Source organism: Mustela erminea, chromosome 2, assembly GCF_009829155.1.
Source record: "Mustela erminea isolate mMusErm1 chromosome 2, mMusErm1.Pri, whole genome shotgun sequence".
NCBI lineage: Eukaryota > Metazoa > Chordata > Mammalia > Carnivora > Mustelidae > Mustela > Mustela erminea.
Genome location: NC_045615.1, coordinates 87,990,459 through 88,062,547, shown reverse-complemented (window position 1 = coordinate 88,062,547; position 72,089 = coordinate 87,990,459). Strand labels below are relative to the sequence as shown.

Here is a 72,089-nt window from a genome sequence, read left to right as displayed (position 1 = left end):
TAATTTTATGGATGCTTACATAAACTAGAAATAATTTTGTGGTGTAGGTTTTACTTCTTTGAATAGTCTGCTACACATTGCTGATTCAATAGTATGCTAGGTTAATGCTTGAAGACAATCAGAACAGTAAAATAAGAGAATACTGAGGCCACTTCAGTGGAATAGAGACTATCCCCAGAAAATAAATGAAGTTTGGTTTTGGAGCACCTGTTACCTCCTACTGTCAATGTAGTCTGGATTAGATTGGGTACCCTGATGGAAATTCAGTGTCCTCATCTGTAATGTGGGAAATGAGAATGATTATAATAAACTCTTACTGTTAAAAGTAATTTAATTTTAAATACATTTTGAATTTAAAACATAGCATATATATAAGAAATAATTCTGTGAAATATAAAAAGAAGGTTGTTAAAATTATTACATGATCATGAGTTCAGAATCAAATGTGTTTTTTCACATGCTTACATTATAGAATGGATGGGATTCAGTGATTTGGTATATTTTCAATACCTAGAATCATAGTTTAGGGCATTTTGGTAATAAAAATAGTATTCTTCACAATGTATTTTGTTAAGATTACATAAGTGAAATCAAAAATTAGTTTGCTTTTAATGTATTTTGTTTTTCTGAAAATCCCTCATGAGGTTTCAAAACTATTATAGCCCTTTAGAGTGTCAGTGGAAAAAAAAAATGTAGGTTAGACCAATACTTGAGTAGAAGCACAAAGGAGAGAAAATATTGAAAAATTAAAAGAAAAGTCACTCCACAAAATTAAATGCCTAAAAATAAGATTATATTTGATGGCAAACCAAATACGTGTTATTGCTTTCAATAAACATGATAAACTTTTATTTTTTTTTAACTTCACACATCGGGATTATATCCCATGATCTATAAATGAATGAGTTATGAAAAGATTTTAGACTTTGTCCTAGACAAACTGAAGTTAAAAGATGGAGAGATAAGATTACAGTGTAATCTCAGGAACATTTCAGTGCCATTGGAATTGTTCCTTTGTTCCTTTATTGTTGCAGGACTTCACGACATTTTCCAAACCAAAAGCTAAATGTTCTGCCTGGCAAAGTGTATGCAACTCTTTAACTTCCACGGTCAACACCCTCACTTCAGGAGGTGGTGGGGATACAGACTGGAATTAGCAGTAGAACCCTTATTGATGGCTGCAGTTTCTTTCCTCCCTCTTTGCTGTGGTTCATCAAATCTGCCCCACTTGTGAAAAACTGAGAGAGTTTGCTGAGAGAGTTTTGGGGTTTCATCCCCCCTCTCCTGTGGTCCCAAGTGATTTCTCATTTGTTGTTGAGAGAGTTTGCTGAGAGAGTTTTGGGGTTTCATCCCACCTCTCCTGTAGTCCCAAGTGATTTCTCATTTGTTTCAAGGAATGATAGCCTCTTACTAAAATAAATATGAATAATGTAATTTCCAAATTCATCTAATAATTATAGATCAATACTATGTTATCCATTTAGATTTCCCTAATTCTGTAGGTTACTTACTTTATCAAATAAATATTTGCTTTCAAATTTCTTTTCTAAAAGAGAATTTGAATTAGATAAAATAAGTTAGATATGACAGTTTGAGTATAGAAATGAGAAAGATAAAAGAGACTTTTACTTTTCTTTTAATATGTTTTCCTTCTCTAAGAAGAATTCCTCCTGAGGTTTCAGAAGCTCCATAGTGTCTCGTATTTGTAAACAAATGGGAATTAAATGCCAGCTCCATGCCACATTATATTAGCTGAAACTAAAGTTAGTTTAATTTTTTTCCAATTGAGTTCAATCTTTACGACCCTTTGTCCTTCAGTTTAACAAGGAGAAACTAGTTTGTTTAGATCAGAAAAAAACTTCAGCAAAACTTAAGAACATCAGAAAAATAGCACAGCCCTGTATTTATTGAACTAATATACTAAGTCAGAATGATCCAAACTGATAGCTTTATAATAGCTTGCCTGATGTTTTACAACTAAATAAAAAAAAAAAAATCTGTGCATAATATATCTTCACAGCTAAGATAGCCAATTTATGTGAAAAGGAACTGAAATATGGTTTTCTTGGAGATTGTGAAAATAATTGTCACAACCAAGACTTCACATTTCAAATCCAAAAATGGTAACTTGTGTTTCTATAATATAATTAAAAGGGCAAGATATAAAACACATTACGAGAACCTGAAAAGCCACACAGTGATTGTAAGAATGTGATGCCAGTTTTACAATCTAGTTACACTGATTATTTGCAAGGATACTGATTTTTGAACTAAAAGACAGTAAATTAAGATTCCATCTCATATCAGAAAGTTGTAAAATATATTACAATTGTTAAATAATGTCATTATGATAACTGATTAAGTTTAACATGTACTATAATGAGAACCTGAGAAGTAGAGCTGTGATAAAAGGAGCTATAAGAGTAAAACTGGTTAGAGATTTGAAAGTGATGCAATTATATACAAATCAATTTTAAAAACAATGTCAAGACTGAAAAAATATCCATAAATTATGGTACCCAAAGCTTTAACATGAACAGGAATAAATATTTCTACTTTTTTCTTTAATAATGACTACTTGAAATTTTGAGTAAAAATATCAAAGAAAGGAACATTTTCTAATAACTGGCATTCTCTGCAATATACAGTCTTATCATGTTTAATCCTATACAGTATCTCTCCTAAATATCTGGATTCGACTCCCATCATGTTCCCAATATTTGCAATCTTGTTTCCTTCCATTAAAATGTCACTGACGGTTAAAAACAAAAACAAAAACAAAAAACAAAAAACCTCTTTTACATGAGTATTACTATCAGTATTTTACATTTGAAGATATAAAGGATCAGAAAGATTAAACAATTTGCAAAAGTCACATGGTTACTAAGAGTCAGAGTTGTACCTAAATCCAAGTTCAAATTCCCTAAGCCTGTTACACAAACATCCTCACTTTGAACATCTATGCCAATTTGTTTCCAATTTATTGCTTTTGTTTACAGCACCAAGAAATTTTAGAACTAAACATTAATTTTGGTATGACTTGGCTCCAAATCTTCATTTTACATGAATTAACTAAGGGCTATGTGGTTGAGTGACTTACAGATACTAACGTCTCTCTCATTGCGTATTCATTTTCTTACTAATTGAAAAATATCCCTTAACAGCAAGCATTTTATAAGTCAGAGCAATAACAACTACAGTGAAAAGAGAAAGTTTGACAAATTAAAAACAAACAAAAAAAATAGATTATAGAAATATATCCAAGGAGAGATGCAATCTATAAAATCAGTATGCAGATTAAAATTATTATTATTATCAAAATGCAAAAAGTCACATCTGAGAAAAATTTTTATTGAATTGAATGGCATATGTATGTATGCTCTATGGTATATGTATAGAATATGGCTATGTGTGGTGTATAGAAAATACATACATTAGGGGCATCAGGTGGCTTAGTCGGTTAAGTATCTGACTCTTGTTCTCAGCTCAGGTCTTGATCTCAAGACCATGAATAGTTCAAGCTCTGTGTTGGGCTCCACGTGTGTAGCCTACTTTAAAAATACACACACACACACACACACACACACACACACACTAAATATAGAGGTACAGGAAAGTTCAAAATAAAGAAATGGAAAATACACTTGACAAAGAATTACTAAAAAGAACTGGTGTACAGAACAGCATTCAATGAGTTAGGCTTTTCAATCTGTTTCTGATATTTACCCTAGCAAAACTACAGAAATCAGAAGGCAGTTTGTATATGTATTACTTGCAACCACACATACACAGATATACACACACAACTCAGAGACATCCCTGGGAATACAGAAGGCTGTCTGATATGGCCCGTGTGTTGCAGAGTGGGCTATGGGGATTCAGTGCCTTCTGAGCCAGCGCGAATCCACAAACAGTCGTCTCAGGATGGTTCAAAGAAACCATTCTTTCACTTCTCCCTGTCATTGCATAGAGACAATCGTTGTTTGTTTCTTTAACCCAGAAATCTGCAGTTATAACCCACCTATCAGTGTTTGGGAAGAAACATCTAGACTATACAGAAGTCTCAGTGGGAGTAAGAAATTGAATGAAACAAAACCAGGTTGGAACAGCAAATTCTGAGCATCGTTCCTCTGCCCACAAACCAAGGTTGTCTGTCAACAACTGTGTCTTTCCAACACTTTCTTTTCTATGAATTTAAATGTGAAGCCTTTGAAGAGTGGCCTTGTGGCATAAAGCAAAGTAGCAGGGTCAACAGTGTTTCGGTGGTATGTGGAGCTCCCTGCACTGACTTACCTTATCCACACTGTCTCACATCATCTGAGAGACATAGCATGGATATACCACCTTTCCAAACCCGTATTAATTGGATAGAATAGAAGCACACATACATGTAAAGGACACAAACTACTCAAAAGAAAGACAACAAATTGGAGGACACATAGCATTTAATCAATATAAGTGGAATACAAAAATCAACTTGCAGTAATCAAATACACTCAAATACACAGGAGAATATCAAAGAGAGACTTGAGTTTAATGGGTTGAAGTTTTAAAATATTGGAACTTTCTTTCTACAAAATTAAAAACTTAAAATTGCTTATTTTAAGTATCATAAAATAAATATTTAGAATGAGAAAATACCACTAATATCACAAAATTTAAAGAGTGGCATAATTTTATGTAAAACTTTATTTAGTTTTATTAGCCATCTGAACTTCCAGAACAGGTTTATTTCCCTATATTTTTGGCTATATATTCTCAGACCATCTTCTCATATGAAATCAACATTACAATATTTTTCTGAAAGAATGCGGAGAATGATAATTCAGTCTTTCTTTTAACATAGCTAATTGAAATTGGTTCTTTAATATTATAATTTCAAATACTTTCCTGAACTTTAAAGCTCTAATGGTATGATTTAGTGTATTTTGATCAAATTTAGAAAAGCAACTATCAAATATTTTTCATATATGAGTAATAAGATTTTAAGGATTCAAGTTTTACATGTAAGTCTAGAAAATGGTCATAAAAATAAATAAAATGTTAAACTTCAATCATGTGAAGAAATTTTAAAAAGATTTTATTTATTTATTTGGCAGAGAGAGATCACAAGTAGGCAGAGAGGCAGGCAGAGAGAGAGGAAGGGAAGCAGGCCCCCTGCTGAGCAGAGAGCCTGATGTGGGACTCGATCCCAGGACCCCGAGATCATGACCTGAGCTGAAGGCAGTGGCTTAACCCACTGAGCCACCCAGGTGCCCGGAACACAACACTTTTAAACTGGTAAACAAAAAAGCATCCTATACAGCAGAACCAGGAATATATTTTCATTTTAAATTATAAAATGATATAAAATATTAGAAAAAAGTCCAACTCTGCCATTAATTAACATAAGTGGAAGTAGACCAAAAAGATATACTCTGAGTTATCATTAATATCAAAGATAAAATTAGAATTTAACTATAGGGCAACATAATTATAATATGTAAAGATAATAACAATAGTATATTGGATGCATAATAGTAAAGAAAGATAATATATAATAGTTGAAAGAATGGTAAAATATATTCTAGTCAAGTATGAACTAGAAAAGAAATTTTAAATTCAGTCTTTATGATAAAATGTATTTCAAAGTCTTAAATAACTGATTTTATGCAAGATCTTTTTCTTTGTAGACAAAATCACCTCAAAAATAAAATCTATAAATTCAGATATTACTCATATTAACAATGAAATTATACAGTGTTAGAAAATTAACTTCAGACTATACAAAATCTCTTAGCAGAAATAATGTAAATATTCATAAATTGTGTAGAGAGCAGATACTTTATTTAGGATCCACTTCCTCTTCTCTGCAATGCAAAAGTATTATAATTCCATTTATTCAAAAAAGCTTTTATTGCCAATATGAATACATTTTATTTCTTTTTGTTGTCTAATTGCTATTGATAGGACTTCTCGTACTATGTTAAACAAGAGTGGTGAGAGTGGTCATCCTTGTCGTGCTCCTGATCTGAAAGGGAAGGCTGTCAGCTTTTCCCCATACTCTCTCTCTTCGCAGATGACATGATACTTTATATGGAAAACACAAAAGACTCCACCCTCAAACTACTAGAAATCATACAGCAATTCAGTTATGTGGCAGGATACAAAATTGATGTATAGAAATCAGTTGCTTTCTTATACACTAACAATGAAAATACAGAAAGGGAAATTAGAGAATCAATTCATTTACTATAGCACCGAGAACTGTAAGATACCTGGGGAGTAAACCTAACCAAAGAGGTAAAGGATCTGTACTCGAGGAACTACAGAACACTCATGAAAGAAATAGAAGAAGACACAAAAAGGTAGAAGAGCATTCCATGCACATGGATCAGAAGAATAAACATTGTTAAAATGTCTATACTGCCTAGAGCAATCTATACTTTCAATGACATTCTGATCAAAATTCCACTGGCATTTTTCAAAGAGCTGGAACAAACAATCCTAAAATTTCTATGGAACCAGAAGAGACCCCGAATTGCTAAGGAAATTTTGAAAAAGAAAAACAAAACTGGAAGCATCACGCCTGATTTTAAGCTTTACTACAAAGCTTTACTACCAAGACAGCATGGTAGTGGCACAAAAACAGACACATAGACCAGTAGAACAGAGTAGAGAGCCCAGTTATGGACCCTCAACTCTATGGTCAAATAATCTTTGACAAAGCAGGAAAAAATATACGGTGGAAACAAGACAGTCTCTTCAATAAATGGTGCTGGGAAAATTGGACAGCTATGTGTACAAGAATGAAACGACTATTCTCTTACATCATACACAAAGATAAACTTGAAATGGATAAAAGACCTCAAGGTGAGGCAGGAATCCATCAGAATCCTAGAGGAGTAACCTCTTCGACATCAGCCACAGCAACTTCTTTCAAGATATGTCTCCAAAGATAAAGGAAACAAAAGTGAAAATGAACTTCTGGGACTTCATCAAGATCAAAAGCTTTTGCACAGCAAAGGAAACAGTCAACAAAACAAAGAGGCCAGCCGTGGAATGGGAGAAGATACTTGCAAATGACCCTACAAAGGGCTGATATCCAAGATCTATAAAGAGCTCCTCAAACTCAATACACACAAAACAGATAATCACGTCAAAAAAATGGGCAGAAGACATGAGCAGACACTTCTCCAAGAAGACATACAAATGGCTAACAGACACATGAAAAAATTTTCATCATCATTAGCCATCGAGGAGATACCACTTTACACCAGTTAGAATGGCGAAATTAACAAGACTGTAAACAACATGTGTTGGAGAGGATATGGTGAAAGGGGAACTCTTTTATACTGTTGATGGGAATGCAAGTTGGTGCAGCCACTTTGGAAGACTGTGGAGATTCCTTAATAAATTAAAAATAGAGCTTCCCTATGACCCTGCAATTGCACTATTGAGTATTTATCCCAAAGATACTGATGTAGTGAAAAGAAGGGCCATCTGTACCCCATGTTCATAGCAGTAATGGTCACTGTCACCAAATTGTGGAAAGAACCAAGATTCCCATCAATGGACAAATGGATAAAGGAGATATGGTACATATATACAATGGAGTATTATGCCTTCATCAGAAAGGATGAATACCCAACATTAATATCAACATGGACGGGACTGGAAGAGATTATGCTGAGTGAAATAAGTCAAGCAGAGAGAGTCGATTATCCTATGGGTTCGTTTACTCATGGAGCATAAAGAATATTATGGAAGACATTGGGAGATGGAGAGGAGAAGTGAGTTGGGGGGAAATTGGAGGGGGAGAAAAACCATGAGAGATTGTGGATTTTGAGAAACAAACTGAGCGTTTTGGAGGAGAGGGAGGTGGGTGGTTGGGTAAGCCTGGTGGTGGGTATTATGGAGGGCACGTATTGCATGGAGCACTGGGTGTGGTGTATAAACAATGAATTCTGAAACTCTGAAAAGAAATAAAAATAATAATAAAATAAAAGCTTTTATTGATCACTTTGTGAAGTATGATGAACTGGATTCATATCCAGAAACACATCAAGACACTGGGAGAAGGATAGATAGATTGGTGATAAGAGAAATGAAGACTGGTAGTTTGTGATTTGTAAGAGCAAGAAAGAAGTGAAATTCGACTCATTATGATAACAGATGTATTAGGGTACATTTTCTACCATTCTACCCTTCTACCATTTACCAAATGTCTGAAAAATTTTATCTTCTCTCTTTCACTCTAAACTTCGATCCTTCAATTCCTAAAGTGTCTAACCTTTCTCCTCAACCCCTGGGAGCCTGGAAATTGTGGTTATATTGGAATAAGAACGTTTAGTTTCAGGCAGCCAGAGGGTCAATGCAGGCAGCCATGCTAGATATTCTTGCAGTGCTTCAGATGGTAATTGAAACCCCGTTAGCATCCTCTACTCTTTAGTGCTGTATACCTGTTCTTCTTCCTCTCCAGCCATCTTCCCACCAATTGATATACTTAGATCATTTTCACTTGAATATCTTTTCCTTCATGACTTCTAGAAACTTGTTTGGGATTGAATTGTGCTCCCACTGAAGTTCATCTCCTCCTGGAAACTATGCATGGTTGGAAATAAAGTCTTCGTGGATGGAACCAAGTTAAAAATGAGGTCATCCTGGATTAAGGTGGCCCCTAAATGAATGACTCATGTCCTTATAAGAGACAGAAATGTGAACACAGACATGCATAACGGGATAACAGTCATGTGAAGAAGGAGGCAGAGATTGTGGTTATGTTATCACAAGTTAAGGAGGGCTAAGGACCTACAGCCATCACCAAAAGCTAGAAGAGGGGCATGGAATAGATTCTCTTAGAGTCTTCAGATGGAACTGACCATTTTGATCTAGAACTTCTAGCCTCCAGAAATGTGAGAAAATGAACCTTTTGTTTTAAACCACACAGTTTTTGGTATTTTGATATGGTGGCCCTAGAAAACTAGTACGAAGGTATTTAATTTGATTATTACTTGACAATCTTTAAAATAAGCAATTAGATGAAGTCTTCAGTTTATTTAAAAACACTGTTTGATGTTGATTGATGTGCATTGATCCACCAAACTTTTATTACTTTCACTCTATTACAATGTTATATTTCTTAACTTATAAGAACAAAAGTATAATTAGAATATAATTATGGCTATCATACAGAGATGGTAATAAGTCTAGAAATATTTTATTGCCTAGATATATTTATTTTTAGGTTAAAAACAACCACAGGTCTTATTTTTATTACCAGAGGTAGAATTTAGCATTTGGTGATTTTTAAAATAATTCATTGCTTTATATCTTATTATTTTGTGACCAGATTGAATATAGATCTCTTCTGGTACAGGCAGGTCTCTCTTCTGGCAACATTGAGAATGGGCACAGCCATCTCACTGCCTACTGCCCATTAGCACCTTTAATTATTTCAATTTTGTGGTGGAGACTCACAGTTTTCCCCTAAAATTCGTTCTTACATTCTTTCTCAAATAGAGGACCCTCCATAATTATCCAGAACAAGGAGCCTTGCAGCTAAAGGTGGTCATGTGACCATGCTCTAGTGAGTGAGAAATACTCAGAATTGTTGTGTGTGAAATTTAGAAAGTGTCTTTGAAGTGAGGCATTGCTTTTTCTTCTCATTCTCCTTTTCTCTCTCTTTTTAAAATCTTTTTTTCATGTTACTTTTGATATAAGAGATATGAGAGCAAATGTTCAAAGAGTTTTGAGTCATGAGGTAAGTTCATCTATGATCGCACAGTTTTGGGGGTCAGGAGCTTAGCCATGGTTTAGGATGGATCTCTGCTCAGGGTCACACAGGCTGTAAGTAAAGGTGTCAACTGGGACTGTGGTATGCTTTTGTGCTCAAGATCTTCTAAGCCCATGTGGTTGTTGGCAAAATTTAGTTCCTAGCAATTGTAGGACTGAGACACCCAGACACTGGCAACCGCCCACCTTTCCCTGCTTTGTGCCCTTCACTACAACCTGGCAGTTTGCTTTTTTGAGGCCAAAAAAGAAAATGTCTCAGCTGCTTCAAGTCTCTATTTTAGGGAAAGCCTGAAATCTCTTTTAAAGGGCTCACTTAATTAAGTCAGGCCCAGCAAGGGTAAGCTTCTTTTGACTCCTAACTTGAAATCAACTGATTAGGAACATAACTGCACCTGCAAAATCCTTTTATATTTACCATATTTTATGGATTAGAAAATGTTACAATTCATTTCTACCCAAGATTATGTAGGGTGTGTAAAGTAGAGGGTAAAGTTCTTGGGGTTCATGTTAGATTTCTTCCTACCACACTGACAATTTTATGAACCATAAATTATGAAAATATCCCTGAACTGCTGAAACATGGCTTTCTTCTACACAAAAAAAGAACTTTATATCTTACTTATACTGCTATTTATGTTTTGAACATTTGCCATCAAAGCTATTCTAATGAATACAGCAACGATTCTCCCACCCTTAATTATAGAGAAAAGATAAAAACACCAGACAGCTATTTACCGTTGTCTCCTCATCTTCTGGCCCTTCCTACTCTGTTCATCTTGAGTTCTTCTCTCTGTGACTTTGTTAGCTGTTTGTTGGATAACCTATCTGAGTTAGATAATAATATGTAGGACTTTTAAATTTTTACCATGACACTAATTGTTATTTTGGAATTAGCTTCATGAAAATATTTTATGATTTGTTCTGCCTTGGTTTTAAGTCATGAAAAATTCCATTTTGTCAAACATACTTGAGAAAAAAAAAATATTTACATTACGTTTTTCCTGTCCCCCCAATTTGTTTGTTTTTTTCTCACTTTAGTTCCCATCAGTGAAGAACAAGATCATTGGCCGCAATATATGTAAAGCATGGATTTAGAATATTATTTGGGGAGAAGGTGCTTCTAGTTTATCTTTTCTTTCAAAACTTCTAGAATGATATACTATTTAATTCACAAAAATAAAATGAAAAAAATAAGCATTATAGGAGATAAGATAAAGCTGAAATTTCTTAATCTCCTAAAAGTTTCTTACATACCTTCATATGCAGCATACCTTCATAAATTCATGGTGGGAAAAGATAGATCAGTCTTCCTATTTCTACTACCCCTGTTGCCTCTGCTGGGATCTTCTGAAGATACTTTTCTGACTCCCTCAGTTTATCTAGAACCTTAACTGTGAACTCAGTTTTCAGGTATTTCAGGATCAGTCATTATGCATACCATCACTATGAAATCCTCATTCATGTGCTTGAGTTTTCCCAAAAGTCACAGTGTATAAACAGACATTAGATTTAATTTTAAAAGTGTAGATAAAAATATAAAGTTAAGAAAGACACACAAACTATAGGTATACACACATCATTCTGTTGCTTCTGTAGACTTCACAAGTTCCCAAATTTTGATAACAATATTCCTAAGAAAGTACCTAGTGTATTCCATCCCATTTTCTCATAAATGAAATGTACACATACACTTTTATGGAAAGAATAAAGAAGTAAGTTGTGGGAAAATTTGAATAATTGTTCCAACCTACCCCCCACCCCTATAAAGAATCCTTGAAAGGAAACATGAAGCAATGCTTTTGGAAAATGATGTTTAAGATAGTAAAAAATGTTCACTTGGGGATTCAGAAACCAAGAGAAAGTTGAACAATGAATTCATGTCAGATGAGCTCTGATATAATCTAAAATAACAATCTCAGTATTAGTAAAATTTCCATCAATTTGTATTCAAAGTTTTTCTTCATCTTCAGTTATCTTACATAAATATCAAATTCAAGTCAATTTCAATTTTTCAATTAAATTTAATTTCAATTAAATTTAAATAGAATTTAAAAGATGAGGCAAAGTTCAGGAAAGTGAAATGATATAAAAACTAGAGTACCTGGATTTTGTACTACTTTCAACTTTACATGTATTTAGGAATCCTGTAATATTCTAATTACTCTCTTGGATCTATAAAATTGAAGGCATATAGGCATGTACTATCTGTTCAACTGTTACCTGTATATTATCCATAAATCTATTAAAGTAATGTCACCTCTAATCCATACCTTCATCAACTATATCAGCTAGGGTTCCATCCGGAAAGCAGGATAACAGTATTAGAAAATCAGGAACTTACTATATAAATTAGGTCTTATGCAATTGTTGGAGAACTGTAGAATTCAAGGGTCAGAGGGATCAGAAAAAAAAAATCACTAAATAGCCCCAATATAGATGAAAATACCAGAACTTGCAGAAAGCTACTAGAGTGGAACCACAAGTTGGGCAAGGTAAACTTCTGGGGATGGTTGTTGGCTCTGTATTATTCCTGTCCCTCTGACTTGACAGCTAAGTATCTAGGGGATCAGCAGGGCCAGACATTGAAGAGGACAGCTGGTCATGAAGCTAAATGAGAATAAGCTGCAACTCTGCACATGTCCCTCACTGCCTAAAATGATGATGGCATCCAAAGTGCAATGGCACTTTCTAAGGTTCACTTTACCCCCTGTCTCACGCAAATATCTCGTGTCCAATCCTTTCTTGGAACTATACAAGAAAGGAAAATCTTGGAAGTATCGTGTATTTAAATTGACACGATTAAAAAAAAAAAAAATACCCACTTGCCCTGTAGCTGCCACATTTCAGGGTGAAAGCTGCCTTGATTTCAATTGGATGAATAGTGAACATTTGGAAATCAGCTTCTCTGACTCTGATTAGACAGATGAGGAAACAGAGTGCCTGGGAGGGTAAGTCAATTTCCCAAGGACACACAGAGTTAATGTTTAAACAAGTTCATTATTTTAACTGCCAATCCAAGGTCTTTCTGTTTCTAACATGACAATGATAACTTTCTTCACTTAGGAAGAGGACTCTAGATTACATTCGGTGTCATTATAAAACTGGTGGAGAAAAAGATGGTAGTATATAAAGTATCTTGCATATCGTGTGGAGCTAACGTCTGTGTGAATTTTCCTATTAACTACTCTATTTCTAGAAGACAATGTAAAATACCCTGTTTTGTTCTGTCAAGCTTCCATTTATAATAGATCGTTACTAGAATATTCTTTTAAATCATTTTAAGGTATCTCATCATTTTATATTACCCTTGTCCATACTGTACTGTATGAATTATTAAAGATTAATGCATCTTTATTTTGAGTGACCAGCCATGCCCGATGGTTTTAACTATGAAGTCATTCTTTCCACCCCCCCCAATAAGGATAAATTTACATTATAATTAACAGCCAAAGAATTCCTTTTTATGCCATATAATGATGCCTTCCTTTAGCTCTGCTATTCAGACAGTACATAATAAATCACAGGGGAAAAAAACCTCTATTTTTAATATTCACATTTATGTATTTAACAAATGTTATTGAATTTTTCAAGTACTTATTAGAATAGGGGAGAAATATTTGTGCACTATTATTTTATTTTGGTCTAAGAGAGTGCAGTGTTTGGCTGATGCTGGAATGTTAATAATTAGCACCTCTATTAGAAGTCAGCTCTTGGTTTTCAGCAGCATTATGCTGAGAAGCTATGTTTCCCAAGTGAATGGAGAATTATACAGTTTTATTAAAGAAGAGCCTTTCCTTTGAATACAATTTTAAGAAAATCTTCAAAGGAACAAATTTAAAGCCTCAAATCAGAGCACAGCACTAATTAGTGTGTAACAATGATTTAGGCAGAGAGCACCAGGCCTTGTTAATTTTCCAGGCCCATTCTGTAGTCTCTTTGCTGTATATTTCTTTTGATGAGTCAATTTCATCTAGGTGCAGCTTTTTATATTTTAACGACTGTCATAACACTTCTAAAGTTTTAGAAAATGGTACATACTGATGCTGAAATCTGGCAATTATCTTCTAACTCTGCATTCCAACAACTAATTTTATGGATCAGGTTAAAATGCTTAATTCAGTTTCAAGTATTTTGCATTTATAAAATTGCTTTAAGTGGCATGTCTCTGAATAAAATAATGTAACTACCTATTTGTTTGTGTAGCCTTCATACTTAGAAATAAAAATGTGCATCAATCATTAATTATAAATCAAGTTATTTAAGATTCAAAGGTATCAAGAACATAAGTTCCCTTGATCACATTTCATCTTATAATGTCTTTTAGGAATTACAAAAGTTAAAATATCAGCTTCATAATTTTAAAACGCTATGTACTACAAATGAGTTATCAGAATAAATTGTTTTCTTCATTTAGTAAATAGTGAGGTATTGATCTGAGAATGTCATGGGAAATTAGAAAACTGTAACACCAAAATGCCATAAACTATGATTTATGACTTCAGCAACATGAAGTAGGAATTGATTACTATTAAAGTCAATACCAAGATTCATTGACTCAGATATTCATAGTGACTCAGGCTAAATTGGGAATCAATGTTTATATCAAGAAAACATGTATCTTTCTATGGATAAAAATATGCCAATATATCCTGCCATCCTGTTATCACCTATTATGAGAATTCAATCCCTGCAGCATGATAGATATTTTACAATTTAAAAACCATCCAACATTGCCTCTAACTCTCGGTCTCTGCATCATTAATGATGGAGTACTAGATTATTCCAATCAAAAATTGGTATTTGTATCAAATAAAAATGAATCATAAATACAGTCCACTTCAGAATTACTGAAGGATCCAAACTACCTTGTAGTATCCTGAAGAAGACATCATCACAAAAACGACAGCACCAAGCTAGGGAGGATTATGCTCCATGAAATAAGTCAGCCAAAGAAAGACAAAAACCATATGATTTCACTCATATGTTGAATTTAAGATACAAACAAATGAAAATGAGGGGGAAGGAAGAAGAGGTAAACCAAAAATAAGTTTAACTACAGGGGGTGTGGGTGGGGGATGGGTTAAATGGGTGATATGTCTTAAGGAGAGCACTTGTAATGAGCACAGGGTGTTGTATGAAAGTGATAAATCACTAATTTCTACACCTGAAACTAATATTACACTGCCCGTTAACTAACTGAAATTTAAACAAAAATTCAGAAAAAAACAAAAAACAAAAAACAAACAAAAAAACAAAACCACAATACAAGTTCAAACAAATGTCTACCTGGTTTAGAAAAATGGTTTATGTGAAGGACTTCATTACTAAATAAAGGAAGAAGTTGTTACTGAAGGAGTTAAGCACTGAAGACTTATAGGGCAGACATGTTAGCAAAAAAATATAATTTATACTAATTTTAACAATTTTGTAAATTTATAGTCTAAGTTACTTAACATGTTTAAAATTTTAAACAATTCCAGCCCTCTTCATAACATATCCCAACTCCTTTTTTTGTTCAATTTCTTTGCTAGTTTTTGCTAGTTTGTTTTTAGGATTCCAGTTTTTATTGTTTCCACTTTAAACTGGATCAATCTACTTGTCTTTTATGGAATGGTCATGTGACTTGTAGATAAAGCATATTTTTAAACTACTGCTAGACTTGAATACTTTATAAAATATTTATTGAGCTCTTGTTATCACAAGGCTTATAAATAACATACTCAGAACACATGATGACATTACATCTGGTGTATTAGAAACAAGAACAGCAGCAGCTACCACAGAGAATCAAGTGTTTAATGAGGATGCTTTGGGAACTACCAGGGATAGGAGATAGGCAGCAAGGATAGAGCCGAGTAATAAGTGTTCATGATACTCTTGTCTTTTGTCAATAGTGTACTGTTTTTAAAAAAATGTAAAAACAAGTGCTTGCATAAAATAATGGTGACCTACAACGTTATTCCAAAATAACGATCAGTATGTTTTCACATATAACTGATTCTTAAACTTACATATTTAGGATCCTCAGAAAACTACTTGAATTATTGACAACAAATTCATTGTGATTGTGGTTTATTCTTGTTCATATCAAAATACAAAAAATGAATAGAACTGAAGGGGTAGGAAAAATATTAGAAGGACAGACTCTAAGTAAAATCTGTTGATTTTACTTGACCAGACAAAATAGAACCAACAGGGGTGTGTGTGTGTGTGTGTGTGTGTGTGTGTGTGTGTGTGTGTGTGTAATCTAGAGAAAGAGAAAGAAAAAAGGACAGGGAAAGTTTAAAGAATTGGCTCCTGTGATTATGAGGCGTGGCAAGTCCAAAATCTAAGGGAGTAGGACAGTGGACTGAAGACTCAGGGAAGAGCTGCAGTTCAGGTCCAAAGACAGTTTGCTGTCAGATTCCTTCTTGCTCATGGGGAAATGTCAGTCTTAATCTGTTAAAGCCTTCATCCGATTGGGTGAGGTACACTTACATTATGGAGGGCAATCTATTTCACAAAGTCCACTGATTTAAATATTGTTCCTATGCAAAAAACGCTCTCACAGAAACATCTGAAATAATATTTGACTAAATATCTGGGAACCATGATCTTGCCAAGTTAACACATAAAATTAACCATAACTTCTATGCCACTTATTTATGCATTACAGAACCCAAACAAAACTCTTAACAATTTATAAAAGACACCTAATTTGCAAAAAGTCATAATTATTTTATTGCTAAACACAAAGGAAGATATATTAAATATGCCAAGGAAAGAATGAAAGATAAAAGAAAACACATAAAATATCTGTGAATCAAGTGTCATTAAGTATAAATTTTATATTTTTTCAAAATTAAAATATTTACCATGAAAATATCATTAAGCTATTATCTAAAAATTATCATATAGAGATATAAATTTTTAAATATCTATTGACTTCATTAGCTTACATGTTGAAACAAGTTCTTGTTTTAAAAATTGTCACTGAAATGGCCACAGTTGCCAAACTGTGGAAAGAACCAATATGCCCTTCAATGGACAAATGGATAAAGAAGATATGGTCCATATATACAATGGAGTATTATGCCTCCATCAGAAAGGATGAATACCCAACTTTTGTATCAACATGGACGGGACTGGAAGAGATTATGCTGAGTGAAATAAGTCAAGCAAAGAGAGTCAATTATCATATGGTTTCACTTACTTGTGGAACATAAGGAATAACACGGAGAACATTGGGAAATGGAGAGAAGTGGGTTGGGGGAAATCGGAGGCGGAGACAAACTATAAGAGACTGTGGACTCTGAGAAACAAACTGAGCATTTTGGAGGGGAAGGGTGTAGGGGGGTTAGGTGAGCCTGGTAGTGGGTATTATGGAGGGCACGTTTTGCATGGAGCACTGAGTGTGGTGTATAAACAATGAATTTTGGAACACTGAAAAAAATGAAATTAAATAAAATTTTAAAAAATTAAAAAATAAAAATTGTAGATGAAATATAAGGAAATAATAATAAAAATAAAATGTATTTTATTTTCTTATTAGATTCATTTCTATTTCAATTTTTTCCACAGAAAATTATGGCTAAATTATGAATTTAATTAATTAACATAAGCTCAATAGTAAGAAATAAAAAATAAAAGCAGAGCAGCCCCAAAGTAAGTATGCCTTATGCAGAGGTAATAAAGATACCACAAAATATAAATATTTAATATCACTAGTTACTATTTAAAAATAAACTTAAAAGGTATTAACTGATGATTTTCATGATTTTATTCTGTTTAATAAAATACAGCTTTAAATATAAAATGTTAAAGTATTTTAATTAATGTAGTTTTAATTCCATAATTAAAAATCCAACACTTGAACCAATTTATTCTGGAAGGTGACACATGAGCTCATTATTAAGTCCAGATGTCCAAGACATAATCATTAATCCAAATATTCATAAAGAGCACCTATGAAATATCAGGTACTCCTCTAGGTACTAGAGGAGAGATGCTGAACAATGGAGATCCAGAAGCTGCTTTCAACAGAAACATAGGCAATGAACAAATAACACACAACCGCTTCATAATCACCACTGTGGAAAGTAGGAGCAAAGTATACACTGAATGAATTAAACAGACTTAGTTTAGGGACAACTCCAAACCTTTGCATGTCCATTATGTATTCTACAGAGGATTGCAGCTCTGTGCCTTTGAAAGCCCCTTCTAATTTCTTATTGTGCTGGAAGGGAAAAGAGATTGTTCTAGGTTCTTCCAGGGGCCAGAAAACTAGAGTAGTTGTGTTGTCAGGATAAGCTATAGATTGGTAAAAACACAAATCCATATAACATTCGTTTTTTATGGTAAAACTAGAGGCCAAAGATAGGAATAAGAAAACCCACTTTTAGGGATTGCTCTCACAATAAGTAAGATTATACTAGAGTAAAGAATATGAGAAGGAACAAAGCAGTGTTAGTGAGTTATTTTCTTCCTAATACAAAATGTGAAGAATATTTTTGTGCAGCATATAGGCACATTTGTACAAAACACTCTGATAAACATTAGAATGCTTGTGTTTGCAAATACTGCATCTGAAATAAAGACAACACAATGAAATTATGAAACTGAAATTCAAGTCTTTTTCTGATCAATTCATTTGCCTTTAGCTGTTAAAGCTTCTTTCCTAGACATGAAACTAAGCAAGTTATTTAACTTATATTGCAGTTTATCAATAATTAGCTCAAGATTCCATGGAATGTCATTTAATCTCTAGAAAATTTCTCAGAATCCAATTTTATTAATCAGTGTAATAAAGAACAATCTCTCAAGCAAAGAGTAGAGCAAAGCAAAGCAATACAAAACAAAAACAACTTCTATTTGATAAATAATAAATGGATAACAAAGGATAAATGTATGGATGGATAGGTTGGTGTATAAGTGAGTGGGTGGAAATGCTTATGATTTTCATTCATTAAAAATGAGGTACTGCTGGGGCGCCTGGGTGCTCAGTTGGTAAGTGTCTGCCTTCGGCTCAAGTCATGATCCCAGGGTCCTAGGAGGGAGTCCCACATGGGGCTCCGTGCTCAGCAGGAAGCCTGCTTCTCCTTCTCCCATTCCCCCTGCTTATGTTCCCTCTTTCACTGTCTCCCACTCTCTGTCAAATAAATGAATAATATAAAATAAAAAGTGAGATACTGAGCTATCCTTGTTCCCTACATTTTACCTGATAGTCCCTTAAACTATTTCTACTGCTTTGTCATATCATAGCTCATCACTTCCCATTATACATTCTTACAGTTCTGCTGCCTTATTTCTCTTTCACCAGACAGTGAATGATATCCTATTCATGTTCTTTTCTATCCTTAAGAAAGGAAAAGAGGACAAAACAAACAACAACCTAAGGTCTGCATGTGGGAAAATCAAGTTAGAAGGATCATAGCACAGCAAGTTGGAGATATTCCTGTGAGCTCCCAATTTAGAATATTTGGGAACACTGGGTTACTTTTAACTCATTCTTACTCAATCTTTGAATTAAAATCTTTGAAGTAAAAAGTACCCTTCAATTACTGCAAAAGCTGCATTTTACTTTAGCTGTGAGCTATCTATTTTTTGCACAAGGGTAGTGGCTCTTACCATAGGAATTCCAAAAACACTTCAAGGGAGTATTTATTAGTAAAAGTCATGGGTGGGGGGGAAAGTGCTATCCTGTTGTCCATTGATGCTACATTCTGTGAATGGAAACTTTCATAATTTCTACTTCAGGACCAGAATCCAAAAGTACAGCATGAAACAATGGATAATAATGTTATTTAACTCTGGGTGGTTATTACTAAATGAAACTACTGGCAAAATAAATGTTATTATTCAGGGTGAAGAAAAAAGAACATTGTGAGTCTGAAATGATAGAACAAATCAGAACTGGAGCCACCGTGCACTTTCCACTACGTTTGCGAAACTGTATTGAATATTATAAATAGTACTGGCACCTGCACAGAAGTCTGTAGCCTTGCTAGTAAATCTGCTCCCTTTTTAATTCAAATTAACAAAATTGGAGACTTAGAAATAAGTAATGGTGCATTTACGCTAATATATGTCAGAAAATGTGTAGGATAACATGATGTGTCAATGGAACATACAAATCCATAAGTAACCTCATTTTATTTCTTGGAGAACACTTGGCAGGGCAGAGAAAACTTTCGATATGTTTTGAAAGTAGAGGAACAAGAATTGCATGAAGCACTTGTCCCTCCCACCCAAGTTTTTGAGTTGCAAGAATCCTTGGAGAAAAGCTCTCTAAAATCCAATATAAATTTAAACTCTAAACTATAGCACAATATGTCATTGTAAATTATTTAAAACTTCGAGTGAATTTAGTGCAGTGTGCATTCACATCCATCTTTATAAATAACATGTTTTTCCTTCATGTACTGAATTATAAAAGCCATAACCAGTTCATCATGAACAACCCCGTCCTTCTTTCTGACAGATTATTCAGCTACACTATTTTGGAAAGATCAACTTACATATCACCCAGAAATATTCAGGCCCTGGAGATAATATTAGTGAGAAAACTTTCCATTAGCAAATCTTGCCCACTCGGTTGCAGACATTCTACTCTCAACATGTAAAAACTTGTTTACATCAGAATATATTCTCATCTTTCCTAAAACAATACTTCTTCCTCAGTTTTCCAAAGCATTCAGATTGTTGACCTGGAAATGCTCCTCACCATAAGATTCTTAGACAGTAAAGTAATTCTATATTTGGATCCTGGCCATGCTTCTAGGGTTTCCATTAATTAGGTTGTATGATTAGTTTAGGACTAGCCTATAGAAAAACACAAGCCTAGAAAATTGTCTTGATTTTAAACTTTTTTCAATGGGCCCTCGTTCTGAAAAGTTGTTGTTTTGTAGAGAAAATAAATACTTTAAGCTGTTGTCTGATGTGTGAACTTTGAATGTTAGCCAGGCACTAAAGCACATAACAAAGCAAGTGACCTTTTCATTCTTCAGTGATAGCCGCATGTGATCCCAGATCTCCAGGAAGCATGTTTGGTACACAGGGTTGTACCTAATCATCTTGCTTACCACGTGTCAGCATGTGACCGGTTTGGACAAAGCAGCAACCCCCCCCTTTTAATCTAATCAACTAACCAGTGAACCGTTGATCTATGTTGCAAAGTGATTCATATAGTAAAACTGTGATGAGTTCAGTAAAATGGAAATTCTTACTGATATCAATTATGTGGCACCTCACTTACATGGCTGCATTTGTATGAATCACTTTGAAGACGTTGATAATGCATATGACCTGTGCATTTTCAGCCTTCCTAATTATTCCTGGAAGACACTTCCTATTAACATTATGATCATACAATCATTATAGTTGTATACTTTACAGTGTTTCCTGTTTTTCTCAAGGCAGACTTACTGAGTGATTTGTTGTCATTGTTTAAGTGTTTGTTAAACTTTTCAACATTTAAAATATGACATATAACAAACTTTCACTTTACAAAGAAACATTTTTCCTTCAAACTTCTAAACTTAAGTTCCTGCAATTTTAAAACACTGTAGCAGTGTATACTTAAGATAATGGTAATATAGCTTATATCACTGGTTATGATTATGTTTGATTGAATGACTCAGGCTAATCATTTTTCTAAATTAAAACTGAAACATGTAATCTAAGATCAATAAGTATAATTCAAATTTAATTTTGTGGTCACTGACTTACATTCAAGCCCTGCCTATAGTGTTAAATTATAAAGTTATCTAATGGAGCCTTCCAGACAGACATTAACTGTATTAAATATATATTTTATGTGCCTATCACTTCTTTCATAATGAAAACTCCAGTGTAAGTAGACAATTCTTATTATTGCTACGAAATGAAAATTTATATCATAGCATGGCAAATGATTACTCAAAGCATTTACTCTTTGGACTATTTCCTAGTGACACATATTCTATATTTTCATTTGACATGGTGATTATTTGTATGGTATATAGGAACAATTTGATAACAATTAGGGATTTGTTACAGAGTAAATCTTTCCTGAAACATTATTGTAAAGTTATAACAATAGCAGAAGAACCTAGTAGGAAATCCCCTTATAGAATCCTGTAACCAAAGAAAAACCTCCTGCATATTATATAAAATCTAAAGAAGATATAATTCTGTGCATATATGATATTCTCCCACACTGAGGATGATGCTTTCTGTTTCTCTGGTATCAAGTAGTCTATATATGCTCTTAAATCTATTTCTATTTGTACTCATAAAAGCAGTATTTGGCAGCTGGAGAGACATTATTTATCTTTTCCACATTGAGGGGGGGGAATGGATTAAGATAATAAAGGGTCATGCTCCAGGTCACAGAATGAGTAAATCATGAAGCTGGAGTAGAACATAGGCCACCAGACTCCTGTAAGAAGACTTTTATAGCAAAGACTGCTGGACTCCCGATGCTCATGCAGAGAAAACCACTAAACCTGCTGGAAGTGAACATTCCTTGCACTTTGGTATTAACCATTGACACCCACCTTATGATTTGCCCATTCAAGGAGATTATTTCTGGTTAAGGCTAATAGCGACTGTGGGGTAACAGAGCCATCTTTAGGATAGAATGCTTCTGCATGAGACTCTACAAGACTCAAAATACCAATCTGAAAAGTGTTAGTACGTACAGAACAGTTGCACAAACACACACGCATACACATCATTCATTCGTTAAGCCGAAGTTTAAACAGACAAGAAATTCATTTTCCCCTTTGATGGAATAAATAAATAAGCTGTATCATCGCATAAGTAAATTGCCAAGAATAGATCTGAAGTGGGGGGAAAAAAATCAGAAGTAAAATAATCAGCTAGACAAAGACATTAACTGTATGCAGGAAAGGACTCAACTCTTATTCCTCACATTTAGTGTTTCAAAGACCTCGTATCTCTTCCCTTTGTTTCCTTTTTTAAGAATTATACAAGCAATACTTTCTTACTCTTTGCTTTTCCTGTTCACCGTTGAAAAGTTTGATTGGTTTTCTCTTGTCAAAGTTACCTCAGTTTTTCTTTGCTCTATTCCCCCAGTTTCTCAGAATTGGACTCTTCCTGTCCCTGAATCTTGTACTGATCTACTCCCTTTTACCTCTAGCCTCCTTCCCTAAACTATGATGAAGGGAATGAGAGAGCCTGAGAGAATCGATGTACAAGTTATCCCTCGTACAACTAAGAAATTCTAATACCACCATATGCAGAATCACGCTGTAACAAAAGCTTTAATCATAAGTAATAAATGATGAGACAAGGTGGTTCTATCCCCAGCAGGAAAATTCTCAAGTTAGAAAAATAGTAATAAAACTGAGCAGCCTCATAGACAGTAGATTTATGCTTTATAGCTGTTAAAGCCCCACACTTAACCAGCCGGTGGGGCAGAATCATTCCCATGGATCATAAATCACTGGCTTTTGTACAGTACTCGGTGCTCACCTTCATGTTACTACTAAGACAAATGCTACCTTGTAGTTCCAGGAAATTTGCATTATGTGGTAGAATTATACGAATTGCCAATCCAGTTCTCCGGAGTGCCTGCAGATTGTCATAAAATAACAAAAGCAATACTATATTATAGAATTGCTGCTCACAGCACTACTCTTGATGGTGAGCCAAAGTACTGGAGAGCTTTAGAGTTAGGTCCTAAAAACACATTTGAGCAAGATACAGCTATTTGAAAAGCTTGTGTTCATTTTTCTACAGAACAAATGAAGCATAAAATCTGTGGAAACAATATCAAGCAGAATGTTTCCACCTAGTTCCCAGCAATTTCTAATAGCCAGGCCCACAGAAAAATCACCAAAGCTATAAGAGACAATTGACTTTAGAAAATAAATTATTATCAAATCTTTTCTCAATGGAAAAAAAAATGTAGAACTATACCCTGTTCATTACAGATACCAGCAACCCAAAATAAGTGTGGTAAATGCTGGAAGTGAGGAACGGAACCTCAACCTCCCTTCCAGTTTGCTACAGCATTCATTCAAGGACTGTCTTATGAGAATCAGTCACTACCCCCGTGTTGCCCCAAGAACCCATTGTATAGTTAATATGGTTCCACAAAAGACACTAGCATTTTTGTGCTGACACATGTAAGCAGATCATTTTATAGGAAATGTAATAGTAGGAAATAAATTAAAACTATCAGTAGTTATTTAAAAATATTGCTAGTAAATAGACACTGTATTTTCATTAGAGTTAGCACTAATGGGATAAGGCTAAAACTATTAAGAAATAGAAGAAACTATTGACCATTTAGATTTAAAGTAGACATACATAAAATTTTATTTTTTATTATTTTATTTTATTTTTTTAAAGATTTTATTTATTTATTTGACAGACAGAGATCACAAGTAGGCAGAGAGGCAGGCAGAGAGAGAAAGGAAGGGAAACAGGCTCCCTGCTGAGCAGAGAGCCCGACGTGGGGCTCGATCCCAGGACCCTGAGATCATGACCTGAGCCGAAGGCAGAGGCTTAACCCACTGAGCCACCCAGGCGCCCCCATACATAAAATTTTAATAGATTTTTATATTCAGAAAGAATTATGTAGGAAACAGTATGTCAAATACCTCTAAATCTGAGGGAAGAAAATCTCATTTTTCATATAGTCTTTGATTAATATTTATAATTTTGATCATTTGAAAATAGATTTGAAGCATTTTTTGCCTGTCAAGTACTTAAAGAAAAACATGTTAAGGCAAAATATAAAAGAAATCCCATGTGTTCCAATGTAGGATGATGCCCAGGCATACATATGTTCACTTCTTTCTTCTAAAATTTCATTGGAACAGGAGCAGCATAATCAAAATGGAGTAGACATAACCCTGATATAACCACAATAACCTTGAGGTAAGGGCATCTATAGGTGTTGAGAATGGTGTGACAAAGGAGCATGTGACAGGGTATGAGAGGAGAAGATCATGGTTCTCTCTCTCTCTCTTTTTTTAAGATTTTATTGTTTTATTGTTTGTTTGTTTGTTTGAGAAAGAGAAAGAGAAAAGGAGCAGGGGAAGGAGCAGAGAGAGAAGCAGCACACTCGTAGCTGAGCAGGGAGCCAGATGTGGGGCTCTATCCTGGGACTCCAGGATCATGACCTAAGCTGAAGCCAGATGTGGGGCTCCATCCTGGGACTCCAGGATCATGACCTAAGCTGAAGGCAGGTGCTCAACTGACTGAGCCCACCCAGCCTCCCCAGATTATGCTTCTCAACACTGAAAGGCCTTCCTTGTGCAGTTTCAGGAAGACCCCAGATTTGGATGGTGTGTCTCAGAGGGTGGGGATGAGATGTAGGACTATAATCAAAGTATCATATTTGGAACAACTGAGATAAATAACTGATGTCCCCATCTTCACCACACATTCAGAGAGAAGAGCAGAAGCGTCACTGCTTCCCAAAGTAAAAACAAATTCTGCATTCTAACACGTTGCCTAGAACTTGGCTAAGACTTCCAGTGAGAGCACTGGAGCAGGAGATAAAACCTCTCTGAGCATAGTACACATGTTGGTGACAAGAATTTGGGCACTAAAGTGAATCTTGTCTGCTAAAATCCCTCACTTATGTATAAAGTACTCATACCCCATGCAGAGGAATATGGAAGAGAAGCAAATCTACCCAAAAGAGAAGAAATGCCTCCCAACTATCTATACTAACCCATCTTCTCATTCACTCACAAATATAAACCAACAACAAGGATCACCAAACAACTGAAGAGAGAAAAGGAATAAAAATACAACAAAAGACCAAAATTAACTGTGGATGAAACAATGATAATTCAGGGAATAATAATAATTGAAGAAAATTCTGCTCAATATTTTCAGATTAGGGAAAATAGTGCATCCAAAATATAAGAAAAGAGAGCTACCAAGAAAATAAAAAGAATATTCAAAAAGGTAAAATTCTTGGTAATTAAAATATAATGGTAACAAAAATAATAAAAATAAAACACTGAAGAAATCTCCCAGGTCAGGAAGCCAAAAATACAAAGGTATAGAAGGAATGAAAGAAAAGATAAGGGAAAAGAGTTTAAATGCAAAAAGCAAAATATGGTCTCCCAGAAAGTAAATATATAGAAATAAAAGGAATATACAGGGGGGAAAAAAAGGAATATATAGAATGGGAGGAAGTGCTCATAAATATAATAAGAGAAAATGCCCCAAGCCTGCAAATAAAAGATTTTTGACCTGAAACCACCCTCCAATTGTCCAGCAGAGAAAAGCAAAAAAAGCAAAAGGTTAAAGAGTACACATAAATGAAATCTGTTCTTTTTAGACCACGTAGCCATAGGACTATGAGGAAAGCATCTAAAAATAATAATAATAATGGTACATGAAACAGTGTATGATAACATTTGTGACCAATGAAAGGTAAATGCTTCTTGTGTCAGTAAAAGGGCAGAAAAGGATTTGTTCCATAAATCTTTAAATGCCTTCTATGTTAGGCATCTTTCTAAATGCTTGAACTACCACTATGCATAAAAGACAAATATCAGTTTCCTCATGACACCTTGACACTTGTGTTCTAAGTGATGAAAGAACATGAACAAAAAAAATAAGTGATTCAAGGTAATAAATGCAATCAAGAAAATAAATCTGTCTAGAAGGATAAGGATTGATGAGGGTACAGTAATTAGGGATGAACAGAGTTTATAATTTCAGAACTGGAAAACTTAGGAAAAAAAAAATCTGCTGAGCAAAATCACTGCTCCAAGTATGAAGCAAGTTAAACTTGGCGTGATGTTGGATTGTCAGAGGTCCAAAGTTCACCTCCTGATCAACAAATGTGCATTTATAGACCAGGAAAACATAGAAGTAATTCCAGAAGGAAAAAAAAAATACTTTTTTCTGGTAGCAGTGATATTACTGTTTGATATTGGAAAATCAGAGTTCTCTTATCTATAAAGGAGGATTTATATATATCAAGTGTGGTCCATCTAAAAGCTCTGTAATATTGTTAAAAACTCAAGTTTAAAAAGCCTCCTGTTAACCATATAAACACATTTAAAATATGGCTATCTGTATATAGACATGTGCATTAGAACACCATTTATAATTACAGAAAAACTTGAAAAAATACACACTCCCATTACAGTGGATTGTTTAAAAAACAACGTTGTTTCCAGCTAATGACATAGTTTAAGCAGTCTTACAAAGAATAAGGAGCATTCTATGTCATATTTTTAAACAAAACAAAAATCAAGTTAAAAGGTAGTATTACTTTCTTATACTGGAAATACAGAACACTATTAAGAGTAGTTCAAGAGAAGGTTATATACTGTGTAAATTTTGCTTGGCTTATTTATTTTTCTTTACCATGTGTATTGTTAGTTTTAAGACATTCCTAAATAATCAAAAAATGAAATTATATGTACTAAAATGAAAAGCATCCGTGGTATCTTAAATTTATTTTAAAAGTTTCATAAAATTATGAGCGATTGATTTCCGTTCTAGGAAATGACAAAGGAAAGCCATGCAGTTTATACACACAAAAGCAGAAACATTTTTAAAGATGTGTACAGATATTGGTACAAAACTGTTGGTTGCAAAGAAAATCCTCTAAGGAGGACTATCAAATCAGGATTGGGGAAAAGAGAAAGATGTATGAAAAAGAATATTAGCTTTCTATCTTATTTCTGTACTTTCAACTGTTATTTAATGAAAGCATATTATTTCTATAAAATAATAGTAAGTGAAGACTATTTGGGTATGCTTATACATGCGTGAGCAACTGGAATATAGATATATGTGTATACACACACACACACATATATATATATATGCATGTATATCTAATTATATATAGATACATTTGACATTTTAAGAATATTTAAGTCTGTAGGGGCGCCTGGGTGGCTCAGTGGGTTAAAGCCTCTGCCTTCGGCTCAGGTCATGATCCCAAGGTCCTGGGATGGAGTCCCGCATTGGACTCTCTGCTCAGCAGGGATCCTGCTTCCCTTCCTCTCTCTCTCTGCCTGCCTCTCTGCCTACTTGAGATCTCTGTCTGTCAAATAAATAAATAAAATCTTTTAAAAAAAAGAATATTTAAGTCTGTTAAGCTGTTAAGCATATTTAAATTTTACCACTTAATTTATAGTAAATCTGTGTTTGATCCATTTACGAGGAGGATATATTGCACAACAAATACTTTAACAGAAATATCTAGGGGTAAAATAAATATAGTTAGCCTTCTCCAAATAAAGTATGTAAAAATATTTTGACCCCTTGTTTGAAAAACCCAGTATCTATCAGTAATAATTTGAGAAATTTTCACATATTTGCATTAGTGTTCTTCGCTGCAGGATATAGCACCATAGATTATTACAGTTGAAGAATGCTAAATTTTTAATTTTTTATCTTAGTACTGGTCTGTTCAGCCTACAATGTCATCTCTAGAATATAAGGTCAGATGCTGAGAATCAACTGAAATTTTTAAAAAATGAAATACGTATGCAAAAATATTTGAGAAAGAAAAGGTACTGAATCCATTGGTCTCCAAAACTGAAGCCACATATTGAGAAGGGCAGTCACTGTACCAAGTAATGACCTTCCTTCCTTCCTTCCCAATGCTAAATGATGATGAATACATTTTTGGTTATTTGAGTCACTGTATTTTGGACCCCTTTCATAGAGTAGATAAGTTGGCATTTTCACTAGTAGTTCCCTAAACAAAGGCATACTTGTCAGTGTTGTCTGAAAAGAGAAGAGGGATGGGCTCTTCTCTAACAAAGGCCTAAATTTGTATTAATCAGAAATAAAGAGGTATTTTATACTAAGATTTTAACTCTCTTTTTGAAAAGCAATGTACATATCAACTGAAAAATTGGATTCCTCTTTGTTCTTGGTTTCAATAAATTCTTTAGAAACTTTTACACAAACTTAATGCAATTCTTTTATTTCAAACTAATTGCTTTTGAAATCTAGAAAGCACAACTCTGACACAATAAACTTGAAAAATTAGCTACTGGTCATGCATGGGCTCCAAAGAATTGCATATTTTTCTCAGGTTCTTTCATAATGATATTTAAAAGTAATATAATTTATTAATCTCTATACACAATTCAGTGCACTTCCTTATTCACTTTAATGACAAATATGACATTAGCTAAAATTGTGATATTTTATTAATCTACCGTTGTTCATGATGTATACAGATTAAAAGAAATCTCCTTACAACAGAAATAGAAATCACTTTAAATTGGTTGGATAATGGCAGTAAAATTTTCCATTTAAAAATGTTCAGTTGATGATTAATGTACCATTCCACACTCTGAGGTTCATTTTGAATTTTCTACCTTCTGTGTCTGAGCAAAAATTGAATGACAAAATTATCTAACTTACACGTAATTACACTAAAATATTTTTTACTCTGTAAACTTCAGGCCCAATGTCTACAGACACATGCTAGAAAAATTGGTAATTTGTAAATGCAAACCAAAATAGAGTCTACACAATCAAAACAATTAGTGCCAATAGATGACCAATTGAATAAGACAACCAAAAAGTGGTATGTCTTCAAAGACCTAACACCCCCACCCCCCACCAGTATAGACAGTGGGGATAAGCTAAGATCTCAGACTGCAGGAAGCCATCTCAGTAGGGCCCACAGCCACCGTGCACTTGGTAGACACCATCATCTCTTACCTAACTAGTTCAGTAGCAATCTAACTGATCCTCTTCATTTTTGCCCACTTAAAGCTGTAATAGCATTTCTACCTATCAAGGAAAATGATTCTTGGAAGGCAGAATCCAATCTTTTTAAAGCATAAAGTCAAAATCCTCCTAAGACTTCTCATTTTAACCCAAATAAGATCCTATCTCTGTAGGCCAGTTCAAAAGTTCCCATTTGATGAGAACCTGTCCATCATTTCTGACCTCATCCTACTCAATAATGCCCTACCACTCCCAGACCACTGTTTCTCATTCTTCCAAATATGCCAACCTCATTCCTTTTTGAGAGCTTCTTATATTTGCTGATCTGCTCCGTTCTAGATTTCACATGATAATCCCCTTTATATATATATACATATATATATATATGCACATATATATAGAACAGATATTCTAGAATATGACATATATATGGATATAATTAGAATATATATTCTAATAAATTTATATTATTAGAATATTTATTATAATATGTAATATATAATGATTCTTATATATATATAGAATATATATGAATTCTATATATATAATTCCAATGTCATTCACCATGTTGACTGTATTATATTAAGTAATTCCAGCTACACCATTCCCAATACTTTCTCTATCATATTATGGGTTTTATCTTATAATTTAATACTTACATGTATCTGAATTATGCGATGATTTTTCTATGACTATTGTCCATCTGCTTTCTCTAAGGAAGGGTCTCCCTTATTATCAATGACATAATTCACTGAAAGGAAAAAAGTAGGCACACATGCTTGATGAATGTCATCTCTGGTTTCTCTGTATCTCCATCTGGAACTCCTGTTAGACCAACAAATACTGGAACTGATGGATATTTTCATTCTACCTCTTAACTTGTCATTTCTAGTTCTTATCTATCTGTCTTTAATTCTGTATGCTAGGAAAATTTCTTAGATATCTTTCAATACACAAATTTGACCTTAATTAGGGTCCTTTTTCCTATTTAACTTAATAATTATTTTGTTAAGGGGAGGAAGATTATTTTTATTTTTTAAAGAACAAGCATGATAGACTACCATATTCTTTTCCAGCTTATCTATCTAGTAAGCACTAGTTAGAAGTCAGGAACAGGCTGTTGTCTGTTGTGGTACCTTACAACAGACCACCTGCCATACCATATGCCCTAGCAGCATAAAGGTTGCCAGGGAATAGGATTTGGCTTGCTGACCCTCCCATTCTCACCTTGATTTTTCCTTTGTTCTCCTGATCCTCTTTCTCTATTTCCATGCCATCTTCACTGCCCACTTATGCTGATCCTGGTGATTGGAGTTGCCACATGACCTAGTACTTCTTGGCCCTTGACCTCAGCTCTACTGCAGGTATCTTTTTTTATCCCCTTGACTTGGAACCATTTAAAGAACTCTTAGGTAAGCTGGCTAAAGAAACACCTCTTCTCTCTATTTTTCCATACCTGTCCAGGTATGGTAGAAGATGCAAAGACCTCACTATTGATGTGCCCTCAAAGAGCTTGCAGTATAGTGGGGACATGAGCCACGTGCTTGACCATCATTGCAAAATCAAGAGAGTTTTGTGTGACAGTGGAGGTATAAGTAAGGGCTATAAGAAAACATATAAGCAACTCATGTTAATTCTCCTTCAGAACAAATCTGGTTATGAATAAATTTAAAAAATAAAAGAATAGACATGATTTCTTTTTCACAGCATCCATTCCTATTTAATGCATAGATACCATTTTGACTATTTAAATCTTTATGAATTTTATAATAAGGTTATTACATTACTATTAAACAATTTTCTGCCTGCTTTGTTAGTACTATTTCTTTGGATACCAGATTCTGCTGTTGCATTTAGTGTCTCCCAAGTGTTTGCTGATTATTATTTCTTTTAATGGCTATATTGGTTTATTCAATTTTTAGTACAATTATTATTAATTCACTTAAATAGTTTAAGTTGCATGAAATAGATCAATAACAAACAGCTTAGAAGTTAAAGATTTGGAGAGACATATTTTCAAGAAAGCATTCCATATTTTTAGTGAAATAAGTGAATAAACAACCTCTTTATTATATGAGAAGAAATATAAAACAGTTTTTAAAAAATACTCAGTTTAAAATGGATAATTTATGGTTGTCCTAATCATTTCATATAATATGGTTGATATGCTTGCTACATGAAGACTGTGGAATCTGATGTTTGATAAGAAAAAAAAAAAAACTTTATGAGAGAGATCATCTGATCTATTCATTATGTTCCTGTCCATGAAATTAGCAGATATAAAAGTAATTTTTTGTTTATGATGTACTCTATTCCAAGAACATTGCACAGCAAAAACAAAAAAATTAACTTGTCATGTTCCTCTATTATTTTACTTTACACTTCATTTGTTTCTGTTACATACCCTTGTACTTTATTATTACTCATTGTTACTAACAGGCACATTCGATTTGGTTCCAATAGAAGTCTCTGTCATCTGTTAAACTATGAAACTAATGACTGTAACATGTAACAGGTTTAATTACCTGTATTGATTCTAAAGTGTTTACTCCTTGTTTGATCCTTAAAAATAATCCAGTTAACTCTATTTATAATTTATTGATGAGTTAATCGAGTTAATCTTGCAAAAGGAAATCTTTCAATGTCTACAGGTGATCTGTTTAATATCATTCATGTTACTTTGTACTTGCAATGCACATAACATTATTTCACATTTAAAGCAGTATTCAACTTTATTTCCTTCTATTGACTTTTGGCATTCGTATAACTGTGAATAACAAAATATTAGCTGAGTATCTTATTAAACCTCTTTAATATGTATGTAACTATTTCTACAATAATCAATTAAAGGGTATTATCAATTATTCTCTCCATCTCTCTATCTCTCTTTTTCTCTGTCTCTCTCTCTCTCTCTCTCTCACACACACATACACACACACCCCTAGGTATAAAGGTATGACTTTGCTACTTTTCCATTCCTCAGTGTATTTGGTTTAATCATCTGAATATTCCAGAAGAAATTCCGATTAGATCCTACTAGACTTACTATCTTTAGTACTACACCTGAAAAAGCAGTTTGGTTTTACTTTGTAGATAGTGTGAATTTCATAACTAATAAGTCTTTACTTAATGAATTAATGAATTGACTGCTTGAAAATTGATAATCTGTGGCCCACCTAAATCAGGTTAAGCATCTTAATGTCATTCCCGAGCTCAATTTAAAACCATACTTGTGGGCGCCTGGGTGGCTCAGTGGGTTAAAGCCTCTGCCTTCGGCTCAGGTCATGATCCCAGCGTCCTGGGATCGAGCCCCACATCAGGCTCTCTGCTCAGCAGGGAGCCTGCTTCCTCCTCTCTCTCTGCCTGCCTCTCTGCTTACTTGTAATCTCTGTCAAATAAATAAATAAAATCTTTAAAAAAAAAAAAAAACATACTTGTTTTTTCTTTCATCTTTTAGTTGATATAACTCTACATAGTTATGCTTTAGATCAGTGGAATATAGATAAACATACTAAATTAAGTCTCTAAACACACACACACACACACACACACATTCTTGGTACTTTTCCTTTCTTTCCGTGTTCACTACTAGGATCCTATTCTGGGTTGCCATTATGTCTTCTGGGTTTTTGCCACAACCTCAAACATCCTGAGCAATCTCTCTATCTGTACTTGCTTATTTCTCATACCAGTAAAATTGGGTCCCTGCTTCAATCTCTTTAGGGGATCCTCCCACAACCTAGTGTTCTCTACTGGAAAACTGCGTCATCTAATCTTTTTAACCTCTTCAACTTTATCTAGTGTCATTCTTCCCCTCTTTTTCAATGTTTACCCTGCAGCCCCACTGATCTTCTTCCTCTTTTTTTCCAAGTTCTTTGTCTCTCTCTCTCTGCCTTCCCTCCTTAGCCATATTCACAGCTTTCATATATGCTCTTCCCTGATATTTCTTCTGGCTACTCATTCCACCAACCCTTTCTCAAAATAAATGTAACTTCCTTGAAAATGCCTTTCCTGACTCTATATGAAATTAGACTTATTACTGTAATCTTATAATACTTTTAGTTTTATTTCAGAGCAGATAATTTGTAATTTTGTAATTATGCATTTGTTAACGATTATTTGTCTTTTTTTTCTCATTAATTTGCAAGCTTCCTGAGGTCAGGGGAATATATATTTAATGAAATCGTTGACTATAAGGGCTTGTGTAGATCTTCTGTCATATAGACACAATGAGTACTTGATTCTAAATGAACAAATTTTTCTCTTCAAAATGAAATAAGGATATAATATAAATATGAATACAAATATTTTAAGGGCCCATATGTCTGTAGGGATTGTTTATATATGTATTTGTGTGTATATATATATTTTTATAAATATTTTGTTATATATATATTTTATTACATATAATATATGTTATATATTATATATTTGTGTATATATATTTAAATACATATCATATTTTAAAAATCTTTGCATTAATTTTGAGTAAATAGTCCAGTAATTCTGATAGTAAGCCTGTGTCTCTATAGATGCTTTTAAATATTCACCCCAAAACTTAAAATATGTATTCTTTTTATGGACAAAATAGTATTGTGCTTTTTATGCCTCAAATCTAAATTAAATTAGACAATTGTCTCTGATTTGGATAGAAAACAAACTGAAAAAATAATGTATTTCATTGTTTTCCAAGTTTTCCTTATACTGAGATAAATTTTTAAACATCATTTTAAATGATGTTCAATTAGAAAACTGAGTGCGCAGAAAAAGGATACCTTTTTTTTTCTTAAGAATAAAAGAGTATTTGTTTTTCCTGTCAATTTTGTAATGAAAATAAAAATCCTTGGAAAATAATGCATATTTTATTTATCATCTTGACTGGTCCCATACTTACTATATATACAAGTGGAGTAAAATATGTCTTGTTAATCTTTATTATTCATGTAAACACATTAAAATTAGGTATGATGATGTCATTTCAAGTTTTGTCAAAACACAGTGTCGCTTTGGGTCTATTGCTTTGTTTTCTAACCTGGGAAATCCAGAAATGTATAATTCAAAATATTAGTATTGTATCATTATTACCTAAATTGTTAGCAACTAGTAACTGGCAATATGTCAAAGTTATCAAAAACCCCTGATTCTAAAGCTGATCTGTTACTAAGTAATCCTAAATAGATTTCTCCACTCTGGGGCCTATAGAAAACGGAGTTATTCATATACAGTCATGGAAATCCAACAGGCTAATATCCCTTTCATTAGCATAGTTACCTGACTCACTATACCTCAGACTCTGATTTAAAACAATCGTTATGGATTCCCACCACTGCCCATTTCAGACTTTAGATTTTGCTGTATGTGATCACTAAGTCTGAGACACTATACATGTATGTAAAAACAAAATTCAGTTAAAATTTTAAAAAATAATCGAATAACATTCTTAAATTTGCATATGCATTCTGAAGAGGATGTAAAAAATATATATATAAAACAAATATGAGATTTTCTTGAGAGTAAGTAAACTTTTTCCTCTAATAACTCCCCAGCATGTTCAGGGTTCAGCAAGTTCTCCACTGATGTAGTTGATAGTTATTTGTTTCTTGACTTTTACTATGTAATATGTTCATGATTCCTCATAGCATGTCAGCATGGCAGATCTTTTAAAATCTGCTGCTCAGATTAGATTGTCTTTGAGATAATTTCTGAATCAGTCAGTCACTAAGTATAAAAATATAGTTTTAATATTTATTTAGTATGAGTGCTGATTAGAGATGATAAATAATTCTTATCCTTTATTTAAAAAAACTTGTAGTCAGAGTACTGAAGGAACAGTAGTGCTTAGAGATCACAGAATTATCTTGAAATTGCAACCATATGCATAAAATGAATATTCAAGGATTCTCTTAAGTGTATTGTGTAAGACAATAATTATCAATGTAATCCTTTATCAAGGTAGTAAATATTTTATGTATAATAAAACATATGTACAACAATAAACCAAACATTTTTCTTCTAGTTTTGCAGAATATGTTAATTTTTTAATTAAAATGTAAAAAATTTCAGGGATGCTTTTGTCCAAAAATATGTACAAAAACTCAAGAAAAGAAGTTATTTAATCAGCAGTTGGTAATAATTTTACTTTTATTTTTCTAGGAAATATTCATAGTTAAATGAGCAGAACAGCAGCTTATCACACAAAAAGTATTATCTAACAATTTTGTAGGACAACATTAATTTCACACATCTAGTTACTAATTTGTATTTTTTTAACACAATTTTAGGTATTTGATTTAATTTACATTATTTTTTCATATACTTTTAAATGAAAAGCTCAGAATTCTAACAGTTATAAGACAGTGGTAAGTATACATACTTCCATTTTGAATAGCTCCAAGGAACAACATATATCCCTAAAACTTACATATTATTAGGATTAAACTATTGAAAATACTAATGTTTCATTACCAAATATAAGAGAATAATATTGAGTTTACCATGTTTAAATAAATGCTGCAGCCCACAATTTTGTGAAAACACCTTTCAATACAGAGTTAAACACATTGGCAATAAAATATTAAACTTTCAAATTTTGCATGAATAATAAGGGATCACCAAAATAGAAGTCCCTGTAATATTCTTGATTAATACTGACTTATATTCTTAGAAATGGCATCCTTAAATGATCCAAAACATTATTCAATACATTTCAATGTTCAGAAGTCTTTGAACCATGTCTCCTCTTGGTCATTCATATTCATTCAGTTGACTGACATTTTATGAGATCTCACTACGTTTCAGGTACTGTCTGGGTGCTGGGGAAATTGGGGCAACAGGAGAGAATAATAATGCCCTCTTTACCAAAGAGGAGACAGGAAATGAGCAGATAAATAGATACACATATAAAGAAATATCAGTTACAGCTTTAAAAAATAAGTTAAAAGAATCAAAAGTGACTGGGCTTGGCATTTTAGATAGTATGTTCAGGAAAGGTGGTAATTGAGCTGAAACCAGTATGAAGAAGGCAGCAGGCAAAGGAGACAGTAATTTCAGAGGCCTAGATGTGGGAGTGTACTTCATGTGTTCAGGAAACACAGCAGGAGTCTGTGTGCAAAAAGCAAGGGAGGGAGATCAGTAAGAAAGGAGGTCTAAGGTGAGCTAAGATTCAGTTTATAGGATTTGTAGAACAGAATAAGGATTTTGAGTCCTATTCTAGATGGAGAAGGATGGAGACCGTTAAATGCTAACGTAATTCTATTTCTGTTTTAAAAAGTGAGGAGTCAGGTGTCCGACTCTTGATTTCAGCTCAGGTCAAAGCTCAGGATTGTGAGATTGAGCCCTGTAGTCCAGCTCCACCCTCAGTGTGGAGTCTGCTTGAGATTCTCTCTCTCCCTCTCTCTCCATTCCTCCCCTACCACTCCCAAATAAACAAATAAATCTTAAAAAAAAAAAAAAAGAAAGAAAGAAAGGAAGGAAGGAAGGAAGGGAGAAAGAAAGAAAGAAAGAAAGAAAGAAACAAAGAAAGAAACAAAGAAAGAAACAAAGAAAGAAAGAAAAAACAAGAAAACAAAAGGTAAATTTGGTAAATAGGAAGCCAGAAGACCAGATGATAGATATTGAGGTGCCTGGTCAAGAGACAATGGTGGTTTTTTACTTGGTGCTAGTGGTGAAGTGGTACTAAGAATTTTGTTGTGATGTATTTTAAAAGTACAGTAACAGAGGGGTGCCTGGGTGGCTCAGTGGGTTAAAGCCTCTGCCTTCAGCTTGGGTCATGATTCCAGGGTCCTGGGATCGAGCCCCACATCGGGCTCTCTGCTCAGCAGGGAGCCTGCTTCCACTCTCTCTCTGCCTGCCTCTCTGCCTACTTGTGATCTCTGTCAAATAAATAAATAAAATCTTAAAAAAAATAATAAAGTACAGCAACAGAACTAACTGATGGATTAGATATATGGTTATAGAGAAGAAGAGGCATCAGGGATTCTTTTTTCAGTCTGCTCGTTCAACAATTTCATATTAAAAAATACTCTATTATTCCCTTCAAGTATAAAAAATGGTGGAGTTTGATAAGCTATGTGGAAGAAAATAATTCATATATTTACAGTATTTGCATTTCTTATTATTTAATGTGCACATTTATAAAATATTTTCTAGTTGGGTCAAAATTACTTCACCTGAAAGAAAGCAACAGGATAACCTCTGCCAACAGAACATCAATGCCATAGCAAAGTTAAAAATCACTAGTTCCCTTTCTCAGGAGTCATCAACAGGCATTTTTAGTGTGTGAAGCTGTTTTAGTCTTCCATGCAAAAATAAATATAAGAGATGAAACAAGGTTTGAATAATTTCATTGGGAATTTCCAGCATATTAAAATGGAAATATTTTTCTTGTGTCAACATTTTTCTTTGAATGCTCGCACAGGTTTATTCATTATTATAAACTGACAAAAATTTATGAAAATTCTCAGTTGATCTGGTCAAATCTAATTGCCTCCTGTCGCTAATTTGGCTGTCCCTATGCACAATTGGTCTTAATACTGCCAACTTCAATCATGGCAAGGAGAGAAAGAATACATTAAAGTTGCAGACAGGGTGAGCTATTTAATAAGAAGATGCTATCTCAGCTCTTTCACTTATTAATACCTCCGCATAATAGAATTTCTATCATGATTATTAAAAGTGATATTTATTTTTTCCAGATAATTTCTTTCAAAATTTAAAATTATAAAAATAAAAAGGATACTGATTAGTTCATGATTATGAAAGATACTTTTTCAACTAAAGGAGCTCTCTAAACTAACAAAGGTTCAAATAAACTTGTATCAGAGATTGACCAAGCAGGCACTCCCATGTACCATTTATTTGATTTATTTTGTCATGAAAACGGAAAGGTAGTCCTTGCTAAGCTTAATTGAATAACATAGATCAGAATATTATATCCTTGATACATTTATGACTTTCGTAGAGCCAACCGATTTTACATATAACTCCTCCAACATGAAATATGACATAAGTAGCATCAATGTGACTGTTTTAGGTCACAAATTTGAAATGTCTTTCCATTATATCATTTTGAAGTCATTTCTTTCTGTGTCTGTGTTTGATTGGGTGAAAGTCACATCAGAATGTTTGGCCATAAAACTAAACCTAACTCCACTAGTGTTTTTCAGAGTAGTGTCATCAATCTTTTAAAAGGTGAGTATGACCTTATGATAATGCATCATGTGAAAGACAAGATTTTAAGCCTTACATGGTCTACTTCAGCAAGAAATGAATTATTAACTGGCACTGCAATTGAGATTATTCATCAGCATTCTTAATTCAAACAGGAACTAGTTTTTCTCCCAGTTAAGGTTTGGGAAAATTAACTATGGACTATAGTTGACAAAATGAAAACAACTTAGGATAAAATAACCACGTTTTTTTATTTTTTACAGAAAGAAACATTTTCCAACGTTTTTAGTATTGGAAATTAAACTCATTTCTAAAAATGACTCAATTTTAGTACCTTTTAGCTATTCAACAACAACAATACCAGAATAACTCTATTTCTTTCAGTGTAAAGTATTCTGTTGCTCAATTTAGTTAGGAAAGAGAAAACATGGGCAGATTATATATACCGCGTATTAGGAGAGAAATATCTATTATGCTCATATGTTCATACATGGCATACTTATAAATTTAGCAAATAATACTATCAAATGTCAAATGAATACCACTTTTTATGCAAAACTCTTTTCTCATCAGATTATCTCCCAAGAATTTAAGGTTTATTTTTAGCTGAGCTAGAACTCCCTGCCACTTAATCCACAGAATAAATCTCTTTTTATCTTAATACTTAAGTTTTATTCCAAGTGAAGCATTTATGCTATCCTAGTACCTCTCTGATGAGAAAAACGCTGATGTTCATATGCTAAGATATAGTATTTCCCATATTCCTATTGGTGATATTGTGTGTTTTAGTTTCCATTATATTACAATGAAAAATCAAACTGGCTACTATTTATATTTAGTAACAGGCATAACATTAAAAAAAATGGAATTTAAGTTTTTCAGAAGGAGGTGGTATCAGCAACATTGAGGAATTTAATATCTCTTTAACTAAATATTCCTCCAATCCAGTCAAACATCACTTTTCTTATTCTCCTGTTTGGATTTGCTCTTTAATAAAACATCCAAACATCTATGGATTTTTGGAAGAAAAAAAAAACTCATACAAGCATTAAAAGAGAATAAATAAAACTTCTCTTTGAACACAAAAGTTTGAAATACTTTTATTGGTATTTTTACTATAAATAATTATGTTAAGAAAAGTCAATTCTCATTGACTTTTATTTCTTCAATTATTTCAATATTAACCATTTTTTCTATGAAACTGATGATGAAAATATATGTAATTTTCTGAAGATTGTTCCCTCTACCAAGTTGCAATGTAGAATTTTGTTGTGGAGAAAAAAAAGTCTTTAGCTCTGTTATTTGCTTGATGTACTGAATTACTAGAAGGGGATAACATTCCAACATATTACCTATTCTTTTATTTCTTAAGATGTAAAACAAAAGTTAATGTTGCTATTGAGAAATATACATTTTTTATTTAAAAACTGAGGACAAATTTAATAAAACCAAGTATTCTAAGGCATTAACATTTGCTGATATTAATTAATTACCTCTATTTATTCATATGATAATATTCTCAGGTTAATCTTGAAAAAAAAAAAGCAGCAAAACTAAAGTAAATACATCCAACTTTGTAAGTTTGATTAATTTTTACCATTTTTTAAATTTTATCTTTTTCCACACTCAAAGCATCATTTTAACATTTAACTTGCCAACTAATGTGCATATTTGCATAAACCTATACTTAACATTTATTCTATAGGCCCCTAGACAAAAATCTAGGTTAGCTTAAAAGGTCAAAAATGTAAGATTTGTAAATGTTACAATAGTAATCCTGATAGTTCAGAGGGATGATATATTAGACATCAGACATTATGCTATAGACAGGAAATATCCCCTCCCTGGAAGTAATAAAATAAGTCATTGGCTACTGCTTTGATAATGAGAACATAAACCACTAAAATATTTTTTGCAATTTCAAGACAATCTTATCTTTTCTTAAAATCATTCTTAGCTTCACATTGATGTTTTCTGTTAAAGGAAATTATTTTTCTATTTCCTTTCTATGAGAGCATTTGTGTATGCTTTAAGTAATTTTAAATAAGGCACCTTCTTAAAAAGTGATGATTTACACTACACTAAAAAGAAAAGTGATTTTTTTCCATATAGAAGCATGAAGCTAAACCAATGTCAAACTTCCTATATCTATGATTTTTAAGATTTGCATTTAGTTTTTTTAAGATATTTATTTCTAAAATTTTACTTTTGATCCATGTATTGTACATTTTAGCTTCTAAATTATTAATTTCTATACTACATTAAATTTTAATATTGATTACCAATATGTTTTATTGTATTTATTTTTCAATTTCTGCTTCTGACAATGATGTATTTGAATTCTAATCTGAGTACAGTATTTTTTTTTACTACTGAGTACAGTAGTTTTTCATAATAGGTGGGATTTAACATTCTTCTCTAAGAAGTTTATAGAACAATAAGAATAAAGCCAGTAAGACAGAAAATTTAAACACTCCCAAGTAACTTGACTTAGTTGATATTTATAGAACTTTGTATCTAACAAGAGCATAATAATTACTCTTTCAAGAGCAAATGTTAAACCACCAATATAGATCATCTGGGGGCCATATATCTGGTTTTAATAAATTTTAAAAGTTAAATAACTTCTCCTGCTCCCTCTTCCTTTATCTTTCACAACCATTCCCCTCAATAAATCTTTTGCATAGTTATTCCCATTCAGCATAGGCAATACCTTCAGTCCTGAAAGAAAATGAGAGGTGAGATATAAGTCTGGCACTTGGCTCTTTCTCTGGCTTGCTGGCAAAGAGGAACCATACGAAATTTTATATGTAGCATTGACAGTTTCTGGCACCGATGGCCAGATTGCTGAAGATTTCATAGCTTCTAACTTGGAGAAATGTACTGGTGGAAAGGTATGCCCTCACTAATGCAGTGATTCAGATACTTAAAAGATACAGGAAAAGTAGTGTTTACACAAACAGTATAGTTGTAACTGACACCTGCTGTAATGAGAAATGAGCTCACTAAACAAATAATAAAAGGCTGAGTATGAAAGTCAAAGGGTTTCTTTGGTAGCTTGCAAAGTGGGCCTTATCTCCTGCAATGGAAAAGCAGATACAGTTCCACAGAAAACTGAAGGTCTGAACTGTAGAGAACCAGAGACATTAAACATTCTCCGATTGCATTGAACTGATTGGTCAGGTCTACTATGGCAATGTCAAGGATCCAAGTGGGAAAACCAGACAGGTTGGAATATAGGATGGAGATAAGTAGGCAGATGTCTCCAAAGATTTCGATTCTTTAAAACTCTCTTGAACCCTCTGACTTTCAGAGGTGGTTCTCTCCTCCATAGTGAGAACTATCACTCCTTCTCTTCTAGCTAGCAACAGCTATCCCTTAGGAAACTTCTGTCTCCTCTCCTGGCTTATTTGCCAATAACAATGGCTAGATCCCAGTATAACCTACTGGAATATGCTGAGTCTGATCAGAAAGAAGAGAAATTTTACCCCTTGGAGCTACAGCAATTAGCTACCATATACTTGTAGGATCTAAGATGATTCTTGGGGTTGAATATGAGAGTAATTGATTCAGGGTGCTAGATGTAAGTTTTGACGAGAGAGATGAAATTGTTACTTAGGAGTAATGTCTCAGGTTATAGGACTTAACTTGCTGGCAAGGACCTTGAAGGATGGGGTGTATTCCTTGCTGGGGTACCTCTTAGAAACTTGGAAAATACAGTGGTTCGTCCTAAATGATAGGACTGGTGATTTCTTTGGCAGGTGATGAAGGAAGGGAGGTGAGCTGAGGAAAATAGATATACTGGAATTTCCAATCACAAGGGAAGAATGGAGGAGCAGGAAATTAACAGTGATTGCCCTGATTTAAAAAAAAAAAAAAATCACCATCCCTTGCTCAATTCCTGGACCTAATCCAGTTTTCTGATTTGAAATCCATTGAGTGAAATGATGGTGGGGTTCCTGGTGTCCCCACAGTAATTATTTACCAGAATTCTTTACTGTATTAAACACTACAATGCTCCCCTAGTATTATGTCTTATATTGTTTCCCTAGTTTTTCCCCAAAAGGATTAATGGTCATTTACCTAGCTGACTATACCCTAGGAAAAGGAATATTCCACCATTTTAATGAATAAAGGGCATAAATGCTAGTTGACATTAAAACTGGAAGATGTGAAATGTCACCATGGCCCCAATTTTAGGGCAAGAGCTTGCTGAAGCCATGTAATAAATGAAGTGCTGGCTAGAATTCAGCCTACAGCAGCTACACTGGGTTTGCAGACCTACCCATTTCCTTAGTCTTTGAATCTATAATTAAAATTGATAGAAATAGAGTAACAACCACATGGGGTCCTTTACCCATTGGATAAAAGATAACATGAGGGAAGAGATGAATGGGAATCTCTGATATTGTCCTCTTAATAAATAATAAATAATATAAATATTTAATAAAAAGGTGCCTGGGTGACAGTTGGTTAAGCAACCAACTCTTGGTTTCAGCTCAGTCATGATCTGATCATGGTGAGATGAAGTCCTGCGTCATGTTCCACATTCAGCAGAGTCAGCTTGAGATTTTCTCTCTCCTTCTCCTTCTCCCCATGCTCTCACTCCCTCTTTCAAAATAAATTAAGTCTTTAAAAATAAATAAGTAAATGTTTAATAAAAATATATAAAATATACATAAACACATGTATTTCCCATGATGAGGAGAATGGCAGAGATTAGTGTTACCATTAAGAAGCCAAGGGTACAGGGTTGGTGATTCTTACATGTTTACATTTAAAATTTCATTTGACCTATAGAACACCCAATGAATTTTAGAGAATACTGTAGACTACTGCAAACTCAAACAAACTGTGACCTTAATTGCAGCTCTTCTACTAAGAGCAGCACTGTTGCTAGGGCAGATTAATAAGGCCTCAGTACATTGTATGCAGTTGCTCATTTGTCCAATGTGTTTGTTCTTTTCTATTCATATGAGAAAACAGGACCAAAAAGAATTAGCATTAGCACTAACAATAATTTCATTTACAGTTTTGTCCCAAATGGCCAGGCTGGTTGGTCTGGGTCTGGAAGGAACCGGATGATAAAAATGAAGACAAGGGGGTTGGGGCTAAAGGCATGTGAAGAGACACACATTTATACCTACCAGAAAGTATCCACCATGACAGAGGCACTAACCAAACAAAATTACTTGAAAATTTGACCCTGGTCTTGCTTTGTTATTAACCATCACAGGATAACACAATGGCACATAGTCTGGCCACCATGACAAAGATGGAAGCTACCTATGATCTGAATAGTATAGACTTCCACTTACCAAGGTTTGCCTATCTAACTTACCTACCTTCCTCCTAATCTACCTACGTACCTATGTCAGCTACGAATGCCTCAGAATGTCCAACCTGCCAGTGACAGAGACCTGCACTGAGTTGTGGGACATGGTTCTATTCCTCAAGCAGACCAACAAGCCCATTGGTGGCAAATTCACTAAATGAGGACCCTTTCTTCCTATAAGGTTCAGGGTTTTTTTTTTTTTTTTAATGTTTGTTTGTTTTGTTTTTTGTTTTTCCTTTCAGGGTAAGATACCTACTATGGGTATCTTTTTCTAATCTGTCTGCAGAACCTCAGCAAGTACCCACCTAATGGTGTTTACAAAAGATCTGATCCACAGGTATGAAATCGCACATAAGATAGCATCCAGTGAGGACCGAATTCATAGATAAAGTGGTGTGGAAGCGGTTCCATGACCACACGCTCTACAGAATGATCACCTCACTGAGCACCAGGATAGCCTAGTGAAGACACAGCTAAAGTACCAATTTATTGCTATGATTCTTTGAACTGAAAGATATCACCACTGTAGGAAAGTTTGGACTTGCAGTTTTCTAGGAATAGCAGGTGTGAAAAGAATCACTATCCAGAGTAATTCGTCCTGATCAATAGAAGGAGGTTGCATTGGTTTTGGAAATGGAAATTTTAGAAAAACACAAGTTATCTACCCGGATGCTTCTTGGTTTGCCCTCTCCTGTTTATAATGGTAAATGCACATGCACAGAAACCTGGCCCAAAAAGGCAATTTGATGACCAGGTGGAAGAGGAATGGGAGTCATGCCACCTGTGAAGCCACAAAAACTAGCCAACATTATAGATGAGAATGAAGGGAGATCAGAATGGAGCAAGAATTTAAAAAATGAGGTATCACCTGTGGTCCCAAGACCAACTTGGTATAGGGGCTGTAATTTATTCCACTAACTTCATTGTGCTCAGCCTTTTCTCAGGAAGGGAGACTCATAGGAGTTGCATGAATAGGTGCATCTTTTTCGTGCAATTTTTAGATTATGACACCAGTGGAAGTGTGCTCAGATCCTTTCAAGAGTCTCACTGACTGATGGTCTTAGTCCCACTGGTTAGGTATTCAGTCAGGAACCACTCAAAGACAAGGCACAGCCAGAGGATTAGTCCTTGTCCATTCCTAACAGGATTTCTCTAGTGCGGAAACCCATTGCTATAGTCAAAACTTTCTCAAAACCATGCTGTGTCAGAGGGTCTTCCCCACCCAATTCTTTCTCCCCCCACCAACCTCTTGTCACAGCTGTCAAATTTACAAAGTGGTCTGGAGGTTTTCCCAGCTGATTTCTGTCCCCTCCTCCCCTTTTATCTTTTGCAGGCATTTCCATAGTAAATCCTTTGAGCAACAAATCCCATCTTCCTGTTTGCTTTTAGGAGGACCCAAACTAACACAATTCATATAATTAATTTCTCTCTGGCCCAACTGTTCAAGAAAATACTGTATACAAATGACCAAGATCAGTAATGAAAGTGGACATCACAGCACATCATAAAGATTTAAAAAGGATAATAATGGAATATTATATGTGTTTTCCCAAGAAAGAAGGAAGTTTACCAATTAAAAAAAAAAGGGATCTGACTTTTGAGTCAGGCAGTCCTGCAGGTGGCATAGGTACAGTAGTAATTCCTAGCAAAAAGAGATTAATGAATTTGATCTTAAGTAAAAATAATATAATTTTGCTATTTCCATATTAGCAGGTTTGGAATTTTTTTAATAGGAAGTATGAAAATACAATATTTCAAAAATAATTTTTGAGAAAGGCTATGTCACTTTAATAATTTTATCTATTTTTATAGATATATTTTTATTCTTTAATAAGAAAAAGAGTCACTCAAAAATGTTGTCAAAATCTCTGTTAACCCCATATGACTTGTCATTTTTCAACTGTATTTGATTACCCCAAAATTCTCCACTCTGGCATCGTGCATATAGAGTAAGCAAAATAAAATAATACTGGAAATTAAATAATATTGAACTAAATAACTGAGATTACCTCTCCAATTATGACTGGGAATAAAAATCTGACATTAAATTCCTTAATAATCTTTTTAAAAGCAGGATAAATAGGTTTGGTCACATTTTAATCAACTAGAGGATTTTTTTTTCTTACTATGGAAAAAGCACCTAGACAGATGATTTAATGAAATAATGTATCTTTCTATGAGTTCTAGAAAAGTGATTTGAGCAGGAATATGTCCATATTTGTAAGAATGTACATATATTTCCTTGATTAAATAAAGCAAAATGGATGAAAAATTTCTTCAGGGAAATAGGGAAAATGATCATTTTTGTGGTCAAATAGAGACTTGAATACAAATATTTTTTGAAATATTCACAGAAGCTTAGTTTTTGCAATTTTCAAGTACTTCAAATTTTCTCCCTAGATCATTTTTGTTTAAGGAAAAAATAACATTTTAAAGGTTAGATTTAAAAATGTGTATGAGATTCTTGTGCTTTTAAAACATTACTATTTCTCCTCTATTAGGTTCTTGCCCCAAGCAAAAACCAACACCTAACACAAATATTGAGAAAGAAGAAGAAGAAAAAAAAAAAGAAACCTCAAGAGACACACTAAGATATCTTAGGATTTGAGCAATCAAAAAGGCAAAGGTCATATGGGTTACTTGAAAACTCCTTTGAGGGAAAAATTGATCCATTCCTTTAATGTTCTCCACAACAAGGATTAATTCTCTTTGAGTACTTTGAATAATAAAAGGGAAAACCCATTAAGGAGAAGAGACTCAATTCACTGCTCTGACCCCCTGATCTATATGAGAACTTTCAAAACCAATCCCAGACTAATATATTCTTTATTGATTTTGATTTTTTATATTATCTTAAACCCAGAGAGAGTTTATTTCCTTCTAAAAATATAGTTTAAAATGATCAAATAATACTCTATCCCCAAAGTTGCTACCAAGAAACTCTCCCAACTCTAGAAAAAGTTCACAGCAGATGCAGGAGGCAAACAGTAGGGGATAAGAGGAATATAAATTGAAATTTTATAAATTCATAAGTCATAATTTATTCTCTTTCAAAACGATGACTATTGAACAAGTTAGACTTCACTCTAATAAAGTCATAAGTAATAATAAAATATTTTGTTTTATTATATACATGTAGCATAGTATCAATATGTATCAATATGCATCATGTATTGATATAGCACTTTGTAGACTGTAAATGGCTCTGAAATTTAATCAACATGATGATGTGAGTAGGCTTTGCCATTAAATTATGTTTAATAGCTTGTGTAAGCAGCGAGTGGGCAAGCCAAGAGTGGAGAGTTCACAGGGAGGTGGGGCTGGGACAGCATGCCAGGGTCTTTATGGCTCCACCCTGTGGAATCTCTAGACTGGTATTAGAGCCATTGGTAGTGTACAGCAGTAGCCAGTCTTGCTGTGGTGTGCTCTAGGTCACTGGCTTCTAAGATTCCAGCTGGACTCATCTGACAGGGCAACATGGAGAAGCCAATGGCAAAAACTCTCTTGCTATCCATTCATTTATGATGTGTTCTCTGATGTTTACAAAGAATTTCGAGATGCATGTGAACAGGTAGTGTATTCCTCAGCAGATATAGCTGAAAAAAACTGACAGAATTATTACAATGTTGCTTACCAGTATCAATGCAACAGAAGGTTATTCTGGAAAAAATGAAATTCTAAAAAAGTGAAGAAAGGCTCAGTACTAATAGATTCCAGTACTATTGATCCTGACGTTTCAAAAGAATTGGTCAAAGAAGTTGAGAAAATAGGAGCAGTTTTCATGGATGCTCCTGTTTCTGGTGGTGTGGGAGCTGCTCCATCTGGAAGTTCACATTTATGGTGGGAGGAGTCAAAGATAAATTTGCAGCTGCCCAAGTGTTGCTGGGGTGCATGTGCTCCTATGTCGTGTATCTGCAGGGACCCAGTTGACTGCAAAGATCTGTAACAACATGCTGTCAGCTACTAGAATGATTGGAAATGCTGAAGCTATGAATCTTGGAATCAGGTTAGGGTTTGACCCACAGCTATTGGCTAAAATCCTAAATATGAGCTCAAGATGGTGTTGGTCAAGTGACACAACCAGGGTGAGGGATGGAGTTCCATCCTCTAATGGCTATTGGGGTGGATTTGAAGCAACACTCATGGCGAAGGATGTAGGATTACCACAAGACTCTGCCACTGTTGCAAAGAGCTCAGTCCTTCTGGAAAGTGAAGCCCCTCAGGTCTACAGGGTGATGTGTGCAAAGGGTAACTCAAAAAAAGACTTTCTTGAATTTTCCAGTTTCTATGAGAGGAGAAGATCTTCTGACCTACCCTTTGGTAGGTCAGAAGACCTAGTAGAAAAACTTCTGACCTACCCTTTTGCTGTGGACACTGATGAAAACCAACTCTATCTTGGAGTGTCGTTATAGCCACCTAGGTGTCCTATTTATCTGAGTTGGGTTTTTTTTTTTTTTTAAGATTTTATTTATGTATTTGACAGACAGAGATCACAAGTAAGCAGAGAGGCAGGCAGAAATAGAGGAGGAAGCGAGCTCCCCACTGAGCAGAAAGCCTGATGTACGTCTCGATCTCAGGACCCTGGGATCATGACCTGAGCAGAAGGCAGAGGCTTTAACCCACTGAGCCACCCAGGTGCCCCCTAAAGTACATTTTTCTTCTAAGAAAAATATGACACTTGGGGATAATTCTTCATCTTTCCTTAGATATCAAGTGTTATTCTTTCATGGGATAATGTTATGGAATGTTTTGATACAACTTCACGCCTAAAAAAATTATCCTTAGTATATTTTTATTATTTATGAACTATTGTGAGATATTTCAGAAAATTTCACAAGAATCTGATATATGTAATTTTGGGGAATTTTTTCCCATCTAGAACAACTTGTCTGCATGATAAGAAATCTACATTTATTTTTAACTCTGAAATAAGGGCTTTTAATACTATAATTAATGAGCAAAACCTACAAAATCAGTTTCCTCTTCTGGATGTATTATAGTTCTTAAATTCATATAGTATGAACTTGGTTAAGATTTACACATAATCTACTAAGTTATTATTGTATCATATTGAATGCTTGGGTATTAAGTTTTTATTTTGGGAATAAGAAAGAGAAGATTTGGCTAGAGAGAAAGAAATAGAACAAGTCCATTATCACTTAATAAAATCTGATTATTTTACTAAAATATATTAATACTAATAGATATTTTGGTTGATTATTTTTGTTCTTATGACACTATGCCAAATTCTATCATATGTGGGCTCACTTTCTTTTAGCCATATGTGTGGTATATCTAGATGATGGTAATTATTTGGGGTCCCTTACTATAAGTTACTGATAAAAGGAGCCAAGGAAATAAACACCAAAACAAGAAAACTTAAATGAAGGAATCACACATGATATTCTGAAGTATCAGGCTATAAATTGCATGTGAATAAATATCAATGATTTTGACACTTTTATATTGTTTGCTGGGAAAAAATATTGGATCATTTGGACAATTAAACTCCTACAGATCAGGTGACCAATCTAGTAGTTTCTGGAGTTTTCTGATTGTTTTAATTCTGTGAGTATGCAACCTACAGTTTTCTACTTTCGCTAAGATATAATGCCTTTTTTTTTTTTAATAAGGAAGTAAAAGAAGATATGAATCAGTGGAAATGGACTGACAAACATGTACAAACTTCTAAGCAGGCGTCTATACATAACTAATCCAGTACATGTACAGATACAGAATTTACTTTTGCACACTTAATGACCCATCTACTTTCTCCAGAACATATGTTTTTGCAACATGTACCCCAATGGAAATACAGTGAAGATTTTTCTATGATAAGATAAACTTATCTGTAAGTTGACTTTATTTCTCCATGATATTTCAAGGGATGGTAAATGGTCTTTAGCCAAGAACATAGGAGAAGCAGAAAAGGACGTGAGCAGTAGGGAATAGGTAAGCCATGTAAGTTGAGTCATCCTACCTGTAACATTTGGCACATACATATAAATCTGATCAACCAATATCAGTGTTTTCCATAATCAAATTCAAAATAAATATGATGTTATTTTCTATTGTATAGAATTAAATGATATTTTTGATATTTCCTTTGGATAAAATATATCCATATAGCAAAATATATCCATATAGAAAATAAAAAGTATAAGATACACATGCTTATATCAGTGAGTATAACCTTCATTCTGAGATATTTAAAATGAAAAATTAAAGTTAAGATTCTGCTGAGAAAGAGGTGACATAAATCTCATTCTTATTTATTCTCAATTTAATATCTATTCCTTCATATGATCATGTTGATTTGAATTTTTATTTCAGTGATGTATGTATTAGAAGTCACTGGATACTTATACAGCTATGCTGTTATATATTTTTCTAATAATTTAGGAATTATAATAGAATTTAGAATCATTAATAAATAAATTAGCTGGCAAATTATTTTCTGCTTTTCCAAATACATAAAATCTTTATGACTATAACCTGGTTTCTGAATGTCTTTCAATTGCTTTTAGCCTTGCTACTTCCTGATCCTATAAATTATCCTAATTGAATAAATGTTCATTTAATTAAGTTAAAATATACTTTGTTCTTTATTTTGAAAGTCTGAACAAGTACTGTTTCCTGGTAACTGCTTAAAATTTCTTTTGGAATATTCAGAAGACTCAGCTTGTTCCTGTTTAGAAAAGGTTTGCTGAAAAAAATATAATTCAAAAGAGGCGTTCTAATAGTTCATTGATATTGATATAGCCTGTGCTTCAGCAATACTGCATAGAAATGAAATTAAAATCATAAAAGCAGAAAAAGACATGCAGATGCATTACAGAAGGCAACACACAGGAACCAGAGCAATTGACAATCAACTTTCATTACCTTCTCATTTTTCTCTTTTATGCACAATCAACAGCGCTTTCCTTTTCTTTATTTATTCTGCCATTTATTTCAGTTTTAACCAAAATCTCACTTTAGTACTTTTCCTTTACTTTTTATTTCACATACTTGATTTTTCTGAAGTTATTTACAATTATGAAAGTATACGAAGCAGCTCTTTGGCAATCTGGTTTTTTTTTGTTTGTTTGTTTGTTTGGACTGCTTTGTATGAAGAAAATGGGTGCTGTTCTCCTGCCTGTGTGTGTGTGTGTGTGTTAATACTATCTTGGTTCTGACAACTGAATCAAAACTATATGCAATTGTTATATTAATGGAGGATTAAAACAGAGAAACAATACATGAATATACAATTTACACAAATTATAATAGAAAATAAATGAACTTAGTAATGGGTCCGCAGCAGTGACTGGAATAGTGCTTAAAAGGAAGAAGGGCTTTATTAATATATGTCACAAAGTTGCATTATGAACTAGTTCTTCAATATTTTGTTTTAATATATTTTAATTAATATACATAAATAAAATTGTTATATCCTTATCCCATTTCCTCCTTTGAAATCTCCATATGAATTTGAAATAAGTAGTATTGTTATCTAAATGCAAAGTGCACTATGCATCCATAGAATTTACCTTATTGATTATACCATTTGTATATTATAAGTTTATAAATTATTATTTAGAGTTTAACAATTTGACTTGTCTTAGGCCATGAGTGTATGCTGAAGTCAGCTATATTTATTGTGCTTCTGTTAATTTCTTGTCAATTTTGCTAGTGGTGCTTTTTGAAAATGGGCTTGTTTCATGTATATGTATGATTGTTATGTCCTCATTATGGAAACTGTGCTATATATTATGAAGGATCTTTTGTCTTGATTTTGTTGCTATGAATTTCACCTTTTTCAGATACCAATGCCGATTTCGCTTTGGATTCTATTCATGTGGTATACCTTTTAGTGTCTCCTTCATTTTAGTATCCTTTTCTTTTAGGTATATACATCTTAGAAACATACACATGAATTTTTCTTTGTAAGCCATTCTGAAAATATTTGTCTTTTAAAAAAGGAACAATCCCATTTACATTGGCTGGAGAACTTATATGCTCAGTCTCATATCTTCCATCATTTAATTTCATATTTTTTGTGTGTCATATTTATGTAATTTTTTCACATACGTGTCTATTTCTATTGATTTTTTTTTTTGTTTTATTTTGTTTGTTTTGTCTTGGTAGGCTAGAAACTTTATAATTTTTTTCTGGTGGTCACCTTTCTCCTAATTGTTGGGAGACAATTATTTATGGTATTTCTGCATGTCTGCATAAGCTTTTGTTCTCAACCATCTTTTCAGGACATCTGTATTACAAACAGTCTTGGAAGATTGAGATTGGGGAAGTGAGCATATTTCCAACTAGGAGAAAAAAAAAATGATGTCTCCATCTGTGACAAAGTTTGGGCAAGTCTTCTACCAGGCCACATTAAAAGATTATGGTTTCCTAAATTCTAGGTTCCTCACCTATGACAATGAACCTACTGTATGACCATCAGCCACCTGTCCCCATCTCATCATCACTCCCTCAGGTTATAGAAACAAGGGAAGTGAAGGTGATGTGGAAAACAAAGGCAAAAGAAAAAAAGAAAATTTCCTTACAACCTACAGCGCATTGGCATGTCTTTGAGACATGCCAAGTGAACTTCCTCTAAGGTCTCAAATGCCTTGATGTTAATACTTTGCTAAGGGCAAAAGGCAAACTTAGCTTAACTTTATCCCAACCTTCAGGATTCTGTAAAGCTCCTTGAACATATAAAAATTCCTCTGGAGGGGCGCCTGGGTGGCTCAGTAGGTTAAAGCCTCTGCCTTCGGCTCAGGTCATAATCTCAGGGTCCTGGGATCGAGCCCCACAGAGCCTGCTCCCCCCTCTCTCTCTGCCTGCTTCTCTGCCTACTTGTGATCTCTGTCTGTCAAATAAATAAATAAAATCTTAGAAAAAAAATTCCTTTGGAAAATTCCTTTATCTCTACTCCCCCTACCCCCAGCCGGCTGCCGCAAGATACATCTTAGCAATCATCTTCCCAGCATTTGGCCCACTGATATACATTTGAAAAAAGTCCCATGATTATGGTTTTACTAGACAGTAATAAAGAACCTTTTCCTAACAATAGCTCAGCCCTCAACATCCTGGAAACCTTGCACTAAATTCTTTAAATTTACCTATCCCTAACCCTCTCTCAATTTGAGAGCATATAATCAGCCACTTCTTGTGACCTCAGTGCAGTTCTTTCTGCCCATGGGTTCTATCCCTGTGCTTTAATAAAACCACTTATTTGTACCAAAGATACCTCAAAAATCTTTCCTTGACCCTTATTCTGAACCCCATTTTCACATCAAAGGGAATGAGAAACTCCTTTGTTACTGTGCCACAATCCTGTCCTTTTCTCTCAATCTGAACTTGCTTATCTCTTGCTAACTTCTATGCAACTGTGGCATGCTAAGTTGCTAGCTTGCAAGTAAGATAAAATTCATGTGTACATAGTTTTTGACATTAATACATTTATTTCTTTTCCTCCACCTTTACATTACTTCCATTCACATTGTCATCTCATAAATATCTTATGCCCTCTCTTACTTATAGACAATTATAAACTTATTCTTTCTCCCCTTTCTTTTCATTTGTCTCTAGTTTATATCATTACTTCTTTGTCAAAGCATATAACATTTCATAACAGTCTACCATCTTTAGCCTATCTTTACATTAGTAATAAATTTAAGATCAGAAATATTCAATTCTCACCAATTATATTCTTGCCCAAATGTGACTAAGTAAGCTCATGTAATGTTGGTCAGAAACAAATGGGGGATATATCTAAAGCCACATTTAGCCTGAGAATGATTTAGGAGACTTTCTAAAATATGAATACTGGGAAATGTACTACTCAATTCTTTAAATTGATGAGACTGAAGGAGTGAGTGGAAAGTAGATTATAAACTACTATTTTATATTTAAGTCAGGATGGAGCACAATATCCTTCTTTTCTACCATTTATATCTCTTTAGTCTTGGAACAAAGACGATGTATCTAAACAGTCAGAGGTTTAAAAACTACATTCTTTCATGTCTTTGGATCCAAAGTAAGTTCAAGAGGCTAGCACCATGGATGGAGTAAGACCATAGAGTACATTACAGGTTTTTCATGCTATCATTCAAATTCTTCCTAACATTTTCATTTTTACCTGACATATGTGGTGTACTCATAATTTTAAATTTGAACTAAAAGTTTAGTATCCTGTAATAGTTTTATATTTAAAGAAACACATAGTTTTATAGTTAAAGAAACAATTATATTTAAAGAACATAGTTTTATATTTAAAGACAGCTTTATATTTAAAGAAATAGTTGTTATATTTAATCTTAGAGATGCTTTTTTAATCCCCTTTTCTCTTTTGTTCAACTACTCTATCTTTATTTGACAGATTAGAGGGAACCCAGATATAAGAGGGAGGACTTCACTCCTGGGTGAAATATGTATGATTATTGAGAAAATGAATCGTAGTAAAATGCACTCCTCTAAAAAAAAAGAAAAGAGAGAGAGATTGATTTACTTATTTGAGGGAAAGAGAGAAAGGGACCATGAGCAAGGGGGTGGACAGAGGGAGAGGGAGAGAGAGAATCTCCAGCAAACTCTCCTTTGAGCACAGAGCCCTAGACAGGGCTCAGTCTCTTACTTCTCTGAGATCATGATCTGAGCCAAAATCATAAATTCCGTGGCTTAATCGACTGAACCACTAGGTGCCCCCTGTGCTCCTTTTTGATAATACCATGAAGATTAACAAGAAAATGTGGACATTTGGCCATTCTACATTGTAGCAGAATGAGTAAAATATAAACTGCACCTCACAGAAAACAGAAACTACGCTTTCTTTCTTCAGTCAATAATAAATGCCTCCGAAATTAGAACATTTGAATTTCAATGGTATATGCCTTGATTTGATTTGCCATTTTAAACCTGCAAAAAAATAAAGTGTGTTTTATATATCTAATTTACTAATTTCTCTACTGAAAAAGTAAATGGGAATTCTTACATACTCTGTTTCTATTTGCTCATTTCCACAGACTGAAACACTATGACTTCTAGTCACACTTCCTAGTGTCTGCTCTGGGCCCAGGCTTGCTGTTTCCCTCTATTAGAGAAAGAGATGTCATTCATCATTATGTGAGGTGGAGCTGGAGTCAAAAGATTTCCAAATAAATCCCGAATGGCAGTCAATTAGTCATTACTTTCACAGCTTGTCCATACATCTCTTGCTAAGTGAATGTTTATACACTTACCCTCCCTAAAGGCCTACCAATAACTTTATGAAACATGGTGACACAGCCCTGTTGCAAACTATGCCTCCAATGGCAGTTAATCAAAGGATGCCATGAGCTCAACAAAACCTCACTATAACACAGTGAATATCTGTTGTGATTGTTTCTGCTATAAATCTTGTAGATGTCTTTGACTTCACTAAACAAACTATTAATAAATTCAACTTGCAGTAAGGAAAACACATATGAAATAGTGTAATTCATGATAGTTTTTGAGTAGTGTCTCAAACCAGACTTGAAGGCAACAATTATTATTTTTTTAAAATATTACATTTATGAATAGAATATCATATTTACCCAGTATTTGATGAGAATCTGAACATTAGATGAGTATAAGCCATCTGATACCAGAAACAATCATTATTTGAACCCCAAAGCATCAGAGAAATAAAATGAATGTATTTAACTTTCTTTAGCTCTCAAATAGCAATTCCTTGAATCTCTCTAGAACAGAGTCAGAATGGATTCCTGACTGTAGCTAACAAACTACAACCAAGTTAATTATTTCACTTATTTTGGTGTTAATTTTACTATACTGTATATATTTATTTTCATAAATAATAATTATATAGTTTGGAGACGTTACTTTAAGATATTTATATTTCCCCAATGAAGTTTTGAAAAGTACTTAGGCAGTTTTAAAAAGTTACAACTTATTTTGTAGTAAAGAAAGTAAAATAAAATTGACTTAGATATGTTTAAGAATTCTATAGGGGAATAATTATGTTAGTGGTTGCAAATGCTAAGTTCAAGCAGTCATCATTATAAAATATAAATAAAATAAAATATCATTATAGCTACCATAATAACCTATGTGGCATATCCTAGGATGAATATTTTGTAGTAGATAGTAACAACCATGAAAAAAGAATCAGATATTATTCACAAGGGACATGTCACAAAAAACTTAAGTTTCAGCCAAATTGATTTGCTACTCTTGTCTTTTTAGGTTTCCTTTCCTGCTTTTCAGGGATATTTGGAAGCATGTTCATTTTTATCTAGAAATATTAATTATTTGGATTTTCCATCTTTGTGCTAAGTTTGAAAGCTTCTTAATAGTTCACAAGTATATAAAACCTAGTGAATGCATAATCCACAAAATGAAACCAATCAGGATTTCAGTGGCATATGTTATTTGGAATTGACAAGCTCTGTTTTTGCCTGTTTAGAACTAAATTAAATATTTATACAATACTCACTATTCTCTGCCCTGAACTCTTGAATTCTTCTTCTTTTTTTAATATGGGTGGAATTACTGCTTATTAATTAACTCTGAAATAAAAAAATTATTTGCAGCAAAGAAGAAGTGGCCACTGCACAGGTCAACTTCCAATGCATTTAAAATAATCACATTTATGAGGTGCCAGATAAATCAATTTGCATCTACAAGCCTGTGTGGAAGCATTCTTCAGTTAGATAAATGCTAATTTTTTCACCAGATATAATTTTGGTAGAACAGTATTATTTTTATTGAAGTAAGAAAGTTTTATGTCATGTAATTTATTTCTAATAAATTGAAATCAAACCTAGTATAGTATAGCAGTTTTAAAAATATCTAGTAATAATAAGAGACAGTTGTTTTCAACTGTAACCGTAGTGCTTCAGTTATCTGTGAAGAAAATATCCAAATAACATTAAGTAGAATCACTGTAGAAATTCTTCATTTAATGTAGTGTACTATATATTATTATTATGAAGTAATTCTAAGAAGGTTTCCTCATCTTTATGAGTTTATGAAACACATATGTCTCAAAATTAATATTTTCAATCTTTTTATTTTCTTTTGTTTTTGTTTCTGTCATAAAAATTTCTATAGATATGTGTATAAATTAATGTTTGTTTCCCAGATAGAGTTGAGATAAATATTGTAAATAGTGTGTGTGTGTAAAAAATGTAAGAAATCAAAAATCAAAATAATATATATAAGTACAAGTAGAAAGGTGACTAATATAGACATCATATGATCATATCCCAACTTCTCTTTTTTTTTTTTTTTAATGACAGAGAGAGATCACAAGTAGGCAGAGAGGCAGGCAGAGAGAAAGGAGGAAGCAGGCTCCCTGCTGAGCAGAGAGCCAGATGCGGGACTCCATCCCAGGACCCTGAGATCATGACCTGAGCTGAAGGCAGCGGCTTAAACCACTGAGCCACCCAGGCGCCCCCCTCCAACTTCTCTTTTTAGTGCTAGGTTTCACTTACTTAAAAATGCATATGAGAAAGTTACAAATATGAGGGAACTTATCATCTGTTAATTTTTTATTATTGTGGTTGGAATGATAAATAGTAAAGTTACTTTTCTGGGAGGTTATTTGGGTGAAATATATCATTAAAGAATTCTCCTTTACAACAATGAACTATTTAAAAAGACTATTCTCATACATTTTTATTTTTAAAAATTCTCAATGAATCATGGAACACTACATCAAAAATTAATGATGTACTCTATGGTAACTAACATAACATAATAAAGAAAAATTTCTCCATGGATTAAGTCAGAATATGAGAAATTGACAAGTTAAAAAATATCTTTGAGAATATGGTATCTATTAGTCACTAGTAAGGTCATTTAAATTCTGATAGTGAGTTCATCACCAGGAAAAACTAATAGGTATATACGATCAATTAGCCTTTGTGGTATATAGCTGCTTTTCAGAGAAATTTAGTTTTTGTGTTTTTTTTTCTTTTTCTTTTTCTTTAAGATTTTATTTATTTATTTGAGAGAGAGACAGTGAGAAAGAACATGAAAGGGGAGAAGGTCAGAGGGAGAAACAGATTCCCTGTGGAGCTAGAAGTCGGATGCGGGACTTGATCCCAGAATTCTGGGATCATGACCTGAGCCAAAGGCAGTTGCTTAACCAACTGAGCCACCCAGGGACACTTTGAGTTTTTTTCTTACAAAGTAATATTTCTGGAAATGATTCAACTAAACTGTTGAAATATATTGACAGCTTAGTTAAGCTTAAAAATATGAATATTTATATCTGTTAAACTTATTTTGTCATGTACTAAATATTTACATACCATCATTGGGTTTCCTAATTCAAATAGAGAAGAATCATGGCAGAAACCAGTAGTTATCCTCTAAAATCTGTACTCACTTTCTATCCTAGACAGAAAATAAACTGGATACACCATTATCCTGTATAAAGATAATAACTCAATTCACTTTCCTTAGTTCTGACAAAACAGATATAAACATAAGTGCTTACAGAAACTTTCTTGAACACTTCTTTAGATACACCAGATACAATCTGATGTTGTCATTTTTTCGTCTTTTTGTTTCTCCTTTATCCACCCTTGGACACAGATTCCACCTTGAACAAAGAGAATGAGGGTGGACCAGTGAGTTTGAAAGAGCTTGGATCCATACAAAATTTGTGCATCAGACTTGGATTTTGTGCCTCTGAAGGTAACATGAGAGAAAAGAATTTCTTAACTATGCCACACTTATTTTAGATTTTTTTATTATCCATAGCCAAACAATATCCTATATAATGCAGGAAAGAAAGGAACAGATCATAAATACACTTGAAAGAGTGAAGAGACATCTCCTGTCATTGCATATCTCTTAGAGAATTATGTAATTACTTAAGAGCTCCACAATGAAGATAAATATGACAGAGGCCTATTTTTGTTTCACCCATGAGCTAAGAATAGTACTTATATTTTAAAGTGTTGTAGAAAAGAAAAAAAACAAAAACAAACAAACAAACAAAAACCAAGAGAATACATGATAGAAGTTTATGTGGCCTGTAAAATCTATTGGACTATTTGGTCCTTTACAGTGAAATTATGTACCCACAACAGTGACTTTTCTTTAATGCTCTATGGCATTCACCTTTATATTCATTATTTTCTTTTATTTTTTTTTTATTTTTTTTTTTTAAGATTTTTTTTTTTTTAATTTATTTATTTGACAGAGAGAGATCACAAGTAGGCAGAGAGGAAGGCAGAGAGAGAGAGAGAGGAGGAAGCAGGCTCCCTGCCAAGCAGAGAGCCCGATGTGGGACTCGATCCCAGGACCCTGAGATCATGACCTGAGCCGAAGGCAGCGGCTTAACCCACTGAGCCACCCAGACGCCCATTATTTTCTTTTATTGAGAAGCTTTGAATCAATACATTTTTTAAAAGATTTTATTTATTTATTCGACAGACAGAGATCACAAGTAAGCAGAAAGACAGGCAGAGAAAGATGGGGTAACAGGCTCCCTGCTTAGCTAAGAGCCCAATGTGCTCGATCCCAGGACCCTGACATCATGACCTGAGCCGAAGGCAGGGGCTTAACCCACTGAGCCACCTAGGTGCCCCTGAATCAATAAATTTTATATTTTCTATCCCAATTATTAGATATGTTATACTGATTATGTGATGTTAGATGAAAGATGTCTTTATATTTCAAGTGTCTGTCTATAGATTCATAATTAGACTATTTAGTTAGCATTCACATATTTAGACATCTAGACATTGTGGTTAAATATGATATATGGTTAAATATAATCTCCTAATTAGAACTTTGAAACTTTTTTTATTCCAGTTTTTAAAAAAAAAAATTCAAGCAAGCTAGCATACATAATAAAATTGGTTTCATATATTCAACCGGTGCCCAATACAACAAGTGCCCTCCTTCATCATACTTTTATAGTTATTTTCTTGAATGAGGTGCTGTGACAATGGCTGACTTCACTCATTATAGGTGACTATGTTAGTTAAACCTTTGAAGTCAGTAATTCCTCTGTCTTTGCATCACATGAATATCACGTCCATATCCAATACTAGCTCATTCGTATCATCATGAAGGTGAAACTTTGAAGGCAAAATAATATTATTCTTGCAAAGGAATATCTTGACAGAAGATGTTAAAACACAGTGTTTTATTGATTAGGGCCAAAAAAGACCCTAGAGTAGTCATATTAGACTTCCAGCAGCTGTATTTTGAAGAGAAATAGAAATAACATAGGTAGATGAGAGAGAGAAGGCTATTTACCATAGGCAATGATTAATTTTATGTGTAAACTTATTTGATTATGGTAACCAGTAGTTTGCTATTATACTGGTCTAGATATAGTTATAAAGATATTTTTTAGATGTGAATAATTTTAAAAATCAGGTGATATTTAGTCAAGATTACCCTCCATAATGTGTATGCATCTCATTCAATCAGTTACAGATCTGAAGTGCAAAAACAGACTTTTTAAAAAAAGAAGGAATTGTACCTGCAGGCTATAAATAGAAATTCTGCCCATTTCCATCATGTGAATTAAAAAATGTAACATGAACTCTTAACTGAATCTCCAGCCTGCCAGCTTACCCTACAGATTTAGATTTGTCAACCCACACAATGGCATGAACCAATTCCTTAAGCTTAAAATCTCTCATATGTATATGAGATATATATTTCTCTTTCTCTCTCATATACATATGGATCTAAACAGACATTTTCCCAAAGAAAACATACAGATGACCAACAGATACATGGAAAGATGCTCAACATCATTACTCATCAGGGAAAAGCAAGTCAAAGCCATAATGAGATATCACCTCGCATCTATTAGAATGGGCTATTATCAAAAAGACAAGAAGTAAAAAGTGTTGGCACCCTGTGGAGGAAAGGAAGTTCTTATGTACTGTTGGTGGGAATGTAAACTCTTGTAGCCACAATGCAAAACAGTGCGAAACTTCCTCCAAAAATTAAAAACAGAATTACTATATGATCCAGCAATTCTACTTCTGGGTATTTATCCAAAGAAAATGAAAACATGACCTCAAAGAGGTATTCACACCCCCATGCTCATTGCAACATTATTTACAATAGACAAGATACGGGAATAACCTAAGTATCCACTGATGGATATATATACACAATGGAATATTTTCAGCCATTAAAAAAAATGAAATCTTCTCATTTGTGATGACATGGATAGACCCTGAGGGCATTATGCAATGAAATAAATCAGGCAGAGATTAATACCATATGATCTCTCTTATATATGTGGAATCTAAAAAAAGAAAAAAAAAAAAAAAAGCAAGCTCTCCTAGAAAAGAATTAACAGGATTGGTGGTTGCCAGCGTCAGTGGATAGGAGGGTTGGGCTAAAACTCTGAAGGAGGTGAAAAAAAAAAAAAGAAAAGAGAGAGACAGTGAATTTAGACAACTCTCTTAAGAAATTTAGTAAAGAAGGTGAAGAAAAAAATGCTGCATTTACTAGACCTCCCTGAGTCTGTTTTCTCATCTACAAAATATGTCTATAACACAAAATGCAGCTCTTTTATCTCAATGAACCTAAAATCATCAATATCATTATAATTTCCCTGGCCCAGGCTGGGATAAAAATGAACCACCCAACTTTATGCTCAGAAACAGTATTCTTCTCTTGCAGAATTTACTGCATTGAGAACTACTTCTGCTCTGTAAGCTATATGTTGTTAACACAGGGTCAGCAACACAGTGGCCATGACGTTTTCTATTACTTTTTCTTACTGTTTTTATTTCACGTAATGAAGGTATTCACTCATTTCACCAGGAAAGAAAGAAAAGAAAAATAGGAAAGGAAAGGAAAGGAGAGGAGAGGGAGGGAAAGGAAATAATATTATGTCAGCAGAAAAAAAATCACTCACACCATTACATCACTGTTGTTTTTTTTTAATGATATAGTTTTATATTTGTACTTTGTAATTCATTCATCCAGCTGTTTGGGTTTTATAATTATATAATAGCTATAAACAGTAGACTTTATACTCAGTATTAGTTTTACATAGTTAAGAAAACAATTTCAATCAACTCTAGGGTAGAAGAGAAATATATTCCTTTAAAAGAAGTATAAATACTATACAAGTTTGAGAAACATTGGACTAAGCAAGTCACACCTCACCATCCTGCCATTAAAAAAAAAAAAAAAATGGCAAGACCTGGTAACTTAGAAGATGCCTTAGGTAAGAAAAGAGAATAATTATTCTATTCTAGTGTTACCAGATAGACTGCGGAGACCCCGTGGCCCAATGCCTCTGCCAAACCAGACCCAAAAATGTTGCAGAAGCCTCTTGGTCTCACAAGAAAAAAATTCAAGGACAGACACAACACAAGATGGGTGACACAAGCAGGAGTTTATTAAAGTGAAAGTAAATCTTGAAATGTGAGAGTAGGTAAGCTCTGACTTTCAAAGAGAGAGAGAATGAGAATAAGCAGAAACACTCTGCCTCTGGGGTTTGGGTCTATATGTTTTATTCACAGTTGTTGAAGAGAAATTGGAATATTTATTACTTAAGGTGGGATTTCTTAAAAGCAAGATTTTAAGCCTTTCTTCCTTACTTGGTCATGGTCTATGGTCTTCTTTGCTTTTGGCCTATCAAGTTTGATCCAGCTTTCTTACAGCTTTCTTTTGGGTGTGCTGCCAGGACAAGTTTTTAACTTTCCTGAGAGCTGAACTTGATTCCTTCTTTGCTGGCCTCTAGGCATCCTGTCAAAAGGTAACTAGTCACCTACTCTAACACTAGCACTGGCACTGGATCGGACAATGTGCTTCCAGGTAAGTAGAAGAGAAAATTTCGAAAAGAAAATTAGGACTTTATTTTTGGTCATGTGTTTAGGTGTCAGTAGAAATCAAGAGATAGCAAACACAAATACAGTAAGTATGTAAAAGATGATGGCAGTAAGATTTAGCAAATAGTGAAGTGTGTAAACCTGGCGATTCTCAGACCTGTACCCCTGGGGCTAATAATACATTATATGTTTATAAAAAAATAAAAAAATATTAAAAAAAGATTTAACAAATAATTGGTATGTTGGATAAAAGAGAAACAAGTAAAAAATATCCAGGATTGTTGGAATAATTCGTGGGGTTATCGACTCAGAAAAAGAACACAAATGGAGGGATAGATTTAACAAGAGAAGAAATGTTAAATAGATTTAACATTTAACATGTTTGAGTTTTCTGTGGAACATTTGACGAGAAGATATATAATAGTTACTTAAGTCAGGAAGAAATTTGGACTGAAGACCATAAATATCTTAGTCTTTCATTTATCAGTCATTATTGGGATGAGAGTGAAAGATGCTTCTTGTGCCTCTTGTGGACTAGAATCAGGTGACCACAATAATGGCTTGGGAATGTTTTGTTTTTTTTTTTGTTTTTTTGTTTTTCTTTTTTTTAAGAAAATAAAAGAGAGAGAGAGAAATGAAAGGAAAAGAAAAGAATTGAAAAGAGAAAAGAAAAGAAAATTTAGGCGGAGTTAAAGCAGATAATAGAAGGAACAATGGTGAGTTTATATGAAAAAAAAACAACAAACAAAAAAGTATGTTCTCATAGAAGGAAAGGAAGAGGAGAGTAACCAGTGATATTGAAGGCAAGAGAAAAGTAGATACACATGCCAAACGTGACAACAGAGAGCAGCCTCAAAGAGAAAAATTAGAGTAGCTTTGTCAATGAAAACCCTACCCCATTGTTTGTGAGAAGTGAATTTAGACAATTCCTTCAAAAGATTTGGTACAGAAGATGGAGGGAGATGTCAGACAGTAGCTGTTAGGAGACATGAAATTAAATGAGGTTTTTTGTTTTATTTCATTTGTTCAGAGTAAAGTCCTGTATAATAGAAGATAAGTGGAAGAGACAGATTAATGCACAGTTAGATGCACTAGCCTTGAAACAGTGAATATCACCCCATTTTAGGAATGGAGAAAAAAAATAAAGATGAACAATGGTGCAAATAAATTTGAAGGTAGATTGAATTTTTTGGGAACCAATGTGTCAAATAATTTCAGACTTCTCAAAGAAATATATCAGCCATTGAGTCTAGAGTTTTTCAGATATTTAAACATACTTATGAGAAATAACTAAGACTTAAATTTGGAAAGTCTATAAATTATTTTTTTAAGATTTTATTTATTTGAGAGAGAAAGAGAGAGAGAGAATAAGCAGGGAGGGGGAGAAGGAGAGAGAGAAGCAGACTCACTGCTGAGAAGGAAGCCCAATGCCAACAGACCTCAGGACCCTGGAATCATGACCTGAACCAAAAGCAGCTGCTTAACTGATTGGGCACCCAGGTGCCCCGATAACTTTTTTTGATCAACCATTAGTCATCCACATTCAGTAACAATAGTTTATATTGTACTGGTGGATATAAATTTGGATTGTTTCTATAGTGAAAGAGGGGAACAAAAGAAACAAAAGGCTCTTGATAGTGTAAACATTTGGTTGATACACAACTTTGCATATTGCTGGATACCAGAATTGGTTCTTAACCTAAATATTTAAGTGTACCTTCTAAGAAACTTTATGCTCATCTCTTCTTTCTCTGTGATCTGCAAGACCCAACACTTCCAGTTTGATAGACAGTAAGAATGAGCTTCAGTTACTGTCAAATTGGCTGTGGCAACAGTGGACCCGGGTCACCTGGATATCCCTCTAAAAGAAAGTGGCTACCAGGATTGCACTCAGTTGGCAATTGCACTTATAATACCTTTAGAATCTGCCACAATCTTCTATCCCAAGAACACAGTCTCCCTGGGGAGTTTCAGCTAATGACTGGCTGAGATGCAGTGCATATTCTATATTTTCATAAGTATCAGATCTGCATCATAGATTTGAAGATTCTCCCTACTATGACCCCTTCTCTCTTTTATCTTTCAGACTTTGTGCCCAATGAATCTCTTCCATTCCTGACTCAATCTTGCTGTCTGCTTCCCAGTAGAATTGGACCGACACATTGACTCTCATTGTATAAATAGTAAATATTGACATACTTCAAAATGCAGATGTTTCTGTTTGTGCATTATCAAAGGTAAATATGGAGAACAATAATCCTGTGGGAAATAAGTACATTCATTTTTTATTGATGCTGTAACATATTAACAAAAAAAACTTAGATATGTAAACAATACAGATTTATCCTCTTTTGAAGTTAATATCAATATAGGAGTAGGGCTCTTTTCTTCTAGAGGCTCCCGAAAAAAAATATATTTCCTTGTCTTTTTAAACTCCAAGTGGCCATCCCTGTTCCATGGCTTACAGCACTTTTCTCTGTTTTTAGTGTACTTGAATCCAATTTCTGTTTCATTGGCAAATCTTCCTCTGCCCCCCTCTTACAAAGCCATTTGTGATTACACATAGAGCCAACCCAGCCAATCCAGCATAATTTCTCCATCTCAAAATCCTTAATTTAACCACATATCTAAAGTCCCATTAGCCATATAAAGTATAGTTCACAAGTTTCCAGGATTAGGATGGGACTATCTTGGGGTGGCTGGGGAGCATTACTCAGTTTATCATGTCAAATAAATTATTTTTCTAAGAACTTAGAGTTTGGAAAATTTGAAATTTTGGAATTAGGCCCAGATTAAAGGTTATTTATACTTCAAGAGGTTCTTGTCTGTGACTATGGCCATCCGTGAGTAAGAAAGAGATAGTGAAGCACAGCTCTACATTGCTGAGGTGTCAAATGGAGGAAGAAAAGCAATTCAGAGGCAATGAATGTTGATGTTGTAGATATCTGAACAGTATTATAAAAACAATAATTTTGAAAAGTATAGGCTACCTGTATTAGTGACTGTTCCTTTTTTTACTATTTTGGAAATAAAGTGTTAAATTAAAAACTATAAAAATTTATTTCCAATGCAATTATAAGGGGTTTTATTGCAATTTACCAAATGCTATTTGAACATATTACAAATAATTATATTTTAACTGAAATTCTATGGAAGATAGGTCTCTCTACAAAATAAAATTAAAACAGAGCAAAGTCCATGACATTAAGAATCCAGGTAAGAAGCATTTAAGAAGCAAATGATTTTAGTCATGAGCAATTTGAAATTTACCTGTTTATCAGATAATTTATATATTCATATATGTAAATCTTCAGGAAATTAATGTCATATATATGTATGTAGTGTGTGTGTATATATATATATATACATATATATATATATATGTATTGTTGGACACAAAGGGTATTTATAGTGATAATTACAGTTTCCTCTCTCCATCTACCCACAAGAACATCGTCACTTTTTCCCTGACTTAGACTGAAAATAAGCTAGAATAACTAGATACTAGCATCAGTTCTGATTAAATGAGTCTTAAGAAGACACTACAGAAATTATTGAAATCATACACAGTTGAAATAAGTTATTCAGTAGTATTTTCATCTTTGTAAAGAAGACAAACTAACAAAAACTATTCTTTCATATTCAGTGCCTGGATTTTGAATAGGTACCCAAAATGCATTTTTCAAATAAGCCTAGCCAGATGCTTCAAGGATTAGGACGGATCATTTTTTTATTTTGTTTTGTTTTACTGGTTGACATTTACAACTATAAAATGACTATTGAGTTAACAGGTATGTGAACATTGTACAGAGACATGAAATCTGCTTGTTGTTTCACAAACTAATCCCTTTTCTCCTGTGCTCAGTAACGTAACAGATTGTAGTTCATAGGTATGCAATACCAGCTAGCATTGTATAGATGGAATCAATAGCATAATCCTATTGAGTTCTGCAAAACAGTTTACTTTATGATATAAAGTGGAGTTCTGATTGATTTTTAAAATAAATAGTGGCTCTATATTCAACTCAGACAAGAATAATTTTTAAAGTAACAAAGTTCTTTTTCTGAGATCATTGTTTTTCTTGAGTTTTCTAGCCTTTATAACTAAATTTTAGCTATGTGGCCTAATTAAAAGACACTGAATTCAACATGTCTTTCCTATTAAAATTGCCTTGGTTCTAAAATTGCCAACTTCTAGAGAACTGAATGCCTGCTTTTAAGTTAGCCACTTATTCTAGAACATCCCTCGTTAAAAACAGTAGCTTTTAGACAATGGCAGTGTTTCAGTTTTTATAAGATTTTTCTCTAAGTCCAGAATTACTATAAATATTTATATATTAATAACTAATATTCAGCTGTTACACATCATTATAGCAATACCTGTATTTGTGTTCAGCTTCTTTTCTGATTAGTCAATTTCTTATGTTGAATAGTTGATTCCACTGCCACATTAAATGCTAAATATTTTTATTATTTCCCTACCTACAAATGCATTTACTATGGACTCTGGTTCTAGTATTTATCAACTCTTTCCCACATGATTAAAATCTTAAGTTGATTTTAATGCATTAGTCTGAAGGATATGATAGTATCCTTAAACATCCCTTAAATATCATGAAACTCTAGAAACATTAAATGCAATGTAGAATTGCATATATAATTGCATGTGATGAATTAAGTCCATTCATACTAAGGAAAAATCTAATTGTGTCCATAATGAAAAAGAAAAAATAGTTTCCAATCTTAACATTCTGTCTACTGTCTCATGAGCCAAGAAGCTAGCTTTTTTCCAATTTTATTTCCAGCTTAAAGTTGATGTTTTCATAGTTCAACATCAAAGACACAAAGTTCACTTGAGTCAATTTCTTGAGATAGTTCAAATGCATGAAAAGAGAGAGCGATCTGTATTGGCTCAAAGTGGTGGGCTAAGTACACATATATATTTTTTTTCTTTTTAGGAATGAAAAGATGACTTAAGAGCACATTTAAAAATGTGCTGAAAACAAGAAGAACAAGATAGACCAGGAATTAAAAAGAAATGTTTCGAAGGCAAGGGCAGATGGATTCAAACCCAGAGAAGAATTCTCAACTCAAAGCTCAGAAAGACCATCTGCAAAAGATGGGAACAGCTCTCAAAGTATATCAACACTAGAGAGGAAGAAGGAAAACATTAAAATTAAAAATACACCTAACTCCATGCTATATGCTGGCACATTCTTATTAAAAAAAAAAAAAAAAAAGGTGAGAATGCTAAAGGTCATGATAGCAGAAAATATATACTAATTCAATAAACTATCATAAGCTAAATTATACAGCATCAAAATATACAAAGTATTAAGTAAAAGGAAAAAAGAGCAGAAATAAAATAGCGCAGGAGGTCATCATAGTTCTAGGTCCTTGAGAGATAAAATAGTTAAATGCAACATCATAAAATATTTTGGAAGTTTACAAATACAAAATATTTGAGAAATTTAATAGAGTTGATATACATCATGTTTAGAACTTATGATATGTTAATAGAAGACTAAAGAATTTTCAAAATAAGAAATAATATCATCTTGGGTGCCTGGATGGCTTAGTCAGTTAAGCGTCTGCCTTTGTTTAAGATCATGATCCCAGGGTCCTGGGATGGAGCCCTGCACTGGGCTCCTGCTTCTCCCTTTCCCCTCTGCCGGCTACTCCCCCTGTTTGTTCTCTCTCTCTCTCTGTGTCAAATGAAGAGATAAAATCTTAAAAAAAATAATAATAATATCACCTATATCTTATCACAGTGAAATAAAGATAAAAATCAAAATACTTTTATAAACTACATAATAAAAAGATTATTATTTATAAAATGATCAAAAATGAGAAAATTAGTATCATACGTTACACAATCTGTAAGGTTCAAAACTTAATACAACTTCAAAAGTTTAAACATTATAAATATCAAGGAATTAAAAATATTTTCCTTAAAAAATCAAGAAATTAGAACAAAGAAAAACAAATCTAACCTACAGTTCAAGTGCTATTCATTCAATATTCATACATATTTTTTTCAAATAAATAGTGTACAGATTATATGATCAAATGTAGTTGTATATACGCACTGAATAGAATAAAAAAGAGTTCAATATGGTGATTCATAACAAAGTGAATATAAAGAGTATATTTCCATCAAAAGTAGTTATTTTGAAAAAACCCAAATATAATAATAAGAGTAGACATTTTGTGACTTGACCTTCCACATTAGATCTGTTTGACTGTATATAAAGATGGAAGAGATTGATTGTCACTACACTAACAGTGGGGCCTATGTGATTCATTGCTCCAGGACACAGATTTCTATTGTAACCTATGGGAATGACTATGTCTTGCCCAACTCCAGAGGGCCATTCATAAAAATTGTTCATGTGAACATCCTCTCTGGATCACAGCCATGTGTCTGCCCTGGATATCACAGGGTAGACACAGAATCCAAGAATCCATGAGTTGTGTTGAAGCAAGATCACTTCAATCTAGCCTGCATCTCCACTTGCCAGTGATACCACAAACTGATTCTCCACTTCTATATCCCTGTCAGATTTGGGTGTATTAGAACATTTTGAGAGAACTTCAGCATCTAGATTTTATTTACATTCAGTAAACAAGCAGATAATTTTTCTGTATGCACAAGGAATGCTTCAGAGCAGCCTCAAGTATCTATTATGGGAGAGAAATTTTGACAGGTCACATTTCACTTGGACATCCTTCCACACCTGCCAAATGAAGACATTCATAAACATATAAAGTTTTCTATTCAGCTTCTTTAAGATATATGCATATGTAGGGAACCTCCATGGGCAGCTGACCGGTTCCCCTGATACAGCCTCTGCTATCCTGGGCCCACTGCACAAACCCTAGGAGACACAGAAATTAGCAGACAGCCTGGACTCTCCAAATCTTTTATTCCTATACCCATGTCGACAAAGATTTTGATGTGTTTTCCCAATAGGTATTTCTTGTTTGTTTGTTTATTTATTTGATAACTTATTTCCTATATTTAGTATCTCAAATGGAGAAGGCACTTTCCTCTTTAACAACTGAAAATGCAGTTTTAATGGCATAGAATAATCTATTTTTTTAAGTTAAAATGAAATAGTGAACCTATTTAATCCTAATGTAATACTGAGAGCTACATATATATTTTTGGAAGTTATATTTTTAAATTATTCTGAGGCACCCAGTCTATTCAAATATCCAACTTTTTTCCTGTATGTATGTGTGTATGTGTGTGTTTATATATATATAGATAGATAGATAAAATACATTTCTTAATTATTCTAGGAATTATTGGTTATTCTAGGAAAGCAAGTGTGGCTTAGTATCAGAAAGTCTGTTAACATATTTCCAACACATCTTGGGAGTCATTCAATAATGGCTGTAGAAAAAATTCTATAAAATTCAACAAGTATCCATAATAAAATTTTTATAATTAACAGAATTTACAAAAATATTTTATTAAATGCAAATGCATGAAAACAAATTCAACTAGCTTAGAAAGTAAACAGAGATTTCTGAGTCTCGCCATTATTTTTATATTTTTATTTTAAATATAATTCTATACTTCAGAAAAATTACAAGATCATTACAAAGAATTTCCATATAACGCTCATCTAGATTCACCATTTGTCCACATTTTGTTACTTTTGCTTTATCATTCTCTATATTTATATACTTATAAGTAAAATAAAAGGAAGTTACTACAATATTATGTAACAGACAATCTATGTTTAAATGTTGCCATATTTTCTGATAATATCTTCTATAGCAATATTTTCTGTTATTTATTCAATTCAGATAATGCATCCATCACTTTAATCTGTAAGAATTCTTTAATCTTTTTGTCTTTATGGTACTGGCATTGAAAATGGTGTCAGAGATCCAGCATTGTTGTGCAGCCTGTTCCACAATTTAGGTTCACTATCATTACTTAATACTAGGAGTACTCAATGCAGAGAGAAAATTAAATTAAACAATATGCATATATATTAGAAAATATGGTACTTTTACCCATGACTTGATTATATATGTTAAGAAAAATTTGTTAATGGGCGCCTGGGTGGCTCAGTGGGTTAAGCCGCTGCCTTCGGCTCAGGTCATGATCTCAGGGTCCTGGGATCGAGTCCCGCATCAGGTTCTCTGCTCCGCGGGGAGCCTGCTTCCTCCTCTCTCTCTCTCTGCCTGCCTCTCTGCCTACTTGTGATCTCTCTGTGTCAAATGAATAAATAAAATCTTTAAAAAAAAAAAAAAAAAAAGAAAAATTTGTTAAGTATTAGAATAAAGGAAGCTGATGGGACTGCTAGATATGAAAGAAACTTCAAAATCCAGACTTATTCAACTTATAAACATCTAAAGTGAAAGAGAAAATATTCTATTCAAAATTTCAACAAAAATATAAAAACTTTAGGATGAACTTAACAAGAGAGATAAACAACCAAAATTATGTTTTTGAAGTATAAACATTTGAATGAATGTAAAAAATAATACATTATTGCATGAGAAGACATACTATTTTAATAAATTCAATTATTATCGCTACAGAATTTGTTTTGGAATTGGTTTAAACACTTTTAAGATTAGGCAGAAAATGATATATTTAAATATATTAAATATATTAATATGCATATTATATATGTATTTAGATATATTAAAAGATGAAGGAGGAGAAGTATGGTTTAGATAGTTTGTTTTAATACAAGTTCAAATTTATAAAAAAACTATAATGAATTTAATGTATTATTTCAAAGAGTAGTTACATAGCTATTGATAAGAAATGATGTATTTTTTTACTATTTTTTTTAGTTTTTAATTTTTTATAAACATATATTTTTATCCCCAGGGGTACAGGTCTGTGAATCGCCAGGTTTACTCACTTCACAGCACTCACCAAAGCATATACACTCCCCAATGTCCATAACCCCACCCCCCTTCTCCCAACCCCCCTCCCCCCAGCAACCCTCAGTTTGTTTTGTGAGATTAAGAGTCACTTATGGTGGGTAGGAGAAGAATCAATGAAACAAGATGGGATTGGGAGGGATATAATGTATTTTTCATGGTGCTGAAATAACTAACTACTAAAGAAAAGTACAACTTCCTTATATCTAATATATATTTTGTATGGATTAAATCTTAAAATGATAAAAGCAAAAATAAATATTTTAAAGGAAATTCTGGAAATCTACACAAATAACCAAATGAGAAGGCATATTTAATTTAGACCAGAAACTTATAAATTTTAAAAAGTAAACATTTAGCTATAAAAAACATTCTAGCAAATATATATTAAAGCCGCTGGACAAATGGGAGCTGTAAGAAAATTCCAATACACA

At 33.5% G+C, this 72,089-nt stretch overlaps 1 pseudogene; it reads left to right on the top strand.

The window, feature by feature from the left end:
• Positions 1–38,558: 38,558 nt before the first annotated feature.
• LOC116582352 lies at positions 38,559–48,354 on the top strand (annotated as a pseudogene).
• The last annotated feature ends 23,735 nt before the right edge of the window (positions 48,355–72,089 follow it).